The 72,089-nt window shown below is 47.3% G+C and overlaps 1 long non-coding RNA gene and 1 pseudogene across 1 annotated transcript in view; both read right to left on the bottom strand.

Annotated features, from left to right (window-relative positions):
• LOC124666313 overlaps window positions 1-1,383 on the bottom strand; it is an 11,889-nt gene extending 10,506 nt beyond the window's left edge. Inside the window, exon 1 of the long non-coding RNA XR_006990858.1 lies at window positions 1,072-1,383. This is a non-coding gene — a long non-coding RNA (uncharacterized LOC124666313). The remainder of the gene's footprint in view (window positions 1-1,071) is intronic.
• A 12,640-nt stretch (window positions 1,384-14,023) lies between these two features.
• LOC124664943 lies at window positions 14,024-41,285 on the bottom strand (annotated as a pseudogene).
• Window positions 41,286-72,089: the final 30,804 nt, after the last annotated feature.

Genomic DNA, 72,089 nt, shown 5'->3' with positions numbered 1-72,089 from the left:
CGGACACTACCCAAACCATAGTAAAATACTATCTTCACTACATCTGTCATCTTTGCTCACCTAAAAAAATTTCCATCCGCGTCAACAAACGTAACTACTACACAGCAGATAAATAAACTAACACCAACACCACCCCACATTAACCTACACAGTTAACACTACTATGCAAAGATTAGGGTTTACCCTTGTAGCGTGAGCAGCCTCTCCAACTGCAGTAGCACGAGCAGCACGAACAGCACACAGCAGCTCAGCACCACCACGAACCAGCAGCAGCTCAGCCCCTAACACCACCACCAACCTCCACCACCAACCTCCACCACCAACCTCCACCACTTCATCACCATTGCTGCTAAATAGCACCACCAATCGTCTCCAAAACCTAACCCATCTGTAGATCGGGCTTCCCTCAACTAATAGCAGCAAAATGGTGAAGTTTTATCGGCTAAATCACTAGGGATCTGCAAAAATGGTGAAGTTTCGAGCTGTGTTCTTGCGTGCAGGGAAGAGAGCAGGGAAGATGAGAGGAGGAAGAGGAGAGAAAATGAGGCCGACGTGTCTCTGCAGCAGCGCGTGGAAAGGAAAGCCGCGCCCGCGTGTCCGGCCATGCACAGCTTTGGATGCTGCTGTCCGATCGGCCTGCAGTGGTCCGACAGGGTGCTGTCGGCTGGGCAGGTACAGCGGCCACCTGCAATCGGCCTGCTATAGTCCGATTGGCCCACAGCTGTCCGATCGGCCTGCGGTAGTCCGACCGGGTCACACTTTTGGAAATATTTGAAAACGCGTGATAGTTCTGGAATTAAATAATTAATTTGTATTATTTAAAAAAAAATCGCCCCCTCCTCTAGCTGGCTCCCCTTCGGGATGAGCGCGGTATGCCGCCTCCCAGACCCAGGATTGTTGGCTTACGCCCCCTGGCGTCGCACCCTTGTAACCCCCCGCTAATTAATGAAAACTGAGTTCAGGTGGGCGATCGCCCCCCGTTGATTCCTCAAAAAAAACCAGATCTTCAGAAACAAAGAAGTTACAGAGGATTATATTGGAGAAAAGAACCACAGTCTGGCAGCATAGTACCCAAATAATATGAGAAGGGGATGGATCTGGCCAAATCACACCGTGGGAGGTCATTACGGAGGAACACGAGCCGAACCGGAAGATCTCACCATCTTGGACAAAGACACCGACTGCATCCCGGACTGCCACATTAGGGCTCTCAATCCGATTCGGAAGCCCTCAAAACAGTCGCACGTAACACAAACAAGAACGGATCTCCATGGGCTACCTATTCCTTCGAAAATTAGAAACAAAATTAAACCAAATCAAAGAAGATGGGGATTCACCTAGGGCTTTCAGACATATTTATAGGCATGGTAGCGGCCATCGGCGCCCACCAGCTGCGGCAACCATTGTCGACCTCAATCTCGCACCGCACGGCCGCCAACCACTCTACGGTTTGCCTCCGCCGTCTGATTTGGTTGGACAAAGACGGAGGCATGGCGGAGTGGCCTCATCCGGCCGCTGGTGTTCTAGATGGAGGTGGAACTGAGGCAAGCGCCCCGGGGGGCGTGGTGACGGGTCGATGGCGGCGTGAGTATGAGAGGAAGAGACGTCTCAGCGAAGACCGACCTAGCTCGTGGGTCAAAGAGAAGGAAACCGACCTCTCCTAGCGCGCACGTGGGAGCGAACCGAGCGATACAGCCTCTCCATGCATGCGGGCCCCGAGATAGCGACCCCTCGATCATCCAGGAGCGGCCGCAACCTGGGAGCTTAGAGCTCTTTAGGGATGAGACATATATATTTGTGGGATTTCGGAGAATGCATTATTTTTCACCCCTCTAACAATTATCAACTATCTTTAGCATTCCTATATTCCCTAACACATATTTTTTTGGTAATTTCGGTGAATGCACACACTAACTTTGAAAACAACTACAAGTACATGTAACTGAATAATGGATTTGTAACAAGGGATCCCTTGTAAGCTTGTAACAACTTCTAGCGCCTGACACTACTAGGAAAAGGCTTACTGCCGGCGCACCAAAAAGCACTACTGCCGGCGCACCAGCGCCCGCCGGTGCGAACGGGCCGGTGGTAAAGGCTTATTGCCGGCGCACCATCTTGTTCGCCGGCGGTAACTCGATTTATCACCGGCGCACCAGCCTAGTGCGCCGGCGGTATGTTTTCCAGGATTCAAAAAAAAGCAGATCTAGATCTAGATCTAGATCTAGGTCGGTCGTGTTCTAGGTCGTAGGTCAAGTTCTAGGTCGTGCCTTGGAGATGTACCACCGCCACCGTGGTCATCTTCTTGCAAAGAGGAAGTGGTTGCCGGTGTGTCGTCGGTGATCGTCGGGGTGAGAGGAGGTGGCCGGACAAGGGGTGAGAGGAGGTGATGCTTGAGGAGGGGCTCGCCGGCGAGATGCTTGAGGAGGTGCTCGCCGGTGAGTAGCTTGAGGAGGTGCTCCGGTGAGATAGCTTGAGGAGGTGCTGTGGGGAGTAGCTTGAGGAGGTGCTCCGGTGAGTAGCTTAAGGAGGTGCTCGCCGGAGGGAGGGATTAGAGGGGTAAGAAGGTAGAAGAGGGGGAAAATGGAGGAGAAGAGAAGGTGGCCGGAGGGAGGAAGAGAGGAGGAGGAGGAGAAGTGAAAGACAAGATGGGGGAAATGGAAGAGAGAGAAGGTGCACCGGGCTGGTTTGGCATATATAGCCTAGGTTACTACCGGCGCACCAAGTAGGGTGGTGCGCCGGGGGTAATTTTTTTCTTTTTTTCAGCCAAATCTTAAATCTGAAAAAAGTCCTGTTTCTGTTTTCCATTTGACGAATCCATTTTTTCTCCAAACGGCCGTAGGCGGTTGAATTCGAATAGGAAATTTCGAGTAGATCGATTTTGATACAAAAAAGTTTTTCATCGGAGGTCGTATGCAACCAGAAATCCCGTTTTACCGAAAGATGACGCCATTTTGCATAATACATCAAAGTTCAAATTTTCAAATTTTCACTAAAACTAGATCAGATATTACATGGGCATTTCAAAGGATTTTATTTTTTGAATTTTCTATCATTTTCTATTATTTTTTCGAAAACTGAAAAAGGCGGTTCCCGGGGGGCGGAGAGAAAAAACTAGGCAACTTACCCCCGGCGCACCTCTATGGTGGTGCGCTGGTGGTAAATTGTCTACCACCGGCGCACCACCATAGAGGTGCGCCGGGGGTAAGGTGCCCAGAATTTTTGCTTCCGGCCAGATCTCTTCGAATTTTATCCCCGGCGCACTAATTTTTTTTGTGCGCCGGCAGTATAGGCTCTTCACCGGCGCGGCCTAATTTTGCCCGCCGGCGGTATTTGCCACCGGCGCACGTAAATGATGGTGCGCCGGCACTTTTCTGTGCAGCTATAGCCCTTTTCCTAGTAGTGTGATGAGCAATGATAAGAATCTGATCGCAATTGTACAACAAAAAAACAACCAGCCATCAGATTAGCTTGCTTCTTCATCTCTACCTACCACAGGTGGTTGATCGTGCCGCCCTCCCATGGATGATGCATGACATCGTCTGCCACGTATATCCTCTATTGCGCGATATCCACTCTGTTCCGTGAAATTAAAGAAAATTTACAATTTTATGCTTTTCTTATTTCTTGGAAATACTATTCAAAATAACATTGCAAAATCGTATCGTTTGCCAAATGTTTATATTAAACATGGCGGGAGTCCAAAATAAGTTTTCATTGGCATGCCGGTAGCGCCACATTAGATGATGTTTGATGCAATTATGAATTGTGAGAGTAGTATATAACTATATCATTTCAGGATAATATATACCCTAATTATATTTACTTGTTATTTTATTTTTGCATTACCATCACATCGATATTACTAGACCCTAAAAATATATTTGCAAACCCATACAAAGGCCTTTTTCATTTTCATATGTCAGAAAAAATAAATAGAATATGCTTTTGGTTAGACATTGCTTTCGGGTCTTTTCCCAATTAAATAAAACTTGTTTATCTATTCTTAAATAACAAACCACTAATCTGCTAATAACTTTTAATTGTTTAGAAATAAAAAAAGTATTATATATGAATTTTGGTCAGAAAAATGCAAGGATCATGAATATGACATCCATACATTTGTTTGCACGTTGCATCATGTCGTGACGTCATAGGTATGCATATTCACCTCACATATATGCGGAGTATTTCGAAACATCGCCTAGGTTTTCCCCGCTCCATTTAACTTTGAACTAGCACATCCCTGCCATTTTATGCCATGCTAACCACCATTTAACTTTGTCAATAGAAATACAATTGCAACCTTAATTTGTTTGTCTGGGGTTCCGACTCCGATTAATTGGATAAGTTGCATCGGATCATCTATGCCATGCCATGCATATCATATCTTGATAATGCTGGTTTTTCTTCCATAGTTGTAAGATGTGCATCCATTGTTTGTTGTAGCGTTTTGCTTCTTCGCGGATACGGCATTGAGTTGATGTGAGCTACGACAAGTTCTTCGGCTGTTCTTCGAGCATCTTTAATAGGCAAGCATTTTCACACCTCTGTCTCTACAGCAATCTCATACCTATTTTACTTTTCCTTCTCTCTTATGCTAGCCTTGAGTTACGTTCTTGTCACGTGTTCTGTCCACCTGTTTACCTCAAGAAGCACATATTGCCTCCACTACCCTCCTACAACTGTTGTTCGGTTATAGTGTCTGTCTTGCGAGTCGTAGTGCATGCTTAGTATCGTTGATATATCGTGATATTGTTATCTTATCGGGTTATCTGTTGGGGATCATGGCACAGGCTACATGGTTATATTTGTTGGAGGTATCATGGTTACTCTAGTTGTTGATAATTATTAAGAGGAGATATCGGTGGGTCAGCTGTTTGTTTTGTGATGGCTCACTTGTGTTTCTTTAAAGCTTAGGATCCAAGTTCTTGTTATATGTTCCGAAACTAAGCGCTCTAACCACACGTGGGTATGCCTATGGGTCGCCCCTCGATCATTACCGGAATCTACATCCTTGTCCAGTGGCCACAAATAGTTCGTAAGATTCACCATTTGTTGTTGTGTGCATGCCAGCCTGTTACTTCTTTATTTTGGGAAGCCCATGTGTGCCTTGTATCCCTTGTTTCTGGTATACACATATATGTTTGCGGCTTGAGCGTTTATCGCATGCTAAAGCCGGTCATTCGCCCCTGTGAGTGTTTTGACCCTCGGAAGCCGTGCACGCAATAGCTAGGTCCGTCTCGGATTCGGCCGGACTTCGATACAGGTTTAACTTAGTTAGGTGGCTTCCTGAACATTCTTGTCGTGAAGGAGGTGCAAGTCGTGATGCTCCACCTTTTTACCATTGCCTTTGGATTTGATCGTGCGTGTGGGCACATTTGGGCAGCCCTGCAGGGTTAAATCTTTTCGAAAAGTCATGTCCGAGGTTATGGACGACTTTGAGCTGTATGACTTGACCATAGACAACTTACACATGTTGCTGCAATAATAATAACTTGTGTAGCGAGTCAGCACAACTCTAATAATAAATGGTTAAAAAAACCATCCGTGTGAGTGCCCTCACAAGTACTTCCTTCGCGAAGGGGGGAACGCATCGGTTGGGTTATGTTTTCATAGTATAGAACTGTTAGCTTATGCGCTCTCTTATCTATTCTAGCACCTGCAAGTTGAGAGTGTCTCTATAGGTTTTTAGTTCTTGCGCGCTGCCGCTTAACCCCACCATATTGCCTATAACATCCTCTTGCATCCTCTAAGTCTCCTGCGTGCCTCAAATACAAATGATGGTTGCTTGACGAATTCTTATACGTCTGGAAGTCTTGTTAAGTACGAACCCGTACTTATTACTGCTTTGAGACATAATCGGGCAGGTATGAAGATCGGTGCGATGAAGAACGACTTCACACTGTTGGGGAAACCCAAGAGGAAGGTATGATGAGCACAGCAGCAAGTTTTCCCTCAGTAAGAAACCAAGGTTTAATCGACCAGTTGGAGGAAAGCGTGACTTCTGAAGGTGTTGCTGGCTGACTAGTGGCAGGGCGCACTACCGGTGTCAGCAACAACGTGGAACCTGCACACAACACAACCAAAGTATTTCGCCCCAACTTACAGTGAGGTTCTCAATCTCACTGGTTTGCTAACAATAAAGGATTAGACGTATCGAGTGGAAAGAGATGTTTGCAGAAAGTAAACAGAACATGATTGCAGTGGAATTTATCAGTAAAGAAAATAGGACCGGGGTCCACAGTTCACTAGAGGTGTCTCTCCATAAAGAAATAGCATGTTCGGTGAACAAATTACAGCTGGGAAATTGATAGAATATCGATCAATACATGACAAGATGATTACTATAAGATTTGATATGGGCATAACAACATAATACATAGACCGTAATCCAACTACGTCTATGACTAGTAATCCACCTTCAGGTTAGCATCCGCACCCCTTTCAGTATAAAGTTGCAAGCACCAAACTATCACATTAAGCAATGTGTGTAAAGTAAATAATAGAATTACGCTCGGATAAAACATTTTTGTTTTATCCTAGTAGCAAAGGCACATCTACAATCTTAGAAGTTATAAAGTCACTCTCCCAGAATACTAGAGGCATGAACCTACTATCAAGCATAAATACCCCCTCTTGGAGTCACAAGTATCCACCTGGCCAGAGTTTCCACTAGCAACTGAGAGCATGCAAGATCACAAATAACATATGACATGAATATATAACAAATCTCAACATAGTATACAATATTCATTGGATCCTAGCAAACCAAACATATAGGATTACATAAAGATGATCTATATCATGTAGAGCAGCTCACAAGATCGATACATGAAGCACAAAGTGGAGAAGACAACCATCTAGCTACTGCTATGGACCCATAGTCCAGGGATGAACTACTCACGCATCACTTCAGAGGAGGCATGGCGATGCAGATGCCTCCGGCGATGATTTCCCCCTCTGGCAGGATGCCGGCAAGAGCTTCAGAACCCCCCGAGATGGGTTCAGCGATGGAGCCCGCAACAAAACTTTTCGTGGATGGAGGTTCTGGTATCCATGGTTTTCCCGAGAAGATGTATAAATAGGCGGAGGATTTAGGTTAGTGGGGCGCCTGGTGAGCCCAGACCACCCTTAGGCGCGGGCCACGTATAGGCCGCGCCTAGGGCAGGTCTAGCCGCCCTGCTGCGCCTCTTCGACCCCCCCTTCGGAGTTCGTCTTCGTTTCGGTAAAATATTGACTTCGTCTTTTGTTTCATCTTATTCCGAGAATATTTCATGTACAACTTTTCTGAAATACAAAACAGCAGAAAATAGGGAACTGGCACTATGGCATCTTGTTAATAGGTTAGTGTCAGAAATCATATAAAAGTGCAACGAAGTGTAAAAAAACATATATGAATTGGTGTAAAACAAGCATGGAGCATCAAAAATTATAGATACGTTTGAAACGTATCAACATCCCCAAGCTTAACTCCTGCAATTCCTCGAGTAGGTAAGTGATAACAAAAATAATTTTTGAGGTGACATGAAGCCAACACAATCTTGATCAAGCATGTAAAGCATTGTGTGCTGGGATCTAAGTACTCTATCATAGGCATGATAGATATAATTCAATTGAAATTAGCAACTATGTTATAACATGAAGAGTAATTCAAACAAAGGATCATGAATAATAGTGCATTGAAAGCAATTGTGTGTTTATAATCATAGAGTAAAGATAACAAAGTGGTACTCAACATGTCCTTAATGGAATAGCAAAACATAAATGCTAGGACACCTTCAAAGTTTAGAGGGTGTCTAGATACAAGTAATTTAAGAACAAGCAATAACACAATCATGAATCGGTTAATAATAATTTTAGGACTATGCACATTGCACTAAGAATGACAACTATGCTCTCTTAATTGGTGCATAAAGCAGAAGATGAAGCCTCAACATAATAGTAAAAATAAAGAGTCTTTGCAGAGTAAGCAAGATAAACAAGTTTTATAAACCTTCCAAAAATTATGGTACTTATTAGCTTTAAGCTTTCATTGCCCTTATCATAAGCATATTGAATGGTTAAAGTTAATGTGAGTCAAATATGAGCTATATTCTTGCAAATCACAAGTTGAAAATCTCATGCCTCTTGAATGAGAGTACCTAAACCTCATGCTACTCAACTTAGGTCCCGAATAAGTTCTTATCATTGTAAGTATACATGTATCATTGAAAACCACCAACGGGGTACCTCTTGCCCGATGATATGGAGGTACACTTGTGGAGAAATCCCATGCCAAACTAACAAGACAAACAGACAGTGAGAATCTCAGCAGTTTTTTATTTACTATGAGTATAGCTTTTTATTGCAAATGCTTCATAGAACGCTCACTATGGCTTAGCTGTAAATTTCCACCATGAATGATGCATGGCTTAGATTAGCGGCCCAGTCGTTTTCCCTAACTCGTATACAAACTCCATGGACTTATAAGTTTCCATTTTATTTCACACCGCTAGGCATCCATAGATAAAGATCAAGACATCAACTGAATATACGTGCAATGCTGAAAGTGTTGCCCGTGAAACCATGGTTCTACTAACTCGCAATTTGCAAACATATAAACTTCATAAGATAGGCACAATAATCAAGTTTATTAAGTACAAGAAAGTAAATGTGCCATCAAGTTCCTGAGAGCTTTACTAACTAATTTTCTCATGCCAAAATTTAATTTGGAAGATAAAAATATGATGAATTACTTGGAATATCAATAATGCTACTAGGTAGATATGGTGAACACAATTGGAAAACTTTGGTTAAGGGTGGTTGGATGCACGAGGAGAGTTCATACTCTGTATAGGCGAAGGCTAGCAAAAGACTCGGAGCGACCAACTAAGAGAGCAATAATGGCCATAATCATGCATAGCGACAAAACATTATCAATCAAAGCATAACTTGATATTACAAGTCAAAAACTAAATAGTCATAGAGGCTTTAGTTGACTGGTTATAGTCATAACATGGTGTAAGCATGTGCCAAGTCAACCTAACAAAGCATCAAAGGAGAATACCACAACATTATGTTGTTTATGATAGAAACAACACATGATTCTTTCAATGACACATTATGCACTCTCAGCCATTTGAAACAAGTCATGTTACAACAATAAATCCAAAAAATATGACAAGAATAATATCAAACATGACATGCCAAAGTCTATACCACAGTCTAGATAAGCTTTCTTTTAAATCACAATAGTCATGAAATATTTTACTCGTATCCAACACCAATCAATTTATTTAAAATAACTCTCAGAGATGAAATACATTATGGACTAGAGAGCTAATCATACACAAATAAAGAATACTAACGTGCTCTCAACATAATTCAAGTGAAAGAACAAGAGCTAAACGCAGTACCGTAAAAACTAGAATACTCGCATAACAATATCAGTGAAAACAAGAGAGTTCTATGCAATTAAAAGGAGTGGGTCTTTATCCAAAACTAATGTCCCAAGATCCAACATATGATATAGCAAAAAAAAAACTAAAAATAAAAAATAAAGACGCTCCAAGAACAACACATAGCGTATGAAGCAATAAAATATAGCACATAGATAGATGACATGTTGCTTTGTTGATGAAGAGGGGATGCCTTGGACATCCCCAAGCTTTGACCCTTGTACCTCTTGAATATTTCTTCGGGCGTCGGGGCATCCCCAAGCTTGAGCTTTTTTCCATTCTTCATCTCATCACATCATTCTTCTTTCCCTACACTTGAAAACTTCCTTCATACAAAACTTAACACAATTCTTCATTACAACATTAGTACAATCAAAATAAACAAATCCACTTGTGTTCAGTACTAACGTATATCAAACATCTATTAAAGTGTAAGCTACTGGAGAAACCTTTCAAAAATCTCTTTGATCAAAATAACTTAAAAATAAAGAGATTTAAGAGGCAAATGCAAATAGTGCAGAAATCTGTCAAAACAGAAAAGCAGGTAAAGATTGATTTTTTCAAAAATCCTCTGTTGCTTATCTCGAAAAGTAGTCAACTAACAAAATTTAGATAATAACCTGGGCCATATGCATAAAAATGACAGCTCAAAATTACGCTCTGGCTATTTTACGAATGTTTATGGTAACAGCACAGAATGTATTTCTGGACAACAACTTCTCCAAACATTACTTTCTTCCTATTAGAGGCTATTCTTGGCACAAAAAAGAAATAAAAAATGATAAGGAGAGGTCATTATAGTAGTACTAACATCCAAGACTCGACAAAAAAAAATTACTGTATATAAAACATGGGTTGCCACCCATAAGCGCTTTTATTTAACGTCTTTCAGCTAGGCGCAATAAAAATGCGAGCACCAAGTATTATCAAGCGAAGAAGCATCAAGATCAATGCAAGAAGTCTTTTCAGCAAATATTTGTATTTTATCAATATGAGTCTTAGAAGACCCTTTCTCTGCATTTTTAGGTTCACTACTTTCATCAAATGGATTTTCAGGAATAATCCAATCAAAATTCATTTCCCAAGCTTCATGCATTGCTACTAATTTGAATGGTATTGGTATTTTACCTTATCTACTATTTTTTGGTTTGGTCAAGTGTACCAAAGATATCTACACATGAGCCCAGCTTCTCAAACCGATCAAAAACTTTTCTAGCTTCTATAATCACATCTTTAAATTCTCTAAGCAAAGTTTTTAGAATAAAATATTTCTTTTCATCATCCTCAATTTCATGGAGTTTAAGAAACATTTGCTGCATAAGTGGATTAAGGCTAACAAAACTAGCCTCCAGCATTTGAACTAAACAAGATGTAGCAGTTTCAGAATAGGGACCAAGTTCTAACAGGGATGTATCCTCAATATGTTTATGCTTACTAACACGATTGAATTTTTTCTCAATGTTATCCTTCCCAATTATATAACAACTACCTACAGATAGGTCCTTCAGATCGTACTTAGGAATAAACATAATGAACTAGAAACAAAATAACAACTATGTAGAAACTAATTTTTTATATTTTTGATATAATGACAACTATAAAAGTAAACTAATTTTTTTGTATTTTTAATATAATAAAGCAAACAAGACAAAAATAAATTAAACTAAGAAAACCATAACAAAGTAAAGATATTGGAGATGTGAGACTCCCCTTGCAGAAACCCTCTTTCTTCCCGGTAACGGCGCCAGAAAAAAGTCTTGATGGTGCTTATCGTTACGTCGACTTCACACTGTTGGGGAACCCCAATAGGAAGGTATGATGAGCACAACAACAATTTTTCTCTAAGTAAGAAACCAAGGTTTAATCGACCAGTAGGAGAAACGTGTGACTTCTGAAGGTGTTGTTGACTGACTAGTGGCAGGACGCTCTACCGGTGTCAGCAACAACATGGAACCTGCACACAACACAACCAAAGTACTTTGCCCCAACTTACAGTTAGGTTGTCAATCTCACCGGTTTTCTGAACACAAAAGATTAGACGTATCGAGTGGAAAGAGATGTTTGCAGAAAGTAAACCGAACAGGATTGCAGTAGAATTTATTAGTAAAGAAAATAGGACCGGGGTCCACAGTTCACTAGAGGTGTCTCTCCATAAAGAAATAGCATGTTGGGTGAACAAATTACAGTTGGACAATTGATAGAATATCGACCAATACATGACAAGATGATTACTATGAGATTTGATATGGGCATGACAACATAATACATAGACGGTAATCCAACTGCGTCTATGACTAATAATCTACCTTCAGGTTAGCGTCCGCACCCCTTTATGTATAAGTTTGCAAGCACCAGACTATCGCATTAAAAAAATATGTGTAAAGTAAACAATAGAATTACCCTCGGATAAAACATTGTAGTTTTCTCCCTAGTAGCAACAACACATCTACAATCTTAGAAGTGATAAAGTCACTCTCCCAGAAAACTAGAGGCATGAATCTACTATCAAGCATAAATACCCCCTCTTGGAGTCACAAGTATCCACCTGGCCAGAGCTTCTACTAGCAAAGGAGAGCATGCAAGATCACAAATAACATATGGTATGAATATTTAATCAATCTCAACATAGTATACAATATTCATTGGATCCCAGCTAAACAAACATATAGGATTACATAAAGATGATTTTGATCATGTAGGGCCGCTCACAAGATCGATACATGAAGCACAAAGTGGAGAAGACAACCATCTAGCTACTGCTATGGACCCATAGTCTAGGGATGAACTACTCACGCATCACTTCGGATGCGGGCATGGCAGTGTAGATGCCTCCGGCGATGATTTCCCCTCCGACAGGGTGCCGGGAAGAGCTTCAGAACCCCCCGAGATTGGTTTGGCGATGGCGGCTGCGACGGAACTTTTCGTGGATGGAAGCTCGAGTATCCAGGTTTTCCCGAGAAGATGTATAAATATACGGAGGATTTAGGTCGGTGGGGCACCTGGTGGGCCTAGATCACCCCTAGGCGTGGGCCAGGTCCAGGCCGCGGCTAGGGCAGGTCTGGCCGCCCTGTTGCGCCTCTTCGACCCCCCTTCGGACCACGTCTTCATTTTGGTAAAATATTGACTTCGGCTTTTGTTTCGTCCAATTCCGAAAATATTTCATGTACAACTATTCTGAAATACAAAACCAACAGAAAACAGGGACTGGTACTTGTTGATAGGTTAGTGCCGAAAATCATATAAAAGTGCAACGAAGTATAAACAAAACATATATAAATTGGTGTAAAACAAGCATGGAGCATCAAAAATTATAGATACGTTTGAGACGTATCACAAGGTTACCCTTCCAGCTTGGCCTAGACAGGGTTATGGAAGCCATTTGATTATCTTTAGTAGTCCCATTTGTATATACATACTCGGATGTATTTGGCTTTATGTACGATTATGATCTTTGTATTGTATCTATTTGTATTCTTGATTTGTATTCTTGACTTGTTGGAGTCGTTGTTGTAATATAAGTTCTCTTGTTTGGCTCTGTTGTGACTTGTTGTAATGATTACTACTTGCGAATGAATCGCGTGCATGATTCGGCGTGTACGAGGCGCTTGGTGGTGTGTCTCTTAGAATCTATACTGTGCGGATTTTGTCGGGAACGTCTAGATCTGTATATTACCGGTTTTGGGGCGCCACAGAATCCCGACGGCCTGTAGAGCAGTGACGGTCGTGCTGCGCGTTCCCATGCCGACGGGCCTGGTCATGACCGGCGACCGCCGATTCAACATCGGTACTCGACCGACATCGATCTACGTCGCCGAATCGCGGCCGCCGGCCTCGTACTCCCGGATGGTGCGCATCAGGGCTTCGTTTGACCTCCTAACCGTCAGGCAGACTGCGGGATCCGTCGGCGTTGGGGCGGAAGGAGGCGGGAGAGGCGGAGGAGGTAAGGAGGCCATGGGCGGTGGTTGATGCGATGGCGGCGTGTGTCAGTGAGAGAGTTCAATGTAGAGAGACAAAGAGGGAATCGGTGACTGGAAGTGTGGAGCGAGGGTCAAGAAAACGAGGTCTCTCCCGCGCTTCTCCACTCATACAACCGTTGGCGGGCAAAATCGGATGACAAGAGGACAGGCCCGCTGAAAACTGCCGATTAGAACGTTTCTCCAGGTCCTGTCCCGAGGGTGCTTTGAGAACCGGTTGAGTCGCAACGCAGAGGGCTTCCAGTTAACCAAAAAGGTCAAAATCTTCTGGCCCAATGCTAGCCAAGGGGCGCTCAACCTACCAAACGCGCCTCTAGAGCTGTGAAGCAACTAGATAGGCTGACACAGTGATGACTTGTTTCTTGCACAGATCACAGCCCAGTGCGTGCAGCTTATTACAACCATCCAAGAGAACACAAGGTCTAAACTGCTGGACACTCCAGTTTACATGACAAGAATCAACCACAGAGAACTAGGGTCAAAGTTTAAACTGATGTCACCACGCGCTAGATTGACGAACAATGAAAAAAACGCTTCAGTAACAAGTGTATGAAAACGAATAACATACGAATTTGGCGAACTTGCAGCAAGTAGAGTGAGAAAACAAAGTAATCATTCGTATCTCACTGTAATTTTGAACTCATTGGGATGCCGACTCTCGTTTTCCGCCTTTATCTTCTTGAGGGCAAGCTTCATTGCAGAGTGTTCTCTATTACCATGGAGCTGCACTTCTTTGAGATTTGTTAAGTGCTCGATGCCAACAAATCTGTTGCTGTTGTCACCGATTAGCAGTGAAAGCTTCTCGAGCTTTGTCATGGCTCCTTTATCAAATTGCAGAAGTTTGGGAAATTCATCAGCAAGGGTCACTTGCAGGTTTGTCAGCGCGCTGAAGTTGTGTGCAGTGCGTGCAACGAGCTCTCTGCCCTTGCAGAAATTAAGCTGCAAAATGATGCTCTTCAGGCTGGGAGACTTGCACAGAACGTCGAACAGTTGGTCATCAACAAGGAATGTCCATGAAAGCTCAAATTCTAGCAGATTTGTGAGTGAACCGATCCATGCCGGCATACCATTCATGCCGCCAGCGATCCTGATGTACTGAAGGAGCCGTGGTGGTGAGCGGAGGTGATGCAGAAACTCCAATGTATTGCCAACCCAACCAGTCTGTCCAATGTTGAGCAACCGCAGGGAGTATGTCTTGCTCAGGGAGAGGGCAAGCTGCTGGCGGATCTCCTCGGTGGAGTGAGAGGAGTCGACGTAGACGCACATCACTTGCAGTTGTTGCAGTTCAGCAATCTCTTTGACAACCTCAATATCGTCACTGATACCGAGTTTAACCACCTCACGCAGGGCCTTCATTTTGGACAGGCCCCGCGGCGGCATCCACATACAGTTCCATGTACGCTTGTTGGTGAAAAACAGGCGCTCAAGTTTTTCCAGCCTCTTCACAGTTTGTGGCAGCTCCTTAAGGTTCGTGCCCCTCACATCAATTGTTTGTAAATGCTCCAGCTCGCCAACTTCCGGAGGCATCACACTGATGTCTGTTCCGCACAAGTTCAAGTACCTTAGAAGGTACAATCGGCAGATATCCCCCATATGCCTGTTTTCTAGGCCTTTGCAGCCATTCAGGTCAAGCACCCTTAGCAGCGTTAATTCAGCCAGTCGATCAAGCAGTTTGTGCCCCTGATGATCGAACATGGTCAGTGATCGGACATGTTGCACGTCCATCTCCATCGTCGCATTTCTCAAACCCTTTTTCTTGGATAACAAGCCCACGGTTCTCTCTTCTTCACCATGGATGGAGAGGCGGCGAATCTTATCGTACGTCATCCCTTTGTACTGCCCACCTACCAGGCTAACAAAGTTAGACTCTATGGATTTAGACACCATGACCTCAAGCAACATGTCATGCACTCGGCATGTCTCCCTGTTTCCGTCGTTGCTGATTTCCTCCGGACCACGAACAATCATGCTCCTACTGATAAGTTCGTCATAGTAGGCTTGGGCAACTTCCATCAAGGTCAATCCTCGCTGCTCCGCAACCAATCCCTCGGCAATCCATTTATGCAAGAGTTGGTTCTTGTTCACAATAGAATCCTCCGGGAAAATGCTAAGATACATCATGCAAACCCTGACGTCATAAGGCAGATGGTTGTAACTGAGTGTGATTATCTGCCTCATCCCCTCAAGGCTCATGTGAGATCCAATCGATTTGGAAACTCTTTCCCACATATTTTTTTCCTCCGACGATTTATGATGTGCCAAAAGGCATGCAATGCTAACAATTGCCAATGGCAGCCCACCACATTTTTTCAAAATGTCGCTCATTGACACTTCAAGCTCTTTGGGGCAAACGGCATCCAAGGAGCCAAATGCTTTGCTGAGGAACAACCTCTCAGAGTCTTCTGAATTGAGGGGCTCGATATGATAGATGTAATTACTTATACTGCTGCATGCTTTAGCCACTATATCTATCCGAGTTGTCACAATTATTCTACTTCCACACTCGTTATCCGGCAACTTGTCATGGATTGCATCCCAAGCTTCTATTGTCCATACATCATCGATCACAATTAGGTACCTTGTTTCATGATGTGCATGCTCGAGTTAGTAACAGTTGTACGTGCAGAAATGGGAATTATTCATGCCTTAAAAAATGTAATGTTTCAGAAGATGTCTAATCCATCTTTTCTAGAAAAAACATTAGAGATGCGCTATGACGTCAGGGCTAATGAGGACAAAGAACAAGCCACCTCCCTGGCTGCGGGATCCACTTTCGGTGGTATTCCGGGGACCTTCAATAGTTGCGACAACGGAGGTGTGCATGGAACATATTTTTTCACAAGTATGCAATGGCGGACGACCCCTGGTTCGTGGAACTTGGTACGGCTCAACCTCTCATCGTCGTGTGGTGTGGGCAGTGTTGGTGGTGCCCCCTGAGATTTGCGGTCTACTGTTGGGAGCCGACGGTCGGCGATGTGGAGACCTATCGATCTTCCTAATAAAGAAGGTGGTCCCAATCGTATTTTTATTCTCACCATCACAAAAAGTAATAAATTATTAGAAGTCTTGTGTAGAACTTTTCGGATGTTGGCCTCCTGGTATTTCCTCGACGCATGTGCCTTCCTCCACATGTCACATAAACGTCGGGGACGATTCAACTTCCTTGGTTCCGCTACATAAAGCCCGGCGCTGCCGCCCTTTTGGCATGCGCCACCTCTACGGTAGCCACAAACACTTCAACATGGCTCGTAGCAGGAAGACTGCTCGCCTCTTTTGCGTCTGGCAGCCCCCACCGGCGCAGCGGTGTTGTCTTGAGCAGACATCTCCGGTGGCGGGGGAGGAGCAAGCATCTCTGATGAGAAAGGAGGAGTATTCCCTTCCGGTGACAGACCACCAAGCCGGTTAATCCCCTTCGTACTTCGGCTGGTCCTCCTCCAACGACAAATGCAAAAGGAATTTGAAGGATGGCGAGGATGCGATGATTGCGTGGAGTAGGATGAGTCGCCCCAGCTCGAACGGTAGGAGGTGGCTAAGCAGTATGCAAGGATGAAGAGTATGAGATGCTCGAGAAATAGGAGGTGTTGTTGGCATCCTTCGCGTACAAGCACAAGAAAGACATAGATTGCATGGAGATGGCCGGCGGATGTCGCGGCTACCAACGATGCCAAGGCCTGTAGCGGCAACATTGTCCACCGGAAATGAGGATGTCATCTACATCTCCTCGACAAGAATTAGGAACTATATTAGTAGTCAAATATCTTAGATATTGTTTTGTTTTCTTTAATTTGTAAAGTTATATATTTCAGGTGGTGGTTTTGGATCATGCGTACCACCGCCTAACCGCCGCCGGGGGCGAAGGCCGCCACCGCTCCACCCACTCCACCACGGCTACCGATGAAGGGCTTCAGGCCCTGGCCAAGCAGCCGTGCCTCCCGGCTTCCTCCACTGGCACCACATCACCTCCCATGGATCGCCGCCACGGCCCTCGTCTTTGACGGAAGGGGCGCCGCCACCGCCACTGGGCCCGGCGGTAGCGGTGGCCTGCGGGCCGGTGGCCTGAGGGGCGGCTGCGCGGGAGGGAGGAGATCCTCCACCGCCGCCCGAGAGGGGGGCGGGAGAGGAGGTAGGGTTAGCTCGGGGGAGAGGAGGTCCGGGGGAAGCCTGTAAACTCCATATATATGGAGAAACAATATCTTTATTTGATATTAACCGGCTTTTTCCTACAAGTAGACCATAAGGCACCAACAGTGAAACACACTTTTTATAATACATCACATGCAACTTTCGTTTGCCATATCGTTTGGAATGCACCAAACCACAGATGATTTTAGGTAACTGCCACAAACTATGGTTTTCTTAAAAAACATTTGAGAATATTTTGGTCGTGAAATCTTCCCGTATTTGTATCCCTTTTGTTCAAAATGCAATCTCAAAATTTTCACATTGTTTATGTCCTTGCATATAAAATATGTGGCTCACTCTTCCTGTCAGAGACTTCCCCACACATGCACCATACCTCCCTCTGAATCCACTCTGGATTACATCGACATTGCGCCTTTTTATGTGGAGGAGGAGCATTACTTACAACACGGTGGTAGAGGAAGCGGCATCGACCTCATGGAGCCTGATTCGGAGGAGGGGCACACTCCAGAGGAGGAAGAGCTATATGGGATGCAGACGGAGAACCTGCCAGGACAATATAGCGGTAGAGGAGTCCATCGTGTTGGCTCGGTGTGAGGAAGCAACAATGCATCACGTGGTGGAGGACTCCATCGAGACTCTCTGGAAGGACTGGCTACATGCATGGCTGCACGCCAAGAAGAAAGGTAAGAAAGCAGGCCGCACAATGGGTGTTCCATATTTTTTCCACCAACGAGATTGCTGAGATTTGGATGGCTGTGGTGACAAGGCAGTGAGTTGTATAGGAAGCTCGAGAAAAGGGCGGGTCTACGGGCTCTAGCGGCCATTTCACCAACGATACCAAGGCCTTGTATTCCGCAGAGGATGTAGTCGTCGATGATGCACAAGCATCAGATGCCAGCAAGTGCGTCGACAGCGAAGACAATGTCATCAATGTATCCTCTTTTGTTTAGGTCGCACTCGGCATCATTGGACGACACAAAACGTAGTTTCCTGCAAAATTATTTTAGCCGGCGGATGAGCAATGCTGGCGACATTCAAGGCTACCACATATAATTTCGTCATGCTAGATCCAATTCCAACGGGCCCCTAGACTGCGAACGACCATATGATAGGTATCGTGGGGTTGTCTTGCATAGAACTAGCTAACACCCATGAAAATGTTCGACAATGTCCTCCGCGTCCTTGTTAGCAGTCAACCAGAAGAAACCATGTCAGAAAGATTTGGATACGAGGGACTTAGGAGCAGCACGATGTCTGTAATCACCTAGGTATTTCTCTTTAAGTATCTCAATGCCATCTTGTTGCAAACACACTTATGGAAAATTTCGGATGTGCTCCGCTTGTAGAGCTATCCATTGATTATTGTGTAGGACTTTGTGTTGGAGATATGCCCAAGAGGCAATAATAAAGTGGTTATCATTATATCTTTATGTTTATGATAAATGTTTGCATTCCATGCTATAATTGTATTAACCGGAAACATTAATACTTGTGTGTTATGTAAACATAAAAGAGTCCCTAATAAGCCTCTTGTTAAACTAGCTTCTTGATTAGTAGATGATCATGGTTTCCTGATCATGAACATTGAATGTTGTTAATAACAAGCTTATGTCATTAGGAGAATGATATAATGGATACACACACATAATAAGCGTAGCATAAGATCAAGTCATTAAGTTCATCTTGCTATAAGCTTTCGATGCATAGTAACCTAATCCTTCGACCATGAGATCATATAAATCACTTACACCGGATGGGTACTTTGATTACATCAAACGCCACTTCGTAAATGGGTGGTTATATATATGGGATTAAGTATTCGGAAAGTATGACTTGAGGCATATGGATCAAGAGTGGGATTTGTCCATCCTGATGACAGATAGATATGCTCTGGGCCCTCTAGATGGAATGTCATTCAATTAGCTTGCAAGCATGTGACTAGGTCACAAGGGATGACATACCATGGTACGAGTAAAGATTACTTGTCGGTAACGAGGTTGAACTAGGTATAAGAGATACCGATGATCGAACGTCGGATAAGTAAAGTATCGCGCGACAAAGGGATTCGGTATCGTATGTTAACGGTTCATTCGATCACTAAGTTATCGTTGAATATGTGGGAGCCATTATGGATCTCCAGGTCTCGCTATTGGTTATTGATCGGAGAGGAGTCTCAATCATGTCCGCGTGGTTCACGAACGGTAGGGTGACACACTTAAGGTTCGATGTCGTACATTAGATATGGAATATGAGATGGAGACCGAATGTTTTTTGGAGTCTTGGATGGGATCCAGTACATCACGAGGAGGTCCAGAATGGTCCGGAGAATAAGATTCATAAAAGGAAAGTTATTTTTTGGGGTTCAAAAAAGTTTTGGAATTTTCCGGTGGAAGACTGGGAAACTTCTAGAAGGTTCCGGAGGGGCCACCTATGGGCCCACGACCCCAGGAGGGGCCACTTAATCCAAGGGGGTGCAGCCTACCCTAATGGGCCAGGCGCACCACAGCCTCAAGGCCTAGGCCGGCCAACCCCCTAGGGTTTTGGGGAAACCCTAAAGGGGGAAAGACTTGAGGGTAAGTTTCCCCCTCCCTCTTGGTGCCCCGGCCATAGGGCTTGGAGGAGGCGCCAAGGAAACCCTTGCCAGCCTTCCCCCTATATAAAGAGGGGAGAGGGCAGGGGGCGCAGCCCACCCCTTCCCTCCAACCCTAGCCGCCATCTCTCCTCTTCCTCATATTCTCGCACCAGCTTAGCGAAGCCCTGCATGATCTTCACCTCCACCACCACCACCACGCCGTTGTGCTGCTGGGATTCCGAGGGTATCTACCACCTCTGCTGACCACTGGAACAGGGAGAGGAGGGACTTCATCAACACCATATGTGTGACCGAGTACGGAAGTGTTGCCGGATTGCAGCACCGGAACGATCGTTACATCAACCACGAGATCCGATCTCATTAAGGCTTTGGATATTTGAGGGTTAGTCTCTCTTCTTTCTCGTTGCACTGATCTTATAGATTAGATGTTGGCTTTTACATAGATTGGATCTTGGATTTATTCGTCTTTGCGGTAGAAATTTATTGTTTTCCATGCAAAGGACCCATAAGTGGTATCACAGCTGTGTCTATGCATAGATCTGTTGCACGAGTAGAACACAATGGTTTTGTGGATGTTGGTGCTTTTGTTGTCGCTTGCTTTTTGTGTACTTTGCATCTTGCGGGGTGGTGGGATGAAGCGGCCCGGGCTAACCTTACATGACCTCGTTCATGATACTTGCTCCACGCTTGACATGCAACTTGTATTGCATAAGTGACTTTACGGGTGTTAGTTTCTCCCATCATAGTTGAGATCCAATTTAAAATCTACACTTGACAACACTTGTATCAGCGTTGTGGTTCTTGTTCAAAGGTAGATCGGATCTTACTCGAAAGCCCCAAACCACGTAAAAACATGCAAACACTTTTTAGAGGCGTCTAACTTGGTTTTGCAGGGGCATGTGATGTGATATGGCTATGTGATTGTGACTATATTTGATGTATGAGATAATCATTATTGTATAATTACAACCGGTAGGAGCCTAATGGTTGTCTTTAAATTTGTTAAGACATGTGTGTCTATTCATCATGTAATAGCTTTATTTCAAGTAGTTGTTATAGTTGCTATTAGTGATGGACAACCATGAAGCGGCGCCTCTGACCTTGACGTCATGTTGGTGATGATGGAGATCATGTCCGTGCTTTGGAGATGGAGATCAAAAGCACAAGAAGAAAGGCCATATCATATCACATATTATGAATTGCATGTGATGTTAATCCTTTATGCATCTTATTTTGTTTAGATCGCGATGGTAGCATTATAAGATGATCCCTCTCACTAAATATCATGATAATAAAGTGTTCGTCCTTAGTATGCACCGTTGCTAAGACTCGTCGTTTCGAAGCATCACGTGATGATCGGGTGTTATAGATTCTACGTGTGCATACAACGGGTGCAAGCCAGATTTGCACATGTGAATACTATGGTTAACCTTGACGAGCCTAGCATGTACAGACATGGTCTCGGAACACGGGATACCGAAAGGTAGAGCATGAGTCATATGAATTATATGATGAACATGTTGAACGTTCGCCTTTGAAGCTATATCTTCTCTCGTGAAGATCGGAGGTGTAGTGTATTTGGTTCGTGTAATCACTAAGGCAACGTGAGGGATGTTTTGAGTGGGAGTTCACCTAGTTAATTTAATAATTAAAATGAACTCAATTTATCATAAACTTAGTCTAAACTCTTTGCAAATATGTTGTAGATATGGCGCCCCCACCATCAATTTTATCAGTTCCTAGAGAAAGAAAAGCTTAAGAATAATGGAAGCAACTTTACGGACTGGATACGTCATGTGAGGATTATCCTCACTGCTGGACAACGGCTCTATGTGTCGATGCACCGCTACGTGCCCCACCTGCAGCAACTGCTCCCGATGATGTAAAAAATGTTTACCTCACTCGAAAGACTCAATACTCCACAGTTCAGTGTGCCCTTCTGTACGGCCTAGAGGCAAAGCTTCAAAAGCGTTTTGAAAACCACGACCCTTGTGAGATAGTCCGTAAGATCAAAACAATATTTGAAACTCATGCGACCGTGGAAAGCTATGAAGCCTCAGAACAGTTCTTTGGTTGTAAGATGGAAGAGGGTAGCTCCATTAGCGAGCATGTGCTCAAGATGTCTGAGCACGCGAATAAGCTCAATGACTTGGGAATTGTGATTCCTAACCAGTTGGGTATTCATCGTGTCCTCCAATCACTGCCACCTAGTTATAAGAACTTTGTGATGAACTAAAACATGCAGAACATGAATAAAGAGTTGTCTGAACTCTTCTCCATGCTAAAAAGTACTGAAGTGGAGACAAATAAAGAGCACCAAGTGTTGATGTTCAACAAGACCACCAGTTTCAAGAAGCAGGGCAAACCTAAGGAAAAGGGCAACTTCAAGAAGGGCGGCAAGAAAGCCGATGCGCCTCCTAAGAAGCCCAAGGCTGGCCCTAAGCCTGATACTATGTGCCATTACTTCAAGGGTGATGCGCACTGGAAGTGCAATTGCCCCAAGAAGGGCGTCCAAGTCAAGAAAAAGGTATATTTGATATACATGTTATTGATGTCTATCTTACTAGTAATCGTAGTAGTGCATGGGTATTTGATACTGGTCGGTTGCTCACATTTGTAACTCGAAATAGGAGCTGTAGAATAAACGGAGACTAGCGAGGGACGAGGTGACGATGCACGTTGGAAATGGATCCAAGGTCGATGTGATCGCCGTCGGCACGCTCCCTCTACATCTACCTTCAGGATTAATTTTAAATCTAAATAATTGTTATTTGGTGCCTGCGTTAAGCATGAACATTATATCTGGATCTTGTTTATTGCAAGACGGTTATTCATTTAAGTCAAAGAATAATGGTTGTTCTATTTATATGAATAATATCTTTTATGGTCATGCACCTGAGATGAATGGTTTATTCTTATTAAATCTCGATAGTAGTGATACACATGTTCATAACATTGATGCTAAACGAATTAAACTGAATGAAAATTCTACATATATGTGGCATTGTCATCTTGGTCACATTGGAGTGAAACGCATAAAGAAACTCCATTCTGATGGAATTCTTGAATCACTTGATTTTGAATCACTTGATAGATGCGAAGCATGTCTGGTGGAAAAAATGACTAAGACTCCATTCTCTGGTATAATGGAGCGAGCTAAAGACTTATTGGAAATAATACATACTGATGTGTGCGGTCCAATGAGTGTAGCATCACGCAGTGGTTATCGTTATGTTCTAACCTTCACGGATGATCTGAATAGATATGGGTATATTTACTTTATAAAATAGAAATTCAAAACTTTCGAGAAGTTTAAGGAATTCCAAAGTGAAGTACAAAATCAGCGTAACAAGAAGATTAATTTTCTGCGTTCTGATCGCGGAGGCGAATATCTGAGTTATGAGTTTGGCATGCATTTAAAGAAATGCGGAATACTCACAGTTGACACCGCCGGGAACACCACAGCGGAATGGTGTGTCTGAACATCCTAATTGAACTCTATTAGATACCGATTTAGTGTTATCGTTTTGGGGTTATGCATTAGAGACAGCCGCATTCACTTTAAATAGGGCACCATCTAAATCCATTGAAACGACATCGTCTGAATTGTGGTTTGGTATGAAACCTAAGTTGTCATTCCTTAAAGTTTGGGGCTGCGAAGCTTATGTAAAGAAGTTACAACCTGACAAGCTTGAACCCAAAGCGGAGAAATGCATCTTCATAGGATACCCTAAAGAAACAATTGGGAATACCTTCTATCATAGATCCGAGGGCAAAGTTTTTGTTGCTAAGAACGGAACCTTTCTTGAGAAGGACTTTCTCTCGAAAAAGTGACTGGAAGGAAAGTAGAAATCGACGAGGTTACTGAACCTTCTCTCGAACTTGAGAGTGGCGCAGCACTGGAAGATGTTCTTGTGCCGCCAGCACCGATAAGAGAGGAAGCAAATGATAATGATCATGAAACTTCGAACGAAGTTACTACAGAACCCTGCAGGTCGACGAGGGTCCATACCACTCCTGATTGGTATGACCCCGCCTTCAATTTCATGATTGTGGACAACAATGATGAAGACCCTGCGACGTATGAGGAAGCAATGATGAGTCCAAATTCCAATAAATGGCAAGAGGCCATGAAATCCGAAATGGGATCCATGTATGATAACCAAGTATGGACATTGGTAGACTTACCTGATAGAGGCAAGGCTGTCGAGAATAAATTGATCTTCAAAAGAAAAATAGATGTTGATGGTAATATTACCGTCTATAAAGCTCAACTTGTCGCAAAAGGGTTCCGACAAATTCAAGGAGTTGACTACGATGAGACTTTCTCACCTGTAGCGAAGCTAAAGTCTATGAGGATATTGTTAGCATCGCTGCATTTTTCGATTATGAAATTTGGCAGATGGATGTCAAAACGGCGTTCCTTAATGGTGATATTGAGGAAGAGTTGTATATGGTACAACACAAAGGTTTTGTCGATCCTAAAAATGCTGACAAGGTATGCAAACTTCAGTGTTCCATTTATGGACTGAAGCAAGCATCCTGGAGTTGGAACCGACGCTCTGATAAGATGATCAAAGACTTCGGATTTATACAAACTTTTGGAGAAGCTTGTATTTACAAGAAAGTGAGTGGGAGCTCTGTAGCATTCCTGATATTATACGTATATGACATATTATTGATTGGGAATGATATAGAACTTCTAAGTAGTGTCAAAGGTTATTTGAATAAATGTTTTTCAATGAAGGACCTTGGAGAAGCAGCATACATTTTAGGCATCAAGATTTATAGATATAGATCAAGACGTCTAACGGGGCTTTCACACAGTACATACCTGGATAAGATTCTAAAGAAGTTTAGAATGGATGAAAGCAAGAAAGGGTTCTTGCCCATGTTACCAGGTAAGATTTTGAGTAAAACTCATAGTCTGGCTACGACAGAAGAAAGAGAAAGGATGAACAAGATCCTCTATGCCTCGGCTGTAGGCTCTATCATGTATGACATGCTATGTACGAGACCGGATATCGCACATGCTGTTAGTTTGACCAGCAAATATCAAAGTGATCCTGGAATGGAACACTAGACATCGGTCAAGAATATCCTAAAGTACTTAAAAAGGACTAAGGATATGTTTCTTTGTTACGGAGGTGACCAAGAGCTCGATGTAACCAGTTACACCGATGCTAGTTGGAACACTGATCCAGATGGCTCTAAGTCTCAATCTGTGTACATGTTTATTTTGAATGGTGCAGCAGTGAGCTGGATGAGTGCCAAGCAAAGCATGGTGGAAAAATCTTCAACTGAATCTGAATACATAGTTGCTTTGGAGGCTTCATCGTAAGCGATATGGATGAAGAGGTTCATTACTGAGCTTGGTGTGGTTCCTAGTGCGTTGGACCCAATGACCATCTTTTGTGACAACATGGGTTCCATAGCCAATGCATAGGAGCCAAGGTCACACAAGAAGCTGAAACATATCAAGCTACGTTTTCATGTGATTCACGAGTATGTCGAAGATGGTGACATAAATATTTGCAAAGTACACACTGATCTGAATGTGGCGGATCAATTGGGTGTTAGGTACCTTACCATGTAAACTAGATTATTGACTCTAGTGCAAGTGGGAGACTGTTGGAGATATGCCCAAGAGGCAATAATAAAGTGTTTATTATATCTTTGTGTTTATGATAAATGTTTGCATCCCATGCTATAATTGTATTAACCGGAAAGATTAATACTTGTGCGTTATGTAAACATAAAAGAGTCCCTAGTAAGCCTCTTGTTAAACTAGCTTGTTGATTAATAGATGATCAAGGTTTCCTGATCATGAACATTGGATGTTGTTAATAATAAGGTTATGTCATTAGAAGAATGATATAACGGACACACCCCATAATAAGTGTCGCATAACATCAAGTCATTAAGTTTGTCTTGCTATAAGCTTTCGATGCATAGTAACCTAATCCTTCGACCATGAGATCATGTAAATCACTTACACCGGATGGGTACTTTGATGACATCAAACGCCACTTTGTAAATGGGTGGTTATAAACATGGGATTAAGTATTCAGAAAGTATGAGCTGAGGCATATGGATCACGAGTGGGATTTTTGTCCATCCTGATGACGGATAGATATGCTCTAGGCCCACTCGGTGGAATGTCATTCAATTAGCTTGCAAGCATGTGACTAGGTCACAAGGGATGACATACCACAGTACGAGTAAAGAGTACTTGTCGGTAATGAGGTTGAACTAAGTATAAGAGATACCAATGATCGAACCTCAGATAAGTAAAGTATCACGCGACAAAGGGATTTGGTATCGTATGTTAATGGTTCATTTGATCACTAAGTTATCGTTGAATACGTGGGAGACATTATGGATCTACAGGTCCCGCTATTGGTTATTGATCGGAGAGGAGTCTCGATCATGTCTGCGTAGTTCACGAACCGTAGGGTGACACACTTAAGGTTCGATGTCGTACAGTAGATATGAAATATGAGATGGAGACCGAATGTTTTTTCGAGTCTCGAATGGGATCCAGGACATCACGAGGAGGTCCGAAATGGTCCGTATAATAAGATTCATATAAGGAAAGTTATTTTATGGGGTTCAGAAAATTTCAGGAATGTTTCCGTGGAAGACTAGGAAACTTCTAGAAGGTTCTAGAGGGGCCACCTATGGGCCCACAACCCCGGGAGGGGCCACATGAGCCGAGGGGTGCATCCCAGCCCTAATGGGCTAGGCGCACCACAACCTCAATGCACAGGCTGGCCAACCCCCCGGGTTTTGGGGAAACCCTAAAGGGGGAAAGACTTGGGGGGTAAGCCCCCTCCTTCTTGGTGCGCTAGCCCTAGGGCCTGGAGGAGGGGCCAAGGAAACCCTGGCCGGCCCTCCCCCTATATAAAGATGGGAGTGGGTAGGGGTCACATCCCACCCCTTCCCTCCAACACTAGCCGCCACCTCTCCTCCTCCTCCTCATATTCTTGCACCGGCTTGGCGAAGCCCTGCAGGATCTTCTCCTCCACCACCACCACCACGCCGGCGTGCTTCTGGGACTCCGAGGGGATCTACCACCTCTGCTACCCGCTGGAATGGGGAGAGGAAGGACTTCATCGACACCGTATGTGTGACCGAGTACGGAAGTGCTGCCGGATTGCAGCACCGGAACGTTCGTCTACATCAACCACGAGATCTGATCTCGTTAAGGCTTTGGATCTTCGAGGGTTAGTCTCTCTTCTTTCTCGTTGCTCTGATCTTATAGATTAGATCTTGGCTTTTCCATAGATTGGATCTTTGATTTATTCGCCTTTGCGGTAGAATTTTTTTGTCTTCCATGCAAAGGACCCATCACTTTGCCCTTAGGATAATCTGCCTCCATAGAACTTCATCTTTTGGCAATTGTTGATCAATTAGGTAATCCATGTATGGATTTGTCCATGCCGGAACCACGATCATAATCTCTTTGGTCGGAGGACTTGCGGGTTTTGGATTTTCTGGATCTACGCCCTGGACCGATGGTACCCGAAGATGCTCAAGGAAGATTCCGGGCGAAATTGGTTTCCAGCCGGATCCAAGCTTGGATAGCATGTCCATTGTTTTGTTATCATCTCTTCTGGCGGACATGACTTTGTACCTGAGTAAACACTTGGCCATCTCGTCAACCTCCTCTCTATATGCTGCCATGACGAAATTCCTGGCGTTCCAGGTTCTGGCCACTTTTTATGCTACTAGGTCGGAATCTCCGCAACATATGATGTGCTTGACTCCAATGTCCTTTGGGATACGCAATCTGTGTAGAAGGGCTTTGTACTCCATCATGTTTTTTGTAGCATGGAAGTGGCTCTGGAGAACGTATGTCAGTTCCTCTCCGGCTGGTGACTTCAGGGTAACACCAGCCCCCGAGCCTTGATGTTGCTTGGATCCGTCAAAGTGCATGACTCAGGCTTCTGGTTCCGGCACCGCCGTGTCGGAAGGTGCTTCAATCCAATGTGCGATGAAATCTGCTAGAACTTGTGACTTGATGGCATCCCTTGGTTTGTAGTTTATCTCGAAAACAGCTAATTCAATGCCCCACTTCGCCTCTCTTCTGATTGCGTCAGAATTGTTGATGATGGTATTCAGCAAAGCTTTTCTCATGACTGTGAGTGGATGCTCTTGGAAGTACTGCCTCAGTTTCCGACTAGCTAGGAAAACTCCATAGGCTAGTTTCTGTAAGAGAGGGTAATGTTGTCTGGATTTCGTCAAGACCTCACTGACGTAGTAGACTAGTCGCTGGACTCCATACTCATGCTCTTCTTCCTTCCTTTCCACCATGATGACCACGCCGATGACCCTATTTGAGGCTGCCAAGTACAGGAACATTGGTTCCGATGGACCAGGAGCCACCAAAACGGGTGCGGAGGAGAGCGTATTCTTCAACTCCTTGAGTGTTGTATCAACTGCATCATCCCAAACAAATTTGTCTGCTTTCTTTAGTAACTTTTACAATGGTAGTGCCTTCTCGCCAAGTCGACTAACAATGGCTAACTGCCACGGCGCAGTTGATGAGTCGTTGTATGTCCTTCTGGCAAGTTGGTATTGAGATGTTGAGGATAGCCTAGATTTTTTCCGGGTTCACTTCCATGCCACAACGTGAAACGATGAAGCCAAAGTGTTTTTCGACATGCACGCCAAAGATGCACTTGGTCGAATTTAGCATCATCTTCTACTTTCAAAGATTATCAAAGATTTCCTGGAGATCGCTAATGAGATCGTTCCCTTTGCGGGACATCACCGCAATGTCATCGACGTAGGCATGCATGTTATGACCAATCTAGTCGTGGAGGCAACGCTACATCATACGCTGGTAGGTAGCACCTGCGTTTTTTAAAACCAAAAGGCATGGTAATGTAGCAATGTGTACCGATTGGTCGGACTCTCGCATCCAGATCTATTGGTACCCAGAATATGCATCAAGAAAACAAAGGAGTTCCGACCCTATCGTCAAGTCAATGACTTGGTCAATGCAAGGTAGGGGAACGGATCCTTCAGACAGTGTTTGGTCAAGCTAGAATAATCAATGCACGTTCTTAATATTTCAGTGTTTTTCTGGGTACAAGGACTGGATTCACGACTTAGTTAGTATGGATAACTCTCTCTAAAAAAATTGCTTCTAAAAGCTTAGCTAATTCCTTTCATAGGGCACGATGTTTCTTATCTCCAAAGCGTCTCAAAGATTGCTTCACTGGCTTGGCGCCAAGGTTGATGTTGAGTGAGTGCTCGGCGAGTTCCCTAGGTACTCCAGACATGTCAGATGACTACCATGTGAAGATGTCTCTATTCATGCGGAGGAACTCGACGAGCGCGTCTTCCTATTTCGGGACCATGGCTGCTCCAATGCTGGTGGTATTGGAGGAATCTCCATCAACAAGGTTCACCTTCTTGGTTTCTTCTGCAACTTTGAACGAGGGATTATGGTCGGAAATCTACTTCTTGAGGGTGGGCATCTTAGCCGGATCAACCTAGCGCCTCATGTTGCTTAGCTCTTGGGCGTTGAGGATAGATTCTGCAAACGTGGCTTCTCCTTCCTCGCACTCGTGAGCCTTCCTGTAGTTGCCTTGAATGGCAATGGTGTCATTCGGTCCATGCATCTTGAGCTTGTTGTACATGTAGCATGCCTTTGCATGGAACTTGTGGTAGGCTGGCCTGCCGAAGATCACGTGATAGGAACACTTGAAGGGCACAACTTCAAATGTGATCCTTTCTTCGCGGTAACTGTTTACATCGTCGAAGGCCACACTAAGTGTTATGCTACCCAATCAGTTTGCTTTCATACCCGGAACCACCCTATGGAACTCGATGTTGCTATGCTTCTGCTGAGTTTTCGACAGGTTCATCTTCTTCAAAGTTTATAGGTACATGATGTTGAAGTTGGCTCCGCCATCCATGAGGTACTTGGAGAAATCATAACCATCGATCTCAGGGTTGGCTACTAGGGCATAGTGCTCCTTAGGGATGAGCTCCGGGTGTTCTTACGTGTCCAGGTAATTGGTTTTCCCGACCAATTCACGTATTGAGGTACTTGTGGCAGTGTGACATTTAAAGTCTACACGGTGGATTTCTTAGCCTTTATGGTGGGCCTTCCAATGAAAGCGTGATAACAAGGTGCGCTTTTCTGGTTGTATGGATTTTTGGAATTAGTTTTGGAATCTCCCTTGGGTTCCTTCGAAGCCTCATCCTCATCAATGTCACTTGTTTCCTTAGACTCTTCCTTATGTTTTCCCCATTTTCCATGTGAATGGTTTTTCTGGGCGCACTTGTAGCCAGCTTCCAGATCCCCTTGAGGTCATTGACGAACTTGCAGTTGCGGTTGGTGTGTGTGGACTTTTCATTGGCGTCAATGTAAGCCAAGCAGGGCATATCCTTGTACTCTTCATAAGTTTTGGGAGGACGGGATCCGACGGTCGTGACCTCGTCACTGTGCTGCTAGCCCCTGCTGCCTCCGCCTCCACCACCGCGGCATCGATCTCCCCCTTGGCTCCCTTGCTGGAACACCATGGCCACCATGTCGGGTCCTTCTTACAGTTGATCGACACGCGGATTTTTCTGCTTGTTGTTGTTGCCCTTCTTTGGCTTGTTTGGGACTATTGTAGCTTGGAGGGAACCACGAGCTTCGTCATCTGCTGATGCAAAAGCACTGGCAGTTGCGATCATACCATTAAGGCTGAGGGTTCGAGAGTAATGCTCACGTGTCAACGTGTGGCATAGAAGTGTTCCTCTACTGAGTCCGCCAATGATGGCTAGAATTGTTGTTTCATTACCTATGCTAGAGCCGGAGTTCTTCATCTCAAACCGGCGGGATAGGAAGTCCCTGCAGGATTCCCCTTTCTTATGTTGGCACTTCTGCAGGTCATAGGAGGTGAAAGGTAACTTGTAGGTTCCTTCTATGTACTGATTGAATGTCTCCTAGAAGTCAAACCAATTTGCTCTCCGGGAGTTCCTCTGACCATTAGCGCACCGGCCCTGTAAGGTATAGCCATAGCATCTGACAAGCAAGGTTGGGAGTTGCTCCAGCGAAGGTAACTGCGCCGTAGAAATCCTCTAACTAAGTGTTGGATTTCTCCCCGCCATCGTAAACTTTCAGGCTGCTGGGGAGCCGAAAGTTGAATCCCCTAGGGGTGTTTTGCTTCTCGGATCCGGATTCCGAAGAATCGTGGGCCAACATAATCTTATATGTAGGTGTTCAAGCGCTCACGAGTGTCGTACCGACCGTTTCCATCATCGAGGGGTGGCGTGCGTCGGTGTCCTTTGCTTCCACCACCTCCTCCTCCTTTGTTTCTTGGCGGTGTCAGGGAGGTGTGGGGGTTGCGTGCTTCCGTCGCTTCCTCCACCCTTGTGGCTAGGGGGTGTTGGAGAATGACTGGCGGTCTCTTGCCTCCGCCGCCTCTAGCTCCTCTAGAGGGTGATGATGAGCGGCGTGGGGGTCTCCTCTTGGAGTTTCCGCACTAGGAATCTCTGTCATCTTGCTTGCTTCCTTCCTTGCGGTTGTCCCTGCGACCATCATCACCTTGCTAATTGTTTCCGCCAGCATTGTGTTGGCTTCTTGCGATGTGCTCGCCATGACCATTGTATCTATCACCCCTTGGTTCCATGTTGCCACGGATGTTGATTCCTCCCGACCCATGGGGGATGGGGGTTTCCGTCTTGGCCAAGGTGCCTGGGAAGTGGTATAGTGGTGCCATGTGGTGGCGGAGAGGGTTGCGATACTTGTCAGCACCTTTGTACATGGGGTCCTTTCCTTTGTCCTTTGTGCTCGAGTATACTACAATAGGGTCCTTGCAATTCCTTGCTTCTCTCCTCCGTCGCTCTGTGGATCCGGTTCGGGACTGATTGTCTCTTGGATCCGGCTTGTGTGCATTAGACATGCAAGCGTAGGGGTCGAAACCTAGCCTCTTGGAGGTATCTGCTTTTGACTATTGTTCTAATGCTTTTTCCATGATATACATGGCCTCATCAATTGCCTCCAGATCTTCGTACTCTTCCAGGAGGTTTTTTGCAAGTGCCAGATTATCCTTCGGTGTTGCCATCACTTCGTGCCCATTATGGTCTAGATACCATTGACGATTGTTCTTGGGCTTAGGTTGGGTGGTGCCAAAGCCGAGGTGATGAGTGGTGACATTGTCACTACGCCTCTTCTTCTTTAGCTCCTGCACTTTCTTGTATTTTGTGATGATTTTTTTCTAGAGTTCGCTAGCTTTGTTGTAAGCTAGCTGGGCTTTTTGCTGCAAGTCCAAGGTTACCTAAGAGGTTTTCTCAATGTTCTTGGCCTTCGTGAGGAGTTCCTCACATTTCATCAAGCCTAGTTACCTCCCGTACACGGTCCAACGTGATGTGCATGACCAAGAGCTCTATGTATCTATCATGATCGCTGCGGAATGGTGCAGAGGTGCTTACGGTTCTGGGTGGTAACGTATCGCGCTGCGATGGAAATTGGGTCTGTGGTGGAGCGGTGTTATTCCGACCATCTTTATCCATGACTTCGTCCTCCCGCGCTGCTTCTTGTTCCTGATCTGGGTTGGGCGGCGTGTTGGTGGTTCATTCCCCTGCTAGCTCCGTCATGGTCTCATAGATCTATTGGGCGGACGAATGTTGGTCAACTGCTGTCAGCTCTTCATTCTACACCTTCAGTGCTTCCTCGTATTCCTCCAAATTCATCGGGTGAAACTTCATCGAGTTCGAGGTTAAAAGCGTCCAAGATGGATTCATCGTTCTCTTCTGCTACAACGGGCTAGTCAAATCATGCGTTCCCCTCGGGAGTGGTTCCAGACATAGATCCAACATGGTAGACGAAGTGGCACCTTTGCTTCTCTAACACCTAGGAAGGCTAGGCGGCTGGGTATTCCATCGTCAAGTTCACCTGAGGAGTGGTTTGGTTGGGTCTTGAATTTTCCGATCTAAGGTGGGTCCAACCAAAGGAGAATCATGCCTAGATCTATCTTCCGCAAATGTGTCCTGCTCAACGGTCTGTGCGGGCTTGATTTGGCAAACAGAGCGGCTAGTTTCGCCGATGAAAATGTGAATTCCGCCGAAGGGGATGACAGAATAGTGGACAGAGTTGTCCTTGGCCGAAACCCAACACTCGTAGTTGGGGACGATGGGGATGTTGCCAGCATAGAGGACACGCCCGATGGTGATGGTGTCACCGATGCGTGCTAAGGCGGATCCACTCGGATCTGGCCTCCCGACGCCGCTGGCCCCATAGTGGGCGTCAACTGTCGTTGCGTATTCGATGGTACTCCGGTGAGGGAAGCCTCACTGAGGGGAGTGCGATGGGGAGCTATGGGGCGATGAGTCACCAGGGCGGGGTCTCACGAGTTACCCAGCTTTAGACCTTGCAACAACGACTGATCCTACGTGCTTCTATAATTCACTATAAGGCAACATATGCGCGTTTACTATGAGTTGTTTCTTGCCCCAAGGGCTTCCAGGATCCGGCTTATAAAGGCTACGGATCTAGGGTTACAAGGTAGAGATCCTACCGAATACGACAAAGCCTAAACTACGCAGGATATTTCTTGTTGTGCACATCCCGGATCCAACTGACCTTCACCATGGGCTGGATCTGACAACTTATCTTTGGACCGGATCCTTCCTTCTTAAGTTTCCGGCAACTAGGCCGTCCCGGTCGAGCCATAGACCTCACCACCATCTTTAGGTCACCCATGCTTACCAGAATTAAGAGCATGTCGCGGTATACCTAGTTAGTTAGCATATCCACAACACCATCCTAGCCCTCATTATTGCCTTTTACCTTCCTAGTAATGACGATCAGGATGGGAATGGGCCTACCCGTACCTGGCCCTTCTAGCCTCGAGGCTAATTTACGAGGTCATGGGTACGTCGACCCATTCAGAAAAAGTTAACGGCCTCGTTGACCCAACGTGTATGTTGGGTCGACCCAAATATTAGCCTTCACATGTTTCTCTGTTGTATTTAAACTAGACTATTTTCTAAAGTATATTCACATTAGTACATGTACAAATCATAGCTAGCTTATTAGGGCATCTCCAACGGCGCGACGCAAACGGACGTTGAGCGACCGTTTTCGTCCGTCGTGACCGGAAATGCGTCTGGGGCCTGCTCCAGCAGGGCGACACAAAGTGACCGGGCCGTCCGCGGAGACGCAAACCTGGCCCAAATATGCGCCAGGTTTGCGTCTCCGCGGACGCTCGGCGGTCGCGCGGAGCGTCCTCCGTTTGTTACCCGGTCCGCAAGTCAGGGACAGCGAAATCGACCGCTTCGATTTGCTGCTTTTCCCCTTCTTTGTTGCCCTACTGCGACGCCACCATCCCAACCCCACCCGCCGTCATCCCGCCGCAGCGCCGCAGTAGGCGCTGTAGGCTCCGTTCTCGCCGCGCGGGAGAGCAGGATCGTACTCGGCCTTGGCTCCGCCGCGTACCTGCCGGCTGTTTTCGGGCCAAACGCTCCCGGTTGCGCCGCCCTTCCGCGGCGCCCACGACCTGTTCGGTCAATTGCGTCGGTAGGTTTCTTACTCGTGTTTTTGGCATCATTGTGCGCGGCCATTGATCCGCACTTTGTACCCACGCAGATGGACGTGTGGCAGATGTTGGACAAGTTCCGCGCGGAGGCCGTCGACTCCTCTTCGGATGAGGAGTCCGATCAGTCGACGCAGACATTGGCAACTATTGCGGCCTCCATGATCCACGAGTTCACCTCAAACCCGAGGCCGGAGCACTAGGGCTCTGTGAAGGGGAGCTCCAAAAACCTGCCGCGCAACAGTGGAAGGGCAGGCCCGCCTCCACAAGGACTACTTCCACCTCACCAATCCGGTGTTCCCAAAAAAAACTGTTCTGGCGCCGGTACAGGATGTCAAGGGACCTATTCTTGGTCATTCTACCGGCCGTCAGAAACTACGACCCATACTTCCAATGCAGGCCCGATGCAACAGGTGCGCTAAGCTTCACCTCCTACCAAAAATGCTCTACGGCTATTCGCATGCTCTCATATGGAATGGCTGCGGATATATTCGATGAGTATCTTCGAATGGGTGAGAGCACCTGCTGACATAGGCATCCCAAATGGGCCTGCCGAAGATAGTACCCGGGGTTTACTGAAGGCCCACTACCCGAAGAATAAGAAGGTTCGGAAACCCAAGATATTATTAAGGAAAGCTAGAGTTGTAATAGGAAGCATTATTTGTAATCTTGCGGGATGGGTTAGAAACCCTCCCGGACTCTGTAACTTGTACAATATGAATCCCTCGGCTCCGCCTCCTATATAAGGGGGAGTCGAGGGACAAAGAAAGCATCGAATCATTGTCTCTTAAACCCTAGTTTTCATAATCGTCGAGTACTTTTCGGCTGAAACCTTCGAGATCCACTTGCCCTCTACTTCCAACTAAACCCTAGTCTACAACCCGTAGGCATTGACAAGTTAACACCTTGTCACCTGCCTTGAGGCCATGTACAGGTTTTGCCGAGCCGTGATTACCGGGTTCGGAGAGTATTACTGTAGGGAGCCAACTGTTGAGGATACAAGGCGGCTCCTGTCTATCAACGAGTCTAGAGGGTTCCCAGGAATGATTGGCAGCATAGATTGCATGCACTGGGAGTGGAAAAACTTTCCATTTTGATGGCAGGGTGCGTACATCGGGCATGGGGAGGGAAAAACTGTCATTCTTGAAGCTGTCATATCTCAAGATTTATGGATCTGGCATTCGTTCTTTGGCATGGCCGGTTCCAACAATGACATCAATGTGTTCCACCGATCACCGGTTTTCAACCGGCTCATGCAAGGCAAAACTCCCTGGGTGAGCTATGAGATCAATGGAAATGCATATGACAAGCCATATTATCTTGCTGATGGCATCTACCCTAACTGGGCCATATTGGTGAAGACTGTCTGTAATCCAAACTCCGAGAAGACGAGAAGGTTTGCCAAGATGCAAGAGGTTTGCAGGAAAGATGTGGAGCGCGGATTTGGTGTGCTCCAAGCTCGGTGGGCAATTGTCCGTCACCCGGCAAGAACATGGTCGTTGAAGACCATGCATGAGGTGATGACATGCTGCATGATCATGCACAACATGATCGTTGAGAACGAGTGTCCTGATTGCCGCAATGAGAACCACTGGGAATTCCAAGGTGAGCCGATGGCGCCACTTCCTGGAGCTTCATCTTGGCAGGAGTATCTACATATCAATGTAGAAGTTACTAACGAGAACGTCTCCAAACAACTGCAGACGGATCTGATTGAGAATCAGTGGACATTGGCTGGCCATGAAGATCATGCCTAGAGAAATACTATCTTATTTTCATGTAGAATTTTAAAAATTTAAATGTAATAAGTATGACTTTGTTGAATTTCTTATTTTGTTGTTTCGAAACTTCATAATTGACGCAAATGAAATGCATCGGGCCGCTGGAGCCACCCCTAGGTGCAAACGGACGCACGGACAAAAACGATCTGTCTTGCGTCCGCCGCGCGACGCAAACGGACATTTCGGACGTCCGAAATGCGTCGCGCCGCTGGAGATGCCCTTAGTATAGCAACTGCTATCAGGTAGCTTTACTGTATCTTTGTTTTTATGGGAAATGTACAAAGCATCACGGCAGGGACTCGACTTGCTTGATCTCTGCGTATGTCCCTGCTCTCTCGAATGGTCAGCGCGAAAAGGAGAATAGAGTGCGCGCCGCGCTGCTGGAATCCCCGTCGATCTCGTGGTTGTGCGCTGCACTGCATGTCCCACTGTCGAGCTCCATGCCGCGCGCCGGAGGTCTAGGCTGCGCGCGATTTTGAGGGCGCCCCACGGGGAAGGGAACGCCGGGGAGGGAGGAAAGTCAGAGGAGGAGGGAAGAACGCCGATGAGGAAAGTGAGGGCACCGATGGGAGGGCACAATCGACGCATGGATAAGTGGGGTCAGTGCGTGCCCTTATTTGGATACGGGAAAGAGAAGAAGGGTCGGCGGTAAAAGATGACGACATGTGGTCCATTGATGTCAGTCAGAAAGAGATGAGAAGCCCTGGCCACGTCATATGAATCCCTGTTTGGAAACTGCCCAAATGCAATAACTGGCCGGGAACGCTAAGTTGAGGGTGCTAATTTTCGGGATTGGTAGTTTGGGGTTTGATTCGGACATTCTATTGTATTGAATCATATCCTAAAGTGTGAATCGAGAGAGAGAATCATAGGCTAACATCGCTTCCATGCCCTCACCTTTCTTTCTGACTTGTGTCCTTTGCCGGTGGACAACCCATGGAGATCAACCAAGAGTGAGCAAGCCAAGAACGACTTGTGGCCTAGCAAGGATTAACCGAACCATTTTGAAACACACAAGTTATGAAAAGGGTTGGATAGGGGTTAATGGGGATTTAGGTGAAGGAACGGGATCAACCAAATCCAAGCCTGGAATCCCTGGATTAGTTTCATGTCTGGATTCTTTCCCAACAAAATGAACATACCGTTAGAGCGTACTGAAAGGATTTTAATTTAGTTGGGACAAAATATACCATAAACCGGTTGGATTTTCCGACAACCAAACAAGGCAAGGCCTTAGAGCATCTCTAGTCATGTTTCCTAAAGCATACTGAAAGCCGACAACCAAATCCAAGCCTGGAATCCCTGAATTAGTTTCACGTTTAGATTCTTTCCCAACAAAACGAACATACCATTAGAGCGTACTGAAAGGATTTTAATTTAGATGCGACAAAATAAACCTCAATACACCTTAAACCGGTTGGATTTGCCGACAACCAAACAAGGCCTTAGAGCATCTATAGTCGCGTTCCCCAAAGCGGCCCCAATAGTTTTTGTGGTGCGCCAAACGTTTTATCGGCTCCAGTCGCGCGGCCCAAAGGTCCTTTCCGCCCGGCGCGACCCAATACACTGTCTGGCTTCGGCGGGCCGGACAGAGCGTGAAACGAGGCGGGGAGTGGCGGGCTCGATACATCATTGACACACGAACGACGCCCAATTGTCGCCTACCTCGCGACGGAAGTTATTGGTGCGCAGCGAAGGTGCAGTTTCCAGAAAGGCGCGGCGACATATCTTATCGTGCCTAGCTCTCCATGCCGACGTTAATGCGCGTCACCGCTCCCTCGCGTCCCTCCGGCGTATAGAAAGGGGCGCTCGCGCATCACCCTCACACAAACCCTAGCGCCTCTCTCCCCAACCCTAGCCACCACCATCTTAGGATTCGAGGGCCAATCCATGGCTGGTAGAGGTCGAGGCCGAGGTCGTGGCCGTGGCCGCGGCGGCCGTGCTGGAGCAGCAACGCCTCCACGGTCGTTGTCGCCGTCTTCCGAGGGGGGATGGGAGTTCGAGTTCATCGTCGTCCTCAATGGCGACCCACTCGGCATCCAGAGGCTACCGGACAAGCTCGCCGAGTTCATCGCCGGCAAGGAGCCGGCCGCGTTGTCGCTGTGGGAGGCTAGTTGTGGCTTTTTTCGGTGGCCGGTGGAACTGCTCTTCGACGGGCGCAACAAGATGTGCCTCCACACCGGCTGGGAGAAGTTCGCGCTCCCACGACCTCCAAGCCGGCTGCGTGCTCAACTTCTGCTACCAAGACGGCGAGGAGATGAGCGTGAAGGTGTTCGACGACACGTCCTGCCACCGGCACTACCACATCGATGACAACGAAGACAATGATTGAACATGGCAAGTTTTCTTTTTTTGCAGCGAAGATGACCGCCGACCAATTGACGATACTAGTGTAGGTTTCTGGATGTTCTTCATGCGCATCGGAGAACAACAACCGGGCACTCTCGCAACCAGCTGGATTTTCCAGTTTGGGTGACTAAGAGTGTCTGAGATTGTTCTTTCTTGGAAGCGAACACACGAAACCCGTGAGACCAACACTAGTTAGGTTTTCTTATTTTGCAATGTTTCAACCATATTCCAAACTACGTATTAGTTTGTGTAATGTTCCTTCTCTCTAATGAAATGAAAATGCAAAAAAAAAGTTATTTTAATGTTTGGGTAACGCGTTTGGGTAACGCGTTTGGGAGGCGTGACTAGAGAGCGACGTGCTCCAAACACGGTACGAAGCGAAGGCATCTAAACGCTCAATCCGGCGCCGTTCATGGTAGCGCATGACGTATCCGGTTTCAAGTTTGATGAACGAATGGGTTTCCGCATATCCGCGCAAACTGATTTGAATAGCACACAATTCGATGGGTCAGCCACTGGAGATGCCTTGAGGCGGTCGATTCGGTCTGTGTGGCACGGATGAGAGGCGAGGCGAGCGTGACCGTCGCACTGAAAAACATGTGGGTTGGGTATTGAACGGGTGTGCGTGTAGAATCAGCAAGCCAATCAAAAGGCTACCTAAACGTTTACAAAGATTGGCACGTGACCCATCTTCGGTCGTGAGGTGGCTCATTCTGGCCCATGTACAATAGTCGGCTGGCACAACGGCCTCACTGGCCTGTTGCTGTGATCAGCCCAACAGTACCTGAGCCAACTGATGTGCCAACTCATGTGCAGGTTGCAATACGTGTTCCAGAAAACCTAGATATAGCAAAATACAGTATGCGAATACACCTGTGGCACACATCGCCACAGGGACGGAGTCAGGAATTAAATACGAGGGGGCTAAATGAACAACATATATTTTTTGCTTGGAGGGAGGCATATGGGTGAATTTAGATCTTTTCTACATATTTTCAACACAATACAAAGAGTTTTCAGAATTTTTTTCCATCATTAGGGGGGGAGGCATGGCCCTGGCCAGCACCCCTGGCTCCGTCCCTGCATCGCGACCAAGAACGAGCGGTGGAGATACCGAGCTATGTTTAGCTTGGCCTCCAAAGAGAGTTTTCGCAAACTTGAACATCTATCAATTAAGTGACCTTAGTTTCATAAAACAAGGGACTGTTAAAAAAAAATTGTCTGGTGCATTTTCATTTTTTTTTCTTATAAGATTTGGCAAATTTATAAAACCTTACTTTGACTAAATATATGAGATAGGTAGTACTACCTCCGTTTCAAAGAATAAGGCGCACGCGTATTCCAAGACGAACTTTGACCATAAAAATTGAGCAACAAAATCTTGATTATATTATATGTGTATAGTATCGTTGGATTCGTATTGAAAAATAATTTTGAATGATACTAATTTCATACAAACAATATTTATCTATTTGAAGTTATTCTTGGTCAAACAAAAAAACTCGTAAAACTTGGGCGCCTTATTCCTTAAAACGGAGATAGTATAGTCGTAAGTACTACGGCCGTAATGTGCAGTGATAATTAGACAAAGTGTGTGTTCATCCGTACCTCTTGTCCTTGAGGCTATTCTTGAGTTTGAGGACCAACTCGTCCACCTTCATCTGGTCGATGTCGCTCTGGGTGAGCGAATCCTCTACTTTGATGCCTTCCTCATTGTCAGCTTTGGGCTTCAGGATCTGCTGAATTACGCGCTTCAGCAGGCCCTCCAGGTCATTCCTCACGTCGAACGTCTGGGAGACAGATACTTGCGCTTGACGTTGGAACTTGGCCTCCAGCTTCCGGCACACCTCCATCGCAAGGGTAGTCTTCCCTAGCCCTCCAAAACCCACTATGGAGAAGACCTTGATACTATGGCCATCCTCCGCCTGCACCTTCTCGGCGAGGACGTTAGCCTGGTCCGTCATGCCGACGAACTGGTCATGGTCGTTGGCAGGGCGCAGCGCATCCGCGGATGACGACCCAGGTGCCGGTGTTGCCAGCGCGGTGGCTAAAGGAGAGCGACGTAGTGCCTCTCGGCTGACGCCATATCGCGCATGGCGCTCGCTGATGGCAACGGCACGGGCGCGGAGCTCCTTGATGTCCGCGGCTAGGCGACGGCGAGGAAAAATCGTGGCAAGCATGCGCTTGGACCAGGCGAGAAGGCCGTCGCTGCGCCGGCACCTGATCCGGAAAATGTAGAGGTGAACGCAGTCCTCGGAATCGTACGCCAGCTCGCGCACCTGTTTCATCCACTCCCGGATGAAGTGGTCCATAGAGCCCTCCTCGGCGTCAGATTGCATGCGGAGGATGGCGTTCATGGTGGCCAGCTCGTCTCTCAGCTCAGCCACCTGGCCGCCGACGCCACGGAGTTGCCGGTACTCCTCGCCCACCAGCTGCCCAATGGTGGACACAAGCTGCGTCGCTCCCTCCATCCTCCCCTCTCTCTTGATTCTCTAGTAGGAATGCAGTGTTCTGCGGTGTTGTGTGGGTATGGCTCGAGATTTCAGATCCTCCATCAAGACATCAAAAAACACACCTTTGAACTTACAATAAGGAAACAAAAGGAAAGACGGATCAGCTATTGGTCGACGCTGCATTATATTATCAGCAATTTCTGCCATGCATGTCGACACCCACCTCATCGACTTACGTTATTCTGCATCGATTTTCCACCTCTCACAGCTAGGCAGCTAGCCCTGCATGTCGACACCCACGTGATCCACCTAAATTATATACATACGTATCGAAACACTCACCGTACTGGTTGTTGACCGATGTCGGCATCTGCGAGGGCACAAGTACAAATCTCTACCATTAGGACATCTCCGTGTGCGCCTTTTCGTCCGCCGTGACCAGAAATACGTCCGGCATCACCTACAGCGGGGCGACGCAAAGTGACCGGTGTTAGAGTATATATCTATATATTGTAGTTTTTCCATATGTTAGGGCAGTGGCGGAGCCAGGACATTAACCTTGTGTAGTCAGTTCAAAGTTCTGTAGTCAAATACATGTATTTATATTATTATTTTTTTCATTTTTTTCTACATGATTTCAGACTACATAAGTGGAAAACTGTGTAGTCATATGACTACACAACCATAGTGTGGCTCCGCCACTGTGTTAGGGGGCTTCCTGCATATTTGCGCCTGTACATGTAGTATATATTGTGGCATTTGGCCCCTTGGTAATACAAGCTGTCTATTCCTATCATGGTATCAGAGCTGAAGGTTTAGCTCCTCTTTTCTCCTCGTCACAGCCACAACCTCGCCCCGGTCTTCGTTGCCGGTTCTGATCTGGCCGCTGTTTTCTTTCCCCGTCGCCTCGTCGCTTCGTTGCTCCTACGAGGCCGCCCGATCCCTCGATCCGCTCGAACGAGGCCGCCCACTCCCTCGATCCGCTCGATCACTCCGTCGCCTCTTCGATCCGCTCATCTCGTCTGCTAGCTCGTCCGCTCGGCGGAGGACGTGCGCCCCGTCCGCCCTCCGCTGCGAGCTCGTCCGACCACGTCCGAGGACGCGCGCCCCATCCGCCCTCCGCTCTGCCAGCAGCTTCTGTCGACCGATCCGTCCTCGACCGGTCGTCCCCTGCTGGCCCGTGGTGCCTGCTGGCCTCCTGCTGATCTGCTCACCCCCTGCTGGCCCGTGCTGATCCGCTCGCCCCCGATCAATCCCCTGGTGTTTCTCTGATTTGGCTAGTTCGTTGACCAGATCGTGTGTAAAAAAAAAAGATACAGCTATGTCTTCATCGGGCTATGTTGTGATCCCTCGCTGCCCGGTGATCTTTGATGGCGCGAATTACCCTGATTTCGCTGCCTTCATGCGCGTCCACATGCGCGGTCTTCGTCTTTGGGGTGTGCTTTCTGGCAAGGTCTCCTGTCCGCCGCGCCCCGTTGCTCCTACGGTGCCTGTTGCACCGCCACCTATTGCCCTTGCCCCTGATGCTACTCAGGCAGATAAGGATGCAGCCAAGAGTGCTGATGATGCTGCTCTGGTTGATTATGACCGGAAGGTCCAGGATCACTCTACTGGCGTTGCGACTTACCGGTTGGATCTGACTAAGTACACTCAGTGGATAGATGAGGATGCTCGTGCTGCTGTTGTTCTCACCTCCAGTGTTCTGCCTCAGTATGCTGCTGAGTTTATGGGTCTTCCCACCGCTGCTGCTCAGTGGGATTTTCTTCGTCAGCGCTATCAGCCGTCTGGGAATGTTCTTTACTTGTCTGTGGTCCGCCAGGAGCATGCCCTTCTGCAGGGTGATTATACTATTGATGAGTTCTACACTCAGAGTGCTGCTATTTGGCGTCAGCTTGATTCTCTCCGTACAGTTGTGTGTGGAACATGTCCCTGTTGTCTGACTATGTGCGCGGATCTGGAGTTTCAGCGTGTTTTTGAGTTCTTGTCGCGGCTCCGCAAGGAGTTTGAGCCGCGCCGTGCCCAGCTGCTTGCCCGTGGTCGTGTTCTGCTCTCTGAGGTACTTGATGAGCTTCGTGCTGAGGAGACTCGTCTTCGTGGTGCTGGTCTTCTTGAGGTTCCCTCTGTTCTTGCTGCTCGTGGCCCTCCTGTGTCGTCTGCTCGTGTACCTCCTATGCCGTCGGCTTCGTTGCGGTCTCCGGCACAGCCGATACTCCCTACTCCTCCGTTCCAGGGCCAACGTCAGCCCCAGCAGACTCGTGGTTCAACATCACTTCCTTGCACCTACTGTGGCAGGACTGGCCACACTATCTCTACTTGCTGGCAGAGGGATCCCAGCTTACGTCCGCCACAGCATACTCGTCGTCGGACTGGTTCTTCAGGATCTTCGCTATTGCGCTATCCGCTCGGGATATTATCGGTGGTCTTCGTGGTACGCTCGGCCGGTACGGGCTCTTCCTCGACGGATGCCTGCTGGTTCCGTGCACGGCTCTTCTGGCACCGCGCGACCACCACCTTCCACACAGTCGGGTACGTCATCCCCGTGGTATCTGGATTCTGGAGCTTCTTTTCATGTGACCTCTGCGTCTTCTATTCTTTCTGCTCTTCGCTCTCTTGTTTCTCATGTTCGTGTCATCACGGCTGATGGTACCTCTCTTCCTGTTTCCAGTCGAGGCACCCTTTCTACTTCCTCTTTCTTTGTTCCTGATGTTTCTCATGTTCCTAGTCTTAAGATGAACCTGTTTTCTGCTAGTCAGCTTACTGATTATGGTTGTCGCGTCATACTTGATGCTGATTCTTGTGCTGTTCAGGACCGCCGTACATAGGCCCTGGTTGGAGCTGGCCCTCGCAGCCTTGAGTCCCCGGGGCTTTGGGAGTTAGACTGGCTTCGCGTTCCTTCTGCTGACACTTCATCTGTCAGTTCTCCTGTGGTTGCTGCTTCTGTCACTGGATATTTTCAGCAGTGGCATCATCGGCTGGGTCACCTCTGTGGCTCCCGTTTATCGTCATTAGTTCATAGTGGTCTTCTGGGGTCTGTCTCAGGAGATGTGTCTTTGCATTCGTGTCAGGGTTGTAGGTTAGGCAAACAGATTCAGCTTCCCTATCCTACTAGTGCGTCTGTATCTCAGCGACCTTTTGATTTAGTTCATTCGGATGTTTGGGGTCCGGCTCCCTGTCCTTCGAAAGGGGGTCATCGATACTATATTTTGTTTATTGATGATTTTTCGTGGTACACCTGGTTGTTTCTTATGCGCTCTCGCAGTGAGGTGCTCTCTATTTATCAGCGTTTTGCAGCCATGGTTCGTACTCAGTATTCCACGCCTATTCGTGTGTTTCGCGCTGATTCTGCAGGAGAGTATATCTCCCAGCACCTGCGTGGTGTTCTTGCCGAGCAGGGCACCCTTGCCCAGTTCTCGTGTCCTAGCGCCCATGCTCAAAATGGTGTCGCCGAGCGTAAGCATCCTCATATTCTTGAGACTACCCGTGCTATCATGATTGCTTCCTCTATTCCGCCGCATTTCTGGGTTGAGGCTGTCGCTACATCGATTTACCTCATTAACATTCAGCCTTCTGCTGCCCTTCAAGGTGGCATTCCTCTCGAGCGTCTTTCTGGTCGCTGTCCAGATTACTCGACTCTTCATTCATTTATGTGCGTTTTCTATGTTCTTCTCCCTCCTCGCGAACGCACAAAACTGACCGCTCAGTCCGTTGAGTGTATTTTTCTCGGATACAATGATGAGCATAAAGGCTATCGCTGTTGGGACCCTGTTGGTCGTCGGATGCGCATCTCTCGTGGCGTCACGTTTGATGAGACGCGTCCCTTCTATCCTCGCCCCACCTCAGGTACTTACCAGGTGGATGATATCTCTTTTCTACTTTTTCCGGATGCACCCCTGCTGTCCCTTCTCCTCCCCTCCTAGTTCTGATGTGCTCCCTTCGACTTGAGCGCCATCCTCTCCTCCATCCAGTTCCCCTAGTACTCCTCGTTCTCCGGCTTTGGATTCTTCCGATGTTGTTCCATCTTCCTCCTCTTCTGATGAGTCGTCTTCCGCCGATGAGCTTCCCTCTTCACGGCCTGTTCGTCAGCGTCGTGCTCCAGATCGTTACTCTCCTAGTCAGTATGGTCTCTCTGTCGCCTCCAAGCCGATTTCGTATCGGGATGCCGAGCGTCATCCTGAATGGCAGCTTGCCATGGCTGAGGAGATCGCTGCGCTTGAGCGCACTGGCACCTGGGATCTTGTTTCTCCCCCTTCTGGTGTTCGTCCCATCACGTGTAAGTGGGTCTATAAAATTAAGACCCGCTCTGATGGATCTCTTGAGCGCTATAAAGCGCGTCTTGTGGCTCGTGGCTTTCAGCAGGAGCACGGTCGTGACTATGATGAGACTTTTGCCCCTGTGGCTCATATGACCACTGTGCGTACTCGTCTTCCTGTTGCTTCTGTTCGACGCTGGTCTGTGTTCCATCTTGATGTTCAGAATGCTTTTCTTAATGGCGAGTTGAGTGAGGAGGTTTACATGCAGCCTCCTCCTGGGTATTCTGTTCCCGATGGGATGGTTTGTCGACTTCGATGTTCTCTCTATGGCCTGAAACAGTCCCCTCGTGCCTGGTTTGAGCGCTTTGCCTCTGTGGTGACTGCTGCTGGTTTCTCTCCTAGTTTTCATGATCCAGCACTTTTCTTTCACACTTCTCGTGGACGCACTCTTCTTCTTCTCTATGTTGATGATATGATCATTACTGGTGATGATCCTGAGTATATTGCTTTTGTCAAGGCTCGTCTTCGTGATCAGTTTCTTATGACTGATCTTGGTCCTCTTCGCTATTTTCTTGGGATTGAGGTTTCTTCCACTTCTGATGGCTTTTCTATCTCTCGGGAAAAGTACATTCGGGATCTTCTTTCTCGTGCTCGCTCTTGGGGATGAGCGCACGGTTGATACTCCTATGGAGCTTAATGTCAAGCTTCGTCCTACTGATGGTGATCCTCTTCCTGATCCTACTCGTTATCGCCATCTTGTTGGGAGTCTTGTTTATCTTGCTGTCACCCATCCAGATATTTCTTATCCTGTTCATATTCGGAGTCAGTTTGTCTCCGCTCCCACCACCGTTCACTACAGTCATCTCCTCCGTGTTCTCCTTTATCTTCGTGGCACGATTACTCGTCGCCTCTTCTTTCCTAGTTCTAGCTCTCTCCAACTCCAGTGCTACTCGGATGTTACGTGGGCGAGTGATCCTACGGATCATCGTTCACTTTCTGCTTACTGTGTGTTTCTTGGTGGTTTTCTTGTTGCTTGGAAGACGAAGAAACAGGTTGCGGTTTCCCGTTCGAGTGTTGAGGCTGAGTTGCGGGCTATGGCTTTGTTGATTGCTGAGGTGACTTGGTTACGGTGGTTGCTTGCAGATTTTGGGGTCTCTCTTACGACACCCACTCCCCTTTTGTCTGACAGTACATGTGCTATCAGTATTGCACGTGACCCGGTCAAGCATGAGCTGACCAAGCATATGATGCTTTTTATACACGTGCTCAGGTGCAGGATGAGGTTGTTGTGGTTCATTATGTGCCTTCAGATTTGCAGTTGGTGGATTTCTTTACAAAGGCACAAACTCGAGCGCAGCATGACTTCTTACTTATGTTAGGGGGCTTCCTGCATATTTGCGCCTGTACATGTACTATATATTGTGGCCTTTGGCCCCCTGGTAATACAAGCTGTCTATTCCTATCAACCGGGCCGTCCGCGGAGACGCAAACCTGGCCCAAATATGCGCCCGGAATGCGTCTCCACGGACGCTCGGCGGACGCGGAAAGTGTCCGCTCGCGTCTGGCGGACGTTTCGTTGGGCCAGCCTGGTAGTGACGCAGCGTCGATGCGTCTTCTCCGCCAGTACTGGCGCCGAGGCGTCGTTTCGGCAGTCTGCAGCGGCGTAAATGGCGATGCCTCGCGTGGCGCGTGGCCGTCGCCTACCTCTACGCACGTAGTAATGGCGATGCCACGCATGGTGCGGCCGTCGCCCTGCCTCCGGCCTATATAAACAGGGGCGCGAGCATCTCATCTCATCTCATCTCCTCCCCACTAAACCCTAGCCTCCGCTTCCGCTCAGCCTCCACCAGATCCACCATGAGCAGCGCCGGACGTGGCTAGGCTGCTTCTGCTCAGCCTCCACCTTCACCTCCCACTCCACCTCCCCTGGCCTCCTCGAGCTCCGAGGAGCTCGACTCCGACGACAGCACGGGCGACCTCCTCGACCCGGTCATGGACGCCAAGGACTTGGCACTCGTGGCGCAGGAAGCAAAGGAGGAGTTGGTGGGCCACGCGGCGTTGGACGCCGAGCTGGAGCATCGCAGGCTGGCGGCCTCCGCGGCCGCAGAGGACTCCGACTCCAAGATATCTTGGTCTTCCGATGACCCTGATGCGCCTACTCCGGAGGAGCGGGCGGTGGAGCAGAGGGCTATCGTCGAGTCATTCGAGACGCTCAGGGAAGACGCCGCGAGCGCGAGGCTGGAGCAGTGCCTGCAAGAGGACGCGGCGGCGCACCGAGCCATAGCAGCCGCACGGGAGGCGGTGGAGAAGCAGGCAATGGAGCGACGCAACGACGGTGCCGGCCCGGGTCCAGAAGCAATTAGTCTAGTCTTCTAGATCTACATTGTATAGTTTTTATGCATTAAAATGTATTAATTTCTATATTTTTAAATGCGTTGCAAATCTAAAAATGGGTCGCCCCGGTGGATGCACACACAGACGCAAACGGACACTCGGACAAAATATGTCCACAAGGCGACGCAAACGGACGCTCGCGACCACTTTTGGACGTCTGAAATATGTCGCGCCGCTGGAGATGCCCTTATATACCTAGTATAAAACCTCCATTGGTGATGATGGTACGTCAACGCGCGGAAAGAAAACACAGTCCGGTCGACTCACGACACAGTCTGGTCGATTCATGACCAGACCAGCTTAAGTAAATTACTTCCTTGTTAAAAAAATCCTCTAATTTATATTACTTGATGCTAATACAGATGTATCTACATATATTTTAATTATAAATACATTCACTTTAACATCAAATAATATGGAACAAAGGAAGTACAAGAAACTGACACAACTAAGGCAGAGATTGCAAGTTATAGTACCCGTTTTTATAGAAAAAGATTACATCACTACTACTTCTAGCTAGGGCAGGGGCAACAAATATAACTAATCCTCGATAGATATTGTATTTTTTATAAAATAAATATATTAATATCGCGAAGATACCAATTAAACCCAACCTCAGCAACAACATAGTGCCCTAATGGTAATATTGATGCACACAACAGAGATCTCTAAGAGCACCTCCAGCCGTTGACGCTCCCCACGGCTAAATCTGGGGTTAATTACCGCCGGATTGGACGAAATTTGGCGTTGGGAGCGCCGTACTTCCAGCCGTCCCCCTACCTAGCCTCCCGACGATCGGCGTATTTGGCTTTATTTTCATAAATAAACTCACAGTTCGGCGTATTTGACAAATTTTGGTCAATATTTCGCCTATTTTTACAAATAAACATTACAGTTCAACAAAGCAAGCAAATAATTTAACAAGTTTTGAAACAAATCAAGTGGAAACTAGTTGGTGTTGCCTCGAAGCCTCCATATGTGCTCCACCAGATCATCCTGCAGCTGTTGATGCATTGTGGTGTCTCGAATCACCTGCCGCATAGCGATGAACAAAGTCAACGATGCCGGCACCTGGTGATTAGGCTGTGCAAGAGGACTCTCTTTGTCATATGGTGCATCTTGCTCGCTCAGAGGACTGGATACTTTCGCTCATTCTCAATAATCATGTTGTGTAAGCACACACAACAGTTCATCACCTCACACATATGATCTTTGGACCAACTCATAGCGGGGAACCGGACTACAACAAATCTCTGCTGGAGGACACCAAATACACACTCAATGTCCTTTCGGCAACCTTCTGGTTCCTTGACAAACTCCGCATGCTTCGGGAGGATGGGGCTTGAGATAGTCTTCACAAAAGTTGCCCAGTTTAGATAGATACCATATGTAAGATAGTATCCCTTGTTGTAGTGCCGGTCATTGATCACAAAGTCAACCGGGAGAGCATAAGTGCATGACCCTCAACAAGCTTGGAGAAGATCGGCAAGCACTGCAAGACGTTGATGTCTTTTATCAAATCTAGAGATCATGGGTAGCCACTACCTCAAGTATCACAGTGCAACCTTTTTGTGACCCTTGTACATTCCCTTCCAGGTAAACGGACACTTCTTCCATTTCCAATGCATGCAGTCAATGCTTCCAAGCATCCCCGGAAATCCTCGAGCTTCATTACGGAGAGGATTCGGGCAGCGTCTTCGACAGTGGGTGATCTCAAGTAGATGTCCCCGAACACTGCTATCACCGCCCTGCAGAAACGGTAAAAACAATCAAGGGCGATGGACTTCGACATTTGAAGATAGTCATCGGCAACATCACCAAGAGCTCCATATGTCGGCATCCGCATAGCCATCGTGCACTTTTGGAGGGTGGAAAACCCTGCCATGCCGGTGCAATCGACTTGCATCTAAAGTAGGATTCGTAGTCTCGAAGGGCATACAAAATTTTCAGGAAGAGCTTTGGCTTATCCTAAAACGACGCCTAAAAACAACCTCACCGTGCAATGGATTGTCGATGAAGTAGTCGGCATAGAGCATGCAGTAGCCCTCCATTCGCTATCTCGGCTTGCACTTCCGGCGACCTGGTCCCGACCCACCATGTCAACCAATGGCCTTCTCCACGTATAGGCCTGACAAGCAAGCTAGGATCAACATGTCCTCCTCATCTTGGGCGACGGCTTCCATCTCTTCTTCAAAAAGCTCGGGGAACATCTGCTCCTCCTCATCGTACGAGTCCATGGCCGCACAGGAAAATGGACGAACACTTGTCGGGCGTGGTCGACGCGAGGCACGATGCGAGGAGTTGCCCGACGGTGGAATATAGGTAGACGGGAGGAGGGACAGCGGAATATATACTGGCGGGAGGAGGGACGGCATAATATAGGCAACCAACCGGCGGATTGGCGAGGGGTGGTGCGACGGCGAGAGAGCTACGAGAGGGGAGGGGATTTGCTATGAGAAAGTGGTGGGGTTCGCCTGTTTTCTCGCTGATAGATTGGGCCTATCTCTGCTTTTCTCTCGTCCGGACTCCTCGATCGTACCCCGTGAGGTCGGGGATGGCCTGGGCTCTCCGGATGGATTTAGGCCCTTTTTTGGGGGAAACGAGGAACCGGGGGCGTTGCTGGGCCGAATAACGCCGTCCGGATGAAAAAAAGGGATGTCGGGGGCCTCGTCGGGGAGACGGCTGGAGGTGCTCTAACTTTACTAACACCCATTTCTACATAAAACAAAGTTCCGCTACAATGTCTAAATCCTTGTAACAGCGGACCAAACACCACCAAAACAGTACCAAAAATCAATATTCGCCAAAAGCTACGCCTTCAAGAAGGGAATAGTGTAGAAGCGTCATCATCGTCCTGATAAATGACAATAGGTTTTCCCCTGGGAGAAAGTCCGCACTCACAAAATAATATCTTCAATAAGGTCATTGCCACACATATCCAATTAAGGCCAGATCTTAGGTTTTCACCCTGCAAGTTTAGACACTGAATTTATCCTGTGTTGTCACCCCACTTGCCAATTTCACTGCTCCAAGTCACGAATCGCCAAGTCAGAATCTCTGCACCACCATAACTTAAACCTCAATTGCCAATCTCACTTCATGGCTTCCATGCCATTCTCCGCATCTGACTTCACTGTCGAATGAAGGCATGTCCCATGATGGCAACAGATCGCAGAGCTTCACAACACACCCTCTGAAACCAAACGGCCATAATAAAACATGGTTATGTGCGACCGAAACAACATCCACTCTAGCAAACTCCAGGCATGACGTCCATTTGGAGTACGCCGACGTAGTCTTTCGGAACTCGGTAGTCCATCGAAGATCATTGATGAGAGGTGAAAAGCAATTTTTCATCACGATGTGAGAGGAATCCAAGGACTGCCACCTTTATTCAAAGTCTCGCCAGCAGTCCCCACAACACCGGTCGTCATCGGAGAAGAATTGACGAACTCAAGATGCCAAAACAGGGGTGAAAGTGCATGGATCCCCCATGTGTGGTTTTGGTAATTAATGACAATCCCTATGGACTAATGTTTGCATTGAGTTATATTTATAGGAGTTGTCCATAGGCAATGCTTGAACCATATGTTGGCTTCAAGATTGCAATAAGAAGCAAAGGAAGAAGATCAAGTGTCAAGTATGTCTTGAAGATGAAGATGAAGTGAGCCCTCCAGTTTAACTTCAAGACATCAACGATGAAGAATGAACAAATGAAGTGCAAGTTCAAGATGAGCCATCTCGAAGAGATCATTTGCTTGAATCTTGCCATCCATATGGTGATCATGGATATGTGAAGATGCGCCGAAGAAGAAGCTCTCCCATAGTGGAGTATGGGGAGAAATTCGCATGACTTCATCAAGCAAGCACAATCAAGAAAGGCATTCCATCTTGTTGCGGTCAAGAACGTCATCATCAAGCTCAAGTGGAATGCACAAGGTTAAGGTTTGCTCTTGATAGGGTTTCTTTCTCACCGGTCTCATGGTTTAGTTGGAGGCCGGTTTATAGTTTAGTTGCCATACTATCAAGAGGGCTCTCGAGTGAGTAACTCGATTGTATATATCATTTAGAGAGAGCTCAAACCTTTGCATCCTTGCATCATCTTTTGACGTCGTGGTGAACAGACAGATGCCATGGGATGGCTTAAGTTGGGGCCAAATGTGCGCTAGAAGATTCGGGTGAGGGTTTGGTTAACATGGGAAAGGGTTTGGGAAGAAACCGGTATGTATTCCTTAACTTGGCCCTTGGCCAGAGGTAGAAGATGTACAGTACACGATCTCTTACAAGCTAAGCTCTATCTCTCTACTGCTAGATGGTGACTCGTATACACGCGGAGGTGTGCTCCCTCTCCTTACATAGGGGAGAGGGTGGCTTACAAGGGAAGAAACCCTAATGGCATCTTTGACTAGACAAACTACTTTACAAAGCCTCTTTGGTAGCAGATGACACCGGTATGTCTTTAATCAAGGAACGACGACATCCTCCGGTAGCTTTTACGTCATCTTATGCCTTGGCGCCAGGGCTTCGTTTAAAGTTGATTTGCTTCGCTCATCTTTGTCCTCTAGTCCTTGAAGGAATCTTTGACCAGTGTGCCGACAGGCTACATTTGAGCTCCTGTCGGTACTCCGCCCTCTTCTCTAGTTAGCCATATTCCGGTATACCCCTCCTGGGATACCAGTATGTTTTTACTTGGCGCCAGCCAACATAACTTGGTAGTCCGGATTAATCTTTAAACCGGTATCTTTATAACTGAAAGAGGGCAAGTTTGCGAAGCCTTTTGCCTACCGGGGGCCATCCCCCCAACATTAGTCCCCGAAGCTGGTATAGTCCGGCGGATTCTATCCGACGGACCATGCCATGTTCCTATCTCAAAACGTACCAGATTAATCCTTCCTGTTTCAAGTTATAAACCCTTCGGCGTCATGTCGAAACCATCTCATCCTACCGATCTCAGCGAAAACTTCCGGTATACCTTTCCGGTAGCTTCGCCATTAAACCTTCCTCGACGAAGTCGAGAATATGTTGGAAATCGTGCCTGTCAGAGACATGTGCACTGTTTCTGACGCTCCAGTGTCAGGGGTCACTTCCCTTCGACTCCCGCGCTCTCCTTAACTGCTCCACACCGGATCCTTACCACTGTTCCGGATCCTTGTGGCCTTCGTGTTGCATTTCTGTGCGCCACGTGTAGCTCTGCGCCACGTGGCGGCCCACGGGCAAAGTGAAGCGGGCCAGGCCACACCATGGCCCATTAACCCTCTCAGTATAAAGGGGCGCGACGGTTCCCCTGCGTCGCCCACGCTCCACTTCGTCTTCATCCTCTCTCACTCCGAGCCCCTGCCGCTTGATCTCTCTGTGCCTCCGTTCGCCATCAAGCCCAAGACCTCCGGCGAACTTTTGCGTGAGAACAGTGCGGAGCTCGCTCATCCGTCCTCGTCGAGATCTCCTTCTTCCTCAACGCTGGAGCGTCGCACGGCCGCTTCTGCATCCTCTGCGCTCGCCGCCGTTGCTGCCCTTCTTGATAAACTCCGGCGGATTCCCGGGCCTTCCGACGCCGAGAACCTCCGCCGCCGCTCTCAGGTTAGTTCCTTTGGCTCGATTCATTTCCCTCTGCGCAACATTGTTCTTGGGCCGGTAGATATTTATTTCCTCTTTTTTCCTTTGTTTTCTCTTCCTGTCGTAGATCTTCGTGAAGATATAAATCTTGAGAAACCTGTTTGTAGCTAGGTTCCACACTTAGCAAACTATGTCATCCGAAGATTCCCTTCCCGAACCTTCTGCAAGCACCCGGCATAGTGAAAGTCCAGAGATCTCATCCGGAGAAGAGACTCCGGTGGATCAATTTGAGGATGGGCTCGAGGAGGACCTCGCCCAGGACGAAGAAGAGGCCGGTAGTTCCGGACAAGCTACCAGTGACCTCAAAGCGCACGCAGGAAGCTCAAGCCAAGACGCCGCTGCTAACTCTTCCGGCTTAGATCTGGACTCTTATACACGCGGAGCCTGGATGGGCTCTGACGTGACTCAAGCGGAAATCGACTGGCTTTACCGGTCCAGAAGAATACCGGGGGAGGTCTGGTGCCGTATTTCTAGCGAGGAGCGGCTGCCTGAGCCCAAGCCTGGTGAATACGTGGTCTTCACCACTCACTTTGAGCGCAGCTTAGGCCTTCCGGCGTCGGACTTCTTCCGGCGCTTCTTAGATTTCTACGAGCTGCAGCCCAACCATCTTCCGTGCAATGCCATTTTCTATCTTTCTTCTTTTGCTACTTTCATGGAAGGATACGCCGGTATCACTCCTTCTGTAGATAACTTTTCTTACTTCTACAACCTCCGGAAGAATTCTATCCAAGATAAGAATCTTCCTCTTCCCAAACCTTTCGTCCGGTGCGGAGGCTGCATCCTCTCGCCCCGCCAGGGAAGTGTTTTCTTCAATTTTTCCGGCCTGGAATCAGTTCGGACTTGGCAGAAGACCTACTTTTATGTTCGCAATGGAGGTCCGGAGGATTTTATCAATCTTCCGGCGTACACCCCCGGGCCTCCCTCTATGAAAAACTGGTTGCACCACCCCCACGATGACAAGGAGTCCAGGAGAGTGGCTCTGTTTGTTGAGAGGACAAAGGGGGAGACCAAGCTCACTGCTGATGATGTCATCTGGATGTTTCTCTCTCGTCGGGTCCTGCCCCTTCAGCGCCGCGCTCACAAGTTGAGCCAAATGACCGGCCTGAGGGATCCAACCAGGATGACAACTTATTCTCTAAGTCTGGGGGATCTGATCCTTATGGCCAAGCAGATCTGCCGGAACACTCTGCGGGCTAGCGAGAAGTACGGTCTAAAGCCGTATAGCCGCGCCGACCCTCCTCCGCCCTGAGTAAGACCTCGGGTTTTCCGAAAAGCTTCTTCCGGTGCAAACGTAACTTTCATTTTAACTTAGCTATTGTTGTGTTGCAGAACTTCGCCCGGATCGCCAGGGAAGAGCCGGCCTCTTTTGCACCCAACCGCCAGCACCCCGACGACACCGACGCTGACCCTTACGTGAGGGGGAGACAAAAGATGGGCCCAACTCACTTTAAGATCCCCGGTAACTTTCCAAATCCACCTCCGGCAAACAGTTCGGACACTGACGATGACGTCGTTGTCCTTGAGGTATATTGTTCACCTTCTTTTCCTTATGAAAATGTTTTTATGTAGTTCCTCCTTCAGCCGGTGAAAACCCTCAGGTCGTTGAGCATGATGCTCCCCTAGCGGCCGAGGTTGGCCAGGAGTTCTTGGATAACTTGGCCTCGAGGGGCCGGAAGAACAAGGCTCCGGCTGAGGGCGCCAACACGAGCGGGGTCTCCAGAGTGCGCAAGGCTCCGGCTTCTGACAGCGCCTCTTATAAAGCTCCCCTGGCAAGCGCCCCAAGAAGGTCGGGGTGAAGCGCCGTCGCGAAATCCCGGTTGCTTCTGGGTAAAACGCTAACATCATTTCTTTCCGATTTAGATTTCCACCTTCAGTTTCTTGTTACTAAATCCTTTTTTCTTTCTCTTTTTTCAGGTCTCCCCTGGTACTTACCAGGAGCGCCCCAGGCATGAGGCCGGAGGTTCCTGAAGACACCGCCAGGGCCTCTCCTCCTCGTCCAACAAGTCTGTTACCTTCGGGTGCCAGCAAATCTCCCTCCTCCCTTCGGGGAGGAAACGCAAGTTCGGGGCGCGCGGCCCCTAAATCGCCAGACCAATGCGCGGAGGAGGACTTCACTTCCCCTCCAGAACCCCAAGACACCGGCGCCAACAACATGGGCGCCGGTACAGAAGACGCCGGGCGGTCGGAACCTCTGGTTCCGCCCGTCCAGAAGAAGAAGAAAACCTCCACCAGCTCTCCCTCAAAGGCCAGGCCGGCGGCCCCTTCACCGGCCAAAACCGCACCTGCGCCTCCGCTGGCAGCCTCTGCCGGAACGCCAGCTTCCGCCCCGCAACAGACTCCGCCATAGGGCGGCATCCTCACTGCCCATCAGCTCAGAGCTGCGGTCACTGCAGCAGCCGCACCTCCATCCGGTTCCCAAACCTTGGTGCTGCACACCGGCCGCGCCGTGGTCGTTGCCGGCGAAAAGGCCTCAGCTCAGCTAGGCCGGATCATCGAGCTTACCTGCGGCAACACCGACCTGGGGCCGCTCAAGGACTACTTGGAGAAGTGGAACCAAGCGGATCGTTCCGCGGCCACGCGCGGCCTGGGCAAGGACAAGCTGCCGGTGGTGGATGATTCCGGCCCGCGGAGCACAACGTAGCACTTCCACCGGCTCAAGCGTGCCATGCGTGAATTTGACAACGCTTGGCACGATGCCAACGCCAACATGGTGGTAAGCTTTCTACTCTAACCTCATAACTTTTTTCTTCATACCAATACCATTTTTCATTTTTCACTTATATATATATCCTCAGTCCCCGAGTTTCGGGTTAAGCACGTAGTACTTAGCGTGAAACTGCAAAAACCGGCATAGCTAGTCCCCGAGTTTTGGGTTAAGAACACAGTACTTAGCGCGAAATTGCAAAAAAACCGGCATAGCCAGTCCCCGAGTTTCGGGTTAAGCACGCAGTACTTAGCGCGAAACTGCAAAAAACCGGCATAGCCAGTCCCCGAGTTTCGGGTTAAGCACACAGTACTTAGCGCGAAACTGCAAAAAACCGGCATAGCTCATATCTCGTTGTAACATTGAATTTATGCAAGGCACCGCTGACTCCCGGAAGCAGCTGTTTGAAGGGCTCCTATGGGAACACCGGGACCTTTCTGAGGCCTTTTCCAGCCTTGAGCATGCCCACAGCAAATGCCAAGGTTAGCTTCTAACTTCCGGCTTCTTTTTAACGGTCTCTCCGACCAATTCTTATAAGTTCTTTTGTGCAGCTGCCCTTCTGGAAGCCCGCATGAGGACCTCAGCAGCCAACTCTCCGCCCTCAAAGGTAAGCTTTGCTTGCCTGTCGCGTTTTTTCTTGAGCTCATTGGCTTCTTTTATTAAACTTTGGCTCTTTCTGACTTTAGCTGAGAAAGAGAAGCTTGCACTCGAGCACCATGCTGTACTGGAGGCTCAGCACACCCTTGCCGCTGAACTGAAGGAAAAGCTAATGCAAGCCGAGCTGAGGCACACGCGGGTGCTTAAGGAGGCTCAAGCTGCCAGGGAGGCCAAGATGGAGGAGGCCCTGAGGGACTTCACCGATGCCTCATGACAGCTGCGGAAAGATCTGGATGAGGGGGCTAAGCTGCTGAAGGAGTCAGAGAACTGGAACAGCGCCCTGCTAGCTGACCAAGCTGAATTTGACCTGATGGTCATTCAAACCGATGAGCAGTTACTGAGTAAGTTCCTTCCTTTTTTCATGCTTGCCAACTCATATCTTCCGGCAATGTACCTTTTAACATCTTCTTTCTTTTCTTTCAGAGCTTTTTCCGGACTCTCAACCGCATGCATACAAGAAGGTCACGGAGATGCGGGCTAAAAATGCCGTCAGCAACCCGGATGCAGCATGTAACGCATATGATCATCTCATTGCACTGCACGCCCGGATCTCCCACATGAAAGCCATCGACCGGAACCTTGGCGAGCTACCGGACGTTGCCATGCAGATCTTCAAGTTGTTGTGGCCCGGGGAGCCTGTACTGGAGAACATGACCCTGCTCGCTCAGCGGCTCAAGGACGCCCGTGAAAGGTTCGGTGAGTGGAGACGCTCTTCGGCCCGTGCCGGAGCTGACGCAGCACTACGTGTTGCATGCTCCTGGTACGATGACCTGGATCTGGACACGCTGCACAGCCTCCGTGGGGATGTGCCCACAGACACTGATTCGGCGAAAACCGCCAAACGCCGCGATCGTGCCTACCGGGTTCTCGGGGATCGCCTCCACCAGCCGCTTCATCCCTCCTCCCTCTGACATTGAAGATGAACTATCCAATGATGAGGAGGAAGAAGAGACCGACGAGGATGACGCTGATGCTGAGGCTGAAGCCCCTGAAGAAGCTGCTCCTGAGCCTGCTGCCGGCCAAGCTAACTCCTCCCCCATGTATCACACTCCCTGATCCTGTTGTTGTCTCAAAACAATGTTTGTTAAATTCGCCCCCGGTATGCCGGGGTGGTTGATGTAAGATAATACTAAGTCCTTTTGGATGTGCCACTCTATTTAACCGGTTATGTCGGTAACTTATATATTAAGCCGGTAGTTATGTTACCAAGATCTTTGGTTTGTTTTGGTTTGCTTTGATCTTCCTCGTGAAGATTCCGGATTTGTTTCCGCATCCAATCTGATGCACACTTGGTTCTTTTGCTTTGGCTCTGCCTACCTCTTTTGGGTGTTTTGGCGTATGAGACTCAAAGTTCTTTTGCCAAGCAAGAATTTTCTTGAACTCAGAAATAACTCGAAACATTTCACGAAAAACCGGTATAACCGGGGTTAGTTAAACTTTTCTTCAGATTTTTTGTTTGCTTCGGTTTCTTCTCGTTTTTCACGTGCTAAAAACCTTCCGGTTTATCTTGCTTGCCATGAAGCCGGGTTTCGGACAGCAGCAAAGTCGAAGACTCCTTCAGGTTTAGCACGTTACTAAACCGGAAAAGAAATTGTCCAACAATCAAACCGTTGAACAGAAAAAATAAACATATTGCCTGCAATTCCGGTAGAGGCAGTCCCCGAGATTCATTCGAGGTGCCGGTGTCTTTTATTCATAGCAAATAAGGTACAAAAAGGAACTTCTTACACAACATCTTCAGGAATAGAAAGGATGCAACAAAGCTATGTTCCATGGGCGCTTGGTTTCCTCTCCTGACTAGTCTGCCTTTCCCTTCTTTGATTCATGCGCATCGATCAAGTAATAGGCATCATTGTGCAGAGCCTTGCTCACAATGAAAGGTCCTTCCCATGGAGGTGAGAGTTTGTGGCGCCCTCGGTGCCGCACTGTGCGTAGCACCAGGTCCCCTTCCCGGAACACTCTCGGATTAACCTTCCGGCTATGATAGCGTCTGAGGTTTTGCTGGTATATGGCTGATCTTGCCAGAGCCAGCTCTCTCGCTTCCTCAAGCAAGTCCACGTCGTTTTCTCGGGCCTCTTTTACCTCTTCTTCAGTATAGAGTTGAACCCGTGGTGAGTCATGGATAATGTCGGTTGGTATGACCGCTTCTGCCCCATACACCATGAAGAAGGGTGTGTATCCGGTAGACCGGTTTGGTGTGGTTCTTATGCTCCACAACACAGATGGTAGTTCATCAAGCTAACATCCTGGCGTTTTTCAAGCGGTTCGATGAGCCTTGGTTTTATTCCGGAGAGCACCAGTGCATTGATTCTCTCCACTTGGCCATTGCCTTGTGGGTGTGCCACTGAACACAAATCCAACCGGATATTGTTATCCTCACAGAATGCCTTAAAATCTCCTTGAGCAAAGTTGGTTCCATTGTCAATTATGATACTATGCGGGTATCCGCAAAATCACATCTTTCAAGAATTTCACCGCAGTGTACCCATCGCACTTTGCTATTGGTCTAACTTCCAGCCACTTGGTAAATTTATCCTCCATCACCAGGATGTGGGTCATGCTTCCTGATACGTCTCCAACGTATCGATAATTTCTTATGTTCCATGCTACTTTATTGATGATACCTACATGTTTTATACATACTTTATGTCATATTTATGCATTTTCCGGCACTAACCTATTAACAAGATGCCGAAGAGCCAGTTGCTGTTTTCTGCTGTTTTTGGTTTCAGAAATCCTAGTAAGGAAATATTCTCGGAATTGGACGAAATCAACGCCCAGGATCTTATTTTTCCACGAAGCTTCCAGAACACTGGGGGAGATACGAAGTGGGGCGACGAGGCGACGCCACACTAGGGCGGCGCGGCCCAGGTGCTGGCCGCGCGGCCCTAGAGTGTGGGCCCCTCGTGGCGCCCCTGACCTGCCCTTCCGCCTACTTAAGCCTTCGTCGATAATAGTTCCAGCACCGAGATCCACGATACGGAAAACCTTCGGGAGACGTCGCCGCCGCCAATCCCATCTCGGGGGATTCAGGAGATCGCCTCCGGCACCCTGCCGGAGAGGGGAATCATCTCCCGGAGGACTCTTCACCGCCATGGTCGCCTTCGGAGTGATGTGTGAGTAGTTCACCCCTGGACTATGGGTCCATAGCAGTAGCTAGATGGTCGTCTTCTCCTCATTGTGCTATCATTGTTGGATCTTGTGAGCTGCCTAACATGATCAAGATCATCTATCTGTAATGCTATATGCTGCGTTTGTTGGGATCCGATGAATAATGAATGCTATGTTATGTTGATTATCAATCTATCATATATGTGTTGTTTAAGATCTTGCATGCTCTCCGTTGCTAGTAGAGGCTCGGCCAAGTCGTTACTTGTAACTCCAAGAGGGAGTATTTATGCTCGATAGTGGGTTCATGCCTCCATTAAATGCGGGACGAGTGACAGAAAGTTCTAAGGTTGTGGATGTGATGTTGCCACTAGGGATAAAATATCAATGCTATGTCTAAGGATGTATTTATTGATTACATTACGCACCATACTTAATGCAATTGTCTGTTGTTTGCAACTTAATACTGGAGGGGGTTCGGATGATAACCTGAAGGTGGACTTTTAGGCATAGTTGCATGCTGGATAGCGGTCTATGTACTTTGTCGTAATGCCCAATTAAATCTCACACTACTCATCATAATATGTATGTGCATGGTCATGCCCTCTTTATTTGTCAATTGCCCAACTGTAATTTGTTCACCCAACATGCTTATTCTTATGGGAGAGACACCACTAGTGAACTGTGGACCCCGGCCCATTCTTTTACATCGAATACAATCTACTGCAATACTCGTTCTACTGTTCTCTGCAAACATCATCATCCACACTATACATCTAATCCTTTCTTACAGCAAGCCGGTGAGATTGACAACCTCACTGTTAAGTTGGGGCAAAGTATCTTAGTTGTGTTGTGCAGGTTCCACGTTGGCGCCGGAATCCCTGGTGTTGCGCCGCACTACACTCCGCCTCCATCAACCTTCAACGTGCTTCTTGGCTCCTACTGGTTCGATAAACCTTGGTTTCTTACTGAGGGAAAACTTGCCGCTGTACGCATCACACCTTCCTCTTGGGGTTCCCAACGGGCACGTCAACTGCGCGCCAGCATTAAGATTTTCTGGCGCCGTTGTCGGGGAGATCAAGACACGCTGCAAGGGGAGTCTCCACTTCCAATCTCTTTACTTTGTTTTTGGCTTGCTTTATTTTATTTACTACTTTGTTTGCTGCATTATATCAAAACACAAAAAAATTAGTTGCTAGCTTTACTTTATTTACTGTCTTGTTTGCAATCTCCATATTAAAAACACAAAAAAATTAGTTACTTGCATTTACTTTATCTAGTTTGCTTTATTTACTATTGCTAAAATGAGTAATCCTGAAGTTGAAGTTCGTTCGTTTAAGCAACAAGGGGGAGAATGTTTAAAAGATGCTTGGTATAGAATTAGTGATCCCCATAATAGGTGCACTAAGAAACACTCCACCACTATCCTACTCAGGAATTTTTATGTTGGTATCTCTAGCTGGAATAGGTATGTTCTTGATTGTCTCGCGGGAGGTAACTTCCTAGGTACTCCTGCCTTAGAAGCTAGTTGCATTATTGAGAGTCTATTTGGAATACCACCTGTTAATGAAGTTAAAATTGAAATCTCTCTTGAAGATGTCATGAAAAGTTGGAAACCATAGAGCAAAACCTTCCAAGTATTGAGACTAAACTGGGAGAATTACTTAATAGCACTGATAAACTTGACAAATCTCTAGGTGGAATTAATGAGAGAATCACCATCCTAGAATCTTGTGCTACTCATGATAATCAAACCCAAAGGATTAGTGAACTTGAAGAAGCTATGGGAACCTTGGGTTCAACTTTTTCGTCTATTAAGTTTAGAGAGAAAGCTTATGTGGGTAAGGAGCAAAAGTTCATGTATGTCTCTAAGGTGCCTAAACCAAAAAACTATTATAGGCCTAAAATTGATAAAGCTCTTAATACCACTATAGAAAAAGGAGCATCTAAGATACCTAATGGGATAAATTGTGAAAATGATGTTGATGCTTCATCTCTTGATAACACTTGATATACACTTTCTGCGCCTAGCTGAAAGGCGTTAAAGAAAAGCGCTTATGGGAGACAACCCATGATTTTACTACAGCACTTTTGTTTTATATTTGAGTCTTCGAAGTTGTTACTACTGTAGCAAACTCTCCTTATCTTAATTTTGTTTCATTGTTGTGCCAAGTAAAGTCTTTGATAGTAAGGTTCATACTAGATTTGGATTACTGCGCAGAAACAGATTTCTTTCTGTCACGAATCTGGGTTGAATTCTCTGTAGGTAACTCAGAAAATTCTTCCAATTTACGTGAGTGATCCTCAGATATGTACGCAACTTTTATTCAATTAGAGAATTTTCATTTAAGCAAGTCTGGTGCCTCTTAGAAATTCGTCTTTACGGACTGTTCTGTTTTGATAGATTCTGCCTTTTATTTCACATTGCCTGTTTTGCTATGCTTGATGGATTTCTTTATTCCATTAACTTTCATTAGCTTTGTGCAATGTCCAGAAGTGTTAAGAATGATTATGTCACCTATGAACATGTGAATTTTGATTATGCACTAACCCTCTAATGAGTTGTTTTGAGTTTGGTGTGGAGGAAGTTTTCAAGGATGAAGAGAGGAGGATGATACAATATGATCAAGGAGAGTGAAAGCTCTAAGCTTGGGGATGCCCCCGTGGTTCATCCCTGCATATTTCAAGAAGACTCAAGCATCTAAGCTTGGGGATGCCCAAGGCATCCCTTCTTCATCGACAACATTATCAAGTTCCTCTAGTGAAAATATATTTTTATTCCATCACATCTTATGTGCTTTACTTGGAGCGTCTGTATGTTTTTGGTTTTGTTTTGTTTGAATAAAGTTGGATCCTAGCATTCATTGTGTGGGAGAGAGACACGCTCCGCTGTTGCATATGGACAAATATGTCCTTGGCTTTACTCATAATGTTCATGGCGAAGGTTGAAACTGCTTCGTTAATTGTTATATGGTTGGAAACGGGAAATGCTACATGTGGTAATTGGTAGGATGTCTTGAATAATTTGATACTTGGCAATTGTTATAGCTCATGTTTAAGCTCTTGCATCATATACTTTGCACCTATTAGTGAAGAAATACATAGAGCTTGTTGAAATTTGGTTTGCATGATTGGTCTCTCTAAGGTCTAGATATTTTCTAGTAAGGGTTTGAGCAACAAGGATGACAATGTAGAGTCTTATAATGCTTGCAATATGTTTTTATGTGAGTTTTTCTATACCGGTTCATACTTGTGTTTGCTTCAAATAACCTTGCTAGCCTAAGCCTTGTATTGAGAGGGATTACTTCTCGTGCATCCAAATCCTTGAGCCAATAACTATGCCATTTGTGTCCACCATACCTACCTACTACATGGTATTTCTCCGCCATTCCAAAGTAAATTGCTTGAGTGCTACCTATAAACAATTCAAAATTTATGACCTCTGATTTTTGTCAATGTTTTATAGCTCATGAGGAAGTATGTGGTGTTTATCTTTCAATCTTGTTGGGCAACTTTCACCAATGGACTAGTGGCTTCATCCGCTTATCCAATAATTTTGCAAAAAGAGCTGGCAATGGGATTCCCAGTCCCAAATTAATTAACCTTCATAATTTTACAAAATACACTCCTCCATGGTATGTGATTGTTGGATGGCACCCGAGGATTCGGTTAGCCATGGCTTGAGAAAGCAAAGGTGGGGAGGAGTGTCATCTAAATAAAACTAAAATAAAAAGGCACTCCTTCATGGTATGAGATTGTTGGCAGGCACCCGAGGATTTGGTTAGCCATGGTTTGTGAAAGCAAAGGTTGGAAGGAGTGCCACCCAAAAATAAAAATGTTTCATGGGAGCCGCTCTTTGAAGGTTTGTCTGGCAAGGGGGTTAGAGTACCCGCTACCATTCGTTGACAACAACAAACACCTCTCAAAATTTACTTTTATGCTCTCTTTATGTTTTCAAAATAAAAGCTCTAGCACAAATATAGCAATCGATGCTTTCCTCTTCGGAGGGCCATTCTTTTACTTTTATGTTGAGTCCGTTTACCTATTTCCTCCCATCTCAAGAAGCAAACACTTGTGTTAACTGTGCATTGATTCTTACATACTTGCATATTTGCATTCATCATATTACTTTATGTTGACAACTATCCATGAGATATGTATGTTACAAGTTGAAAGCAACCGCTGAAACTTAATCTTCCTTTGTGTTGCTTCAATGCCTTTACTATGAATTTATTGCTTTATGAGTTAACTCTTATGCAAGACTTATTGATGCTTGTCTTGAAAGTACTATTCATGAAAAGTCTTTGCTATATGATTCGAGTTGTTTACTCATTGTCTTTACCATTGCTTTGGATCGCTGCATTCATTACATGTGCTTACAATAGTATTGATCAAGATTATGATAGCATGTCACTTCAGAAATTATCTTTGTTATCGTTTACCTACTCGGGACGAGTAGGAACTAAGCTTGGGGATGTTGATACGTCTCCAACGTATCGATAATTTCTTATGTTCCATGCTACTTTATTGATGATACATACATGTTTTATACATACTTTATGTCATATTTATGCATTTTCCGGCACTAACCTATTAACAAGATGCCGAAGAGCCGATTCTTGTTTTCTGCTATTTTTGGTTTCGAAATCCTAGTAAGGAAATATTCTCGGAATTGGACGAAATCAACGCCCAGGATCTTATTTTTCCACGAAGCTTCCAGAACACCGGGGGTGATACGAAGTGGGGCGACGAGGCGACGCCACACTAGGGCGGCGCGGCCCAGGTGCTGGCCGCGCGGCCCTAGCGTGTGAGCCCCTCGTGGCGCCCCCTGACCTACCCTTCCGCCTACTTAAGCCTTCGTCGATAATAGTTCCAGCACCGAGAGCCACGATACGGAAAACCTTCCAGAGACACCGCCGTCGCCAATCCCATCTCGGGGGATTCAGGAGATCGCCTCCAGCACCCTGCTGGAGAGGGGAATCATCTCCCGGAGGACTCTTCACCGCCATGGTCGCCTCTAGAGTGATGTGTGAGTAGTTCACCCCTGGACTATGGGTCCATAGCAGTAGTTAGATGGTCGTCTTCTCCTCATTGTGCTATCATTGTTGGATCTTGTGAGCTGCCTAACATGATCAAGATCATCTATCTGTAATGCTATATGTTGCGTTTGTTGGGATCCGATGAATAATGAATGCTATGTTATGTTGATTATCAATCTATCATATATGTGTTGTTTAAGATCTTGCATGCTCTCCGTTGCTAGTAGAGGCTCTGGCCAAGTCGTTACTTGTAACTCCAAGAGGGAGTATTTATGCTCGATAGTGGGTTCATGCCTCCATTAAATGCGGGACGAGTGACGTAAAGTTCTAAGGTTGTGGATGTGCTATTGCCACTAGGGATAAAACATCAATGCTATGTCTAAGGATGTATTTATTGATTACATTACGCACCATACTTAATGCAATTGTCTGTTGTTTGCAACTTAATACTGGAGGGGGTTCGGATGATACCCTGAAGGTGGACTTTTTAGGCATAGATGCATGCTGGATAGCGGTCTATGTACTTTGTCGTAATGCCCAATTAAATCTCACACTACTCATCATAATATGTATGTGCATGGTCATGCCCTCTTTATTTGTCAATTGCCCAACTGTAATTTGTTCACCCAACATGCTTATTCTTATGGGAGAGACACCACTAGTGAACTGTGGATCCCGGTCCATTCTTTTACATCGAATACAATCTACTGCAATACTCATTCTACTGTTCTCTGCAAACATCATCATCCACACTATACATCTAATTCTTTGTTACAGCAAGCCAGTGAGATTGACAACCTCACTGTTAAGTTGGGGCAAAGTATCTTGGTTGTGTTGTGCAGGTTCCACGTTGGCGCCGGAATCCCTGGTGTTGCACCGCACTACACTCCGCCGCCATCAACCTTCAACGTGCTTCTTGGCTCCTACTGGTTCGATAAACCTTGGTTTCTTACTGAGGGAAAACTTGCCGCTGTACGCATCACACCTTCCTCTTGGGGTTCCCAACGGGCACGTCAACTGCGCGCCAGCATCACTTCCCCTTGCGGTTTTGAGTGGTCCAACCATGTCCAGGCACCAAACAGCGAATGGCCAAGTTATCGATATTGTTTTAAAACCGGATGCTGGGGTATGATTTTGCTTGGCGTACCTCTGGCACCCATTGCATTTCCGGACTAAGTCCTCAGCATCTTCCAAGGTAGTGGGCCAGTAGAACCGATGCCGGAACACTTTTGCCACCAACGCTCTAGATGAAGCATGGTGCCCGCACTCCCCTTGGTGAATTTCTAGGAGCATCTCTTTTCCTTCTTCCGGTTCCACACATCTTTGGAGGACACCGGTAACACTTCTCTTGTACATTTCGCCATTTATGATGGTATAGGCCTTGGACCTTCTCTGGATCCTTCTCGACTCCACCTCACCCGCCGGTAAGCCACCATTGATCAGGAATTGCTTAATAGGTTTAACCCAAGTTGGTGCTTCTCGAACCAGAAAAACTGGCACATCCACGTCCATGTATTCCACGACCATGGTTTCCTCCGGTGTAGATCTGGAAGTCCCCGGGTTAGCTGAAGCAGTCCCCAGGTTTCCTTCGTCAATATCCATTGGTACAATGTGTGACTCTGGTACAAAGATTGATTCAAACTCTGGACTTGGTTTGATTGATGGTGCCCTTAAGTGAGCCAAGGCTATTCCGGGAGGGATTTCTTGCCTGGACGAGCCCATCTTGGAGAGCGTATCCGCGGCTTCATTTTCCGCCCGCGGTACATGGTGGAACTCGCACCCCTCAAAGAATCCGGCAATCTTTTGCACATCAAACATGTATGAGGCCATGTTGGCATCTTTTGCATCCCAATCTCCGGAACACTACTGTACCACAAGATCTGAATCACCGTAGCAAATGATCCGGTGTACACCGATTTCTCTTGCGACTTTGTTCAATGCCCTGAAATGTACTTGCAGAACATACCGGAGGTGATCTCCCTTTGGCGATGTGAGAACCACGCCGGAGCCTAGACCCTCTTTGAGCATGGATCCATCGAAGTGCATCTTCCAGTATTCTATTTTCTGTTCCGGCGGTTTGTACAGCATTTCCGCCCAATCGACCAGGAAATCTGCCAAGGCTTGAGATTTTATGGCATCTCTTCTCTCGTACGCCGGTACGTAAGGTGACAGCTGAATTTCCCATTTGGCAATCCTGCTGCTAGCATCTTTGTTGCACATGCTATCCGAAATGGGTGCCTCTCTCACCACCTTCATCGGGTGCTCCTCAAAATAGTTCTTGAGTTTTGTAGCGGCCATGAACACGCCGTAAGTCATTTTCTGGAAGTGCGGATAGTTTTGCTTTGAGAGGGAGAGCACCTCGCTCAGGTAGTATACCGGCCTCTGCACGTTTTTCCCTCCTCTTCTCTTTCTACCACGACCACCACACTCACAACCCGGTTTGTTGCAGCTATGTAAAGCAACATGGGCTCCCTTTCCAAAGGCGAAGCCAATATCGGTGTTGTGGCTAGCATCGTTTTCAGATCTTTGAATGCTGCTTCCGCCTGAGGGGTCCAGACGAAAGTATCAATTTTTTTCATTAGGGCATAGAGTGGCAAAGCCTTTTCTCCCAACCTGCTTATAAACCGGCTTAGCGAGGCCAAGCTTCCGGTAAAATTTTGCACATCATTAAGATCTTGTGGTATTGTCATTCTTTCGATGGCTCGGATTTTTACCAGATTCACCTCGATGCCCCGGCTTGATACTAAGAAACCAAGCAACTTTCCAGCGGGAACACCAAAGGTACATTTTGCCGGATTGAGTTTCATCCGGAACCGGCGCAAGTTGTCAAATGTTTGTCGCAAGTCATCGATTAAGGTATCTTTTACCTTTGTTTTTATCACCACATCGTCTACATAGACTTGCACATTTTTACCGATCTGATCATGCAAGCATTTTTGCATATAGCGCTGGTACGTTGCACCAGCGTTGCGAAACCAAAAGGCATAGTGACATAGAAATAAGCCCCGTGCGGGGTAATGAATGCAGTCTTTATTTGATCTTCCTTTTTCAGTGGAATTTGATAGAAACCGGAATAAGCATCCAGGAAAGACAACAGTTCACAACTAGCAGTGGAATCGATCACCTGATCGATCCGGGGTAGCGGGAATGGATCTTTAGGGCATACCTTGTTCAGGTTGGTGTAGTCGATGCACATGCGCCACACCTTCGGAACCTTGGGATCTTCGTCTTTTTTCTTCTCGACCAGCACCGGATTGGCTAGCCACTTAGTGTGCAGTACTTCCACGATGAAACCGAAAACCAGCAACTTTGTTACCTCTTCTCCAATGATCTTTTTCCTGTCTTCAGCGAACCGGCGCAAAGGTTGTCTCACCGGCTTCACATCCTTCCGGACATTCAGAGAGTGCTCAGCCAACTCTCTCGGCACACCCACCAAGTCATCAGTAGACCAGGAGAAAATGTTCCGATTCTCACGGAGGAAGTTGACGAGCGCGCTTTCCTATGCTTCATTGAGGCCAGCACCAATGCATACGGTGCATTCTGGGTAAGCCGGGTCCAGCACGATATCCTTTGTCTCCTTGGTGGGCTTGAAAGCCGGTGTGCCCAATTTACCACTCATTGCCGCTAAGTTTAGCTGGGAAGATTGAGCCAGCGAAATAGCGGTTTGCATTCTTTTCTTTTCCTCCGCTATCACCAGCGATTCTGCCAGATTTGATCCGGCGGGCGTGGTTTCGAGCGACACTTTGTAGTTTCCAACCACAGTTAAGGGCCCTTTTGGTGCCGGCATCTTCATCTTGAGATAGGCAGTATGAGTGGAGGCCATGAATTTAGCCAGCGCCGGTCTCCCAAGCAGCACATGGTAGGGGCTGTCCAAGTCAACCACCTCGAACAAGATGTTTTCAACACGACAATTGTCACGCCCTCCAAACAGCACATCCACCCGGACTTTGCCCATCGGTGAACAAGACAGTCCCAGAACGATTCCATGGAAAGTGGTGTGAGTTGGTTCCAGCATGTTCGGTGTTATGCCCAGCGTTTGCATGTGGTGTGCCGGTACATGATGTTTATGCTACTCCCATTATCTATCAGCACCTTGCCGAACCAGACTCGCGACACCAGCCCGTGCATGATTGGGTCTACCACCAACGCATACCCGCCCGGATTTGAAATCATTTTCGGATGATCTTTGAACGTCTAGGCCAGTTCCTGATCTGACCACAGCATGTATTTCGGTACTGCCAGTATCACCGCGTTCACTTCCATGGAACGGCGATGCATACTTTGCCGGTCTCGCGGCTCTGTTACGAACACAACGCAGCACATATCCGGATCATGATAAACATTCCGGCCTAAAGGTGCCGGTGGTGCGCCTTCGTTAATACCTTGTGCCACCTGATTTACTTCTTGCTGCTGAGGCCGGTTTGGTTGAGTTTGTACCGGTAACGCGTTTGCTCCGGTAAGGGGTGCTGGTGGTGGTAACCTTCCGGTACCTTGGTCCCTGGCATATTTCATCATACCTCTGTCCATTAACCTCTTGGTCCAGGAGCAATCTTTTGTCAAGTGATTTGCCGGCCTTGGCGGATTCGGTGTGTGCCAGCGGCACGGCTGATCCATAGCGGATTCCATGGTATACTTTTCCTCATTTTGCCACGGCTTCTTCTCAACCCATTGTTTCTTTGGACCCGCCCACGGCTCCGATCCGGTTTTTTGCCTTTGGCTTCCGCCAGCGCTGGAATTGTCCTGCACTGCGGCCACTTGTTGCATTCCGTACCTCCGATCCAGAAAATCTTCCCTTCTTTTGTTATGGTGGTTGTTCCGGTACTGATCTTGGCGCGGTTGGCTAGTTTGCGCCGACTCAGCCTGTACTGCCGGTTGCATCGGATCTCCCAATGCGTAGCTATCCGCCACTCGAATCATTTCAGCCAAAGTGGTAGGCATGTTTCTCTGTACCTTTTGCCACAGTGGTGAACCTCTCCTACACCCATTGCAAAACCAAGCAATGGTTTGTGCCTCAATCACTCCTTCGCAAGAGTTCCTTGTTGAGTTCCACCGGGTTAGATAGTCTCAGTTTGTTTCATTGGAGCGCTGCTGGCACAGAGTGAGCTGCTGCGGCCTATTTGGCCTGCGGTACGTGCTGCTGAAATTGCTCACGAAAGCTTCCTCAAAATCAAGCCAGCCATTTATGCTTCCCTTTGGCAAATTGTTGAGCCAAATCCGTGCCGGTCCTACCAGAAAAGATGGTATGATTCTCACGGCCCAGCGTCGGTTTCCTCCGCCACCAGCGACGTACACTGCGGTAACATAGTCCGCAAGCCAATCTTCCGGCTTAGTGGTTCCATCGTACGTTTTTGTGTCACGGGGCAACTGAAAGTTGCGAACCGGCGGTTCTTCTCTCATGATCCGCGGGCCAAAGCATTGTGGACCCGGAGGACCCTCTGCTTCGATTATTTTGGATAAGTATACTCTGTCCAGCCTGTGCCTCGCATCCCGGTCTAGCAAGCATCTTTCTCCTAAGCATTCCCCCAAAGGGTTCCGGTAAGCTCCGATCCTTTCCATTCCAGAATCAGCTTCATCGTAACATTCCGATACCACGGCTCTTGCCTGCCGGTACCTTGGCGGAGGCATTTCCTCCTCAGCATAAGCTGCTCTTGCCGCTCGATAATTTTGCCCGGTTTCACCTTTACCGGCATAAGCATTTCCGGCATAGCCACGACCTGCCCCTTGACTTCTTCTACCGGCATCATATTGCCCGGCTTGTTGTTTTCCGGCAAGAACCGGATTACACAGTCATCTGCTGTGCATTCACTTTTTTTTCTCTTCTTCTGTCCGGATGGGGGGATGATGCCAGCCCATGCGATTTGCTTCCGGCATTTTTCGCCGAACGCACTGATTTTGAGGCCGCAGCTGCTTTGTTAATCTTAGCCAGCTCAGCATTTTGCGCCTCGATCTGATCAAGCAACTCTCTTACTCGATCTTGTTGTTTTGCTAGGGCCTCTCCGGAAAGCGACTCACACATCTCTACTGCAGCCCTAGCAACTTTTATCGTTTTATCCGGACTGCTGTACTTGGGTTTTTCTATGATGCTCAAAGATACCTACGTACTTTTTCCGGCAAGAACTTCCCGGCACAGATCCTGATCTAAGTTGCGAGCTCTAAGCCGGTTTTCCGGTATTCTAGCAGGCTGAGCGCTAACAGAAGAAAAGCCATGGGCAGCGTTGTACTCACGTAGGGTTAGGTTCAGCTCGCGCTGCGCCTTGATGATGTCCGCTCCTCCGGAGAGCAGCTTTTGCCGCTACGCCTCCAGCTCAGCTTGAACCGCTGCGGGGTCGATGTTCTGCGCGATGGGCATCGCCAACACGCTAATGGCCGCTTGGAGAGGAGTCTCCGGTGGTGCTGTAGATGTTTGATACGTCCAAAACGTATCTACTTTCCCGAACACCTTTGCTATTGTTTTGCCTCTAATTCGTGTATTTTTGGAGATCCCGGGATCTAAGTTGCGGGTCTGCCGCTTTTCCTAAGCATCTAGCAGCTGAGCGCACCGTGCTGCAGCTTGCAGGCAAGCAGCTCGGCAGGGTCAGCCTGGGCCCCGCGCCGCGCCCCCGATGATGTCCGTCTCCTCCCGGAGAGCAGCTTTCGCCGCGCCTCCAGCTCCGCTTGAGCCTTCGTTGCCGGCCGATGTTCCCCCGCGCGATGGGCGTTGCCAACACGCTCATGGCCGCTGGAGGAGGGAGCCTCCTGGTGGCGCTGCAGATGCACCTCTGCAAACCACCTAGTCGCCCGGGCCGGGCCGCGCCACTGCCGTGCGCGTGACTTGAGCCACCAGCGCCTTCCGCCGCCGCTGCCTCCTTGCCGGCGCCACCGTGCTGCCAACCATCGCCATCTCCACGTTGCCGGCGACGCGCCCGTTGCACAGTCCACGAGCAGAAGATTTTGCGGTCCAAGCTACCAGCACCACGAGGTACTCGCCCGGGGATGCAAGGCCGTAGAAATGCGGTGGCTGCCGAACCATGACGCGGCCGTTCTGGGGAACTTACCGCCGTTGGAGAAGAGCGCTTAC

The sequence above is a fragment of the Lolium rigidum genome, chromosome 6 (genome assembly GCF_022539505.1).
Source record: "Lolium rigidum isolate FL_2022 chromosome 6, APGP_CSIRO_Lrig_0.1, whole genome shotgun sequence".
Classification (NCBI taxonomy): domain Eukaryota; kingdom Viridiplantae; phylum Streptophyta; class Magnoliopsida; order Poales; family Poaceae; genus Lolium; species Lolium rigidum.
This window is presented reverse-complemented; position numbering and strand designations above follow the sequence as displayed.